Source organism: Eutrigla gurnardus (assembly GCF_963514095.1).
Source record: "Eutrigla gurnardus genome assembly, chromosome: 21".
Lineage (NCBI taxonomy): Eukaryota > Metazoa > Chordata > Actinopteri > Perciformes > Triglidae > Eutrigla > Eutrigla gurnardus.
This window is the reverse complement of record NC_139932.1, coordinates 2,752,992-2,825,080: the sequence shown is the minus strand read 5'-3', so window position 1 is coordinate 2,825,080 and position 72,089 is coordinate 2,752,992. Positions and strand designations below refer to the sequence as shown.

The 72,089-nt window shown below is 42.5% G+C and overlaps 4 pseudogenes and 2 gene segments (V, D, J or C); all 6 read right to left on the bottom strand.

Moving 5' to 3' along the window:
* Positions 1–4,924: 4,924 nt before the first annotated feature.
* On the bottom strand, positions 4,925–6,224 carry LOC311032168 (Ig kappa-b4 chain C region-like). The segment is given in 2 exons: positions 6,089–6,224; positions 4,925–5,396 (listed from the first exon to the last, which is right to left on the bottom strand).
* An 11,041-nt stretch (positions 6,225–17,265) lies between these two features.
* LOC311032167 (Ig kappa-b4 chain C region pseudogene) lies at positions 17,266–18,590 on the bottom strand (annotated as a pseudogene). The gene is made up of 2 exons (XR_014599371.1): positions 18,455–18,590; positions 17,266–17,762 (listed from the first exon to the last, which is right to left on the bottom strand). The product of XR_014599371.1 is annotated as an Ig kappa-b4 chain C region pseudogene (transcript).
* Positions 18,591–36,519: 17,929 nt separating this feature from the next.
* Positions 36,520–37,774, bottom strand: LOC311032166 (Ig kappa-b4 chain C region pseudogene; annotated as a pseudogene). The gene is made up of 2 exons (XR_014599370.1): positions 37,639–37,774; positions 36,520–36,950 (listed from the first exon to the last, which is right to left on the bottom strand). The product of XR_014599370.1 is annotated as an Ig kappa-b4 chain C region pseudogene (transcript).
* Positions 37,775–39,612: 1,838 nt separating this feature from the next.
* On the bottom strand, positions 39,613–41,637 carry LOC311032165 (Ig kappa-b4 chain C region pseudogene; annotated as a pseudogene). Its single transcript, XR_014599369.1, has 3 exons — positions 41,557–41,637; positions 40,906–40,987; positions 39,613–40,112 (listed from the first exon to the last, which is right to left on the bottom strand). The product of XR_014599369.1 is annotated as an Ig kappa-b4 chain C region pseudogene (transcript).
* Positions 41,638–48,670: 7,033 nt separating this feature from the next.
* LOC311032164 (Ig kappa-b4 chain C region pseudogene) lies at positions 48,671–49,980 on the bottom strand (annotated as a pseudogene). The gene is made up of 3 exons: positions 49,972–49,980; positions 49,845–49,926; positions 48,671–49,143 (listed from the first exon to the last, which is right to left on the bottom strand). The product of its transcript is annotated as an Ig kappa-b4 chain C region pseudogene (transcript).
* Positions 49,981–59,648: 9,668 nt separating this feature from the next.
* Positions 59,649–60,965, bottom strand: LOC311032061 (Ig kappa-b4 chain C region-like). The segment is given in 2 exons: positions 60,809–60,965; positions 59,649–60,120 (listed from the first exon to the last, which is right to left on the bottom strand).
* Positions 60,966–72,089: the final 11,124 nt, after the last annotated feature.

The window sequence follows — 72,089 nt, the reverse complement described above, 5'->3', positions numbered from 1 at the left end:
CAAGGCAGCAGTTAGCTGCTGCATCTGGGTGGCCATTGTGGTGAAGGCCTGAGCTTAAGTCGCAGCTGACTGTCTTGCTTCGGTGGCGGTGGTAGCTGATGGAGGATGCCCTCAATTCTCTTGAAGTGATCCTGTGGAGATCTGGATGATGCTGGGTCCATTTCTGGCCAGATTGTACTATCACACGGCTGTGTTGGACCCAAACAGTCCAGAAAAACACCACACAGCAAAAGTCTGAGGCAAAACCACCGGAGCAACAATCCAGAAACTCACAGTGAACAGGTGGCACAGAAAAGGCTGAGGCGTTTATATGTAGTAGTGCCTTTCTAGTGATGCTTATGTCCCCTCCTTCTCCTTTTGTTACCAGTATCCCCATCAGATTCCACTCCCGCCTACCTCTTGAACCTTCTCATGGAGTAGCCATCTTTCCACCTCATACATGGTGCAGTGCAAGAAGACATCTTCAGCATTTTCTTGAACCCAAAAGTTTTCACACTTTTCACTGTTCCTTTTCCCCATTTAAGACAGAGTGACATTCAGTCCTGTGTGATCCACTCTGAGTCTCGTCGTTATCATTTCCTCATTTGCTCTCAGATAAATGCTTGTTTTAATTCCCGCTTCCTCCATTTTTTTCTTTTCCAGGATATTAAAATCTGCCTTTTTTCTGGAAAATGCCATGGTGGTATGTTACTAACTGCGGTGGGCGTGGTCAAATCTAAGTCTTCCATTTCATATTCCGTCACTCACCCTTGTCCATCCAAACCCATGCCCCTGAAATTTGGAATACTCCCAACAATCCAGTATTATCTCCTTTGCAGGGATTTCTTTCCTACTTCCTTTTAATCTGATCCAATATTCCAGCACAAGCTTCTCTCTTCTTAGCTCCAGTAGTGTCTCTCCTGCTTCTATGAGTTTTGTGTTAATGGGGGTCTTTATAGCTCCAATGCATACACGTAATGCTCTATACTGTATTCGATTATTTTTTCCAATGATGTTTTTGCTGCTGCTCCATAAACTACACAGCCATAGTCTATTGTTGACCTCATACATACCCTATAGATGTCCATTAGTGATTGTTTATCTGCATCCCAGTCTCATCCGGCCTCAGCTCTCAGTAGATTCATGACTTTTTTGCATTGTGTCTGTCAAGTCTTTTATGTGTGCTTTCCATGTATACTTACTATCTGACCAGAGACCCGGGGACTTAAATTCATTGACTTTCTCCATTGGCTGCTCATGTTAACTTCTCAGCACAAATATTTGCACTTATTTGTGAACATGTAGCAGGATTTGTTTGTTGATATTTTGAACCTACATTCATATGACCACTTTTCCACTTTCCCTATTGTTTGCCTTATGTTCTCCAACACGTGGCAAATTCCTTCCTCTCATCCATATGGCGGCATCATCCACATGTAGCGCTGATTTGACGCATCCATCTAAATTTGATAATACTGTATGTTATTTATCATGAAGTTAAACAATAAAGGACTAACTGCTAATCTAACTCCTCAGATACCTCTGTTCCAGCCTTTACTCTGATTTTTCTGCCTGTTAAAAAGTCCATTACCCAACTCTACATTCTTCCTCCAAAAACCCATTCTGTTTAATTTAATAAGCAGCCCTTTCCTCCACATAGTGTTACAGTTTCTCAATTGCTTAGACACCCATTCCTGGAACAACTCACCATTTTCTCAAATCTTCACACACAATTCTAAAAACTCACACTCAACAGTACAAACATCGAAGTTCTGGGTCCCAATCAGTTTTTACTCTCAGACAATACACACAAGCGGTCAAAACACAGACTACATGAGTGTTTGTTACACACAGGAGGGATTAATTCAACACACTGCCACCAAAATGTCAAGAATAGGGTTTATTCACAGTATTTCCATATTGAGCACATATACAGGTTCATCAACATCGGCAGGCCATAGTATTTCATCAACTTCACACATTATGTCTTCTCTCGCCAGGCAGCGTGAGAAATATCCCCTTGTGTGTCGGATCCAACCCTGGATAGATTCCAGAGAAATATCCTCACAGGCATTCACCATTGCCTCCAGGAGATTGTGCTGTGTGTATGGGTTGCGGTCATAGACTCTCCACCGCCATGCTGAGAAAAAAATCCTCTATTGGATTCAGAAAAGGGGAGTATGCTGGCAGAAAAAGGACCCTGAACCTGGGGTGGTCATTGAACCATGTGCGAACCAGAGCAGCCCGATGGAAGCTCACATTATCCCAAGTGACAACATATTGGGCTTGCTCTGGTTGCCCTGGCTCCCCTCCCTGTTGGAGAACGTTATTGTGCAGCTGATCTAGAAACTGAAGGAGTAGTGCAGTGTTGTATGGACCCAGTATGGCATGGCGGTGGAGGATGCCATGATTGCTAATGGCTGCACACATGGTGATGTTGCCTCCCCTCTGGCCCGGAACTTGTGTGATTGCATGCTGTCCAATGATGTTGCTGCTCCTTTTGCACCTTTTTGTGAGATTGAACTCTGCCTCATCGATAAAGATGCATTCATGAGGGTCAGCCATTGCATCCATATCAAAGATTGTCTCCAGGAGTCAAAAAACACACATTTTACTTCAAACACAGTACTGTGTGTATTGGAATGAATGAGGGGTCTTTACATACTATAGCATTTCTGTACAGTATAGCAATTACCTGCACATATTGGAATCATTGCTCCTTAACCCTGTCGGAATTCCTCTCAAAAGGCACGTGGTAAAGTTGCTTCGTCCTTATGTGGTTCCATACAATCACCATATTTACCAAGGCAGTCTCCTGCTCAGCAGTGAGCAATCGCCGCCTGCCTCCAATAGATGGCTGCCTCTCAGTTCTGCAAAAATGAAATTTGACCATTACTGACCTTTGGTGTACTGTGGTACAGTATAGTAAAAACTACACAGCATACAGTTGATATTCAGTCTGTATGTACTACAACATTACTGTGCATGTACTGTGATACAATACATGTACATGTACAGTGACAATGAGGCAAATTACCTGTTTTCCCTCCTGAAAGTACGGACAATGGATGCAACTGTGAAACGGCTTAAGTTTGGCTGGACTAGCTGGCTAGCTTCTTTCATTGTCCTCCCATGTACATCCACATGATGAACGACAGTTTCATCAGATATCACTTGTCTTTGTTGTCCTCGTCCTCTCCCTCTTCCTCTCCCTCTTCCCCATCCCCGTCCTCTCTGTTGTCTCTCAACCTCTGCATGGTTGGTTTCCATTGTTCCAAAGGACATGAACATGCCTCTAGGCTCTATTTATTGACCCCCAATTCTGATTGGTGTGTTAACAATTTTTAGGCTGAGTGTTTTCACCTGGAGAAGGGTGTGGTCTCTGAGTTTAGGTTATGATAACTTGAGTTAATTATATTGAGTTTGCTGAATGAACACATTTATTTGGCCACTTTTTTGTAAGGTTTTGCAGAAAGAGTTTTGAATATTGAGACGTGTGGAAACAGGTGAATTGTGTTTTTGGTTATGGGAAATGTGTGTGCTTCTGGGAATGACGAAAAGGTTTGGGTTTTTGTGCTACAGGAACCAGGTTTTGTGTTTTAGCAATTGAGAAAAACTGTATATGCTTTTTCAATGTCAAAATATACTATTGTCATCAGCTCTTTAATTTTGAATCCCTTGTCCACCTCATTACTTACTCTAACTACAGCAAGTAATGGAGATCAAAATCCACTTGGACTATCAGTCATTAGTCCTCTCTGTTCCAGAACTAATATCTTCTCCATCCATGGAGTTGTGTTCACATGTTGCTGCCAGTGTTTACAATGTTGCCACACAAGTGTATAACAGTGTGAAATGTGTTGAAGTTGCTGAGAATGTGTTTAAGGTTCAGTAAGAAAAGAGCGGATGTGTTTTGCAAATTGTGTCTCAGTACCTAAAATCACTTTTTTAACAATTTACGTAATCCCTCTGTGATGTGTCTGTCGTCTCCTCCTCGTCTCTCTTCATTAATTATTGAGCATTTCATGATGTGTAAAACAGCGCCCCTCTAAATGTTACGGGGGAATGAGCGTTGAAAACATGTTACCGCACTCTGTTGTCTGTGAGGAGTCCAAGCTGCGCTGGCCTCCCTTGGTGAAAAAAAAAGAATGATTGACCAATCAGGTGAGGCTATAGGTCATGCTATACAGAGTCGAGGTGAAGTCTGAACAGGTGAGTCGAGAAGATGGCAAATGACTCTGCTGTCCTGACATTGGTCGGGAGTTCATTCCACCACTGAGGACCAGAACGGAGAAGAGTCTGGACTTTGCTGAGCGACATTTGTTTGATTTCAGCGATGGTGGTACCAGCCGGCCAGCTGAAGTAGAGGAGCGAAGTGCTCGCTTCGGGACGTTTGGTTTGACCAGTGTTTGAAGGTAGATGGGTGCCGATCCATTGATGGCCTTGAAGGCCAGTGCCATCGTCTTGAATTGGATGTGTGCTGCAACAGGGAGCCAGTGGAGGTCACGGAGGAGGGGGGTCACATGGGAGAATCTGGGTAGATTGAAGACGAGGCGTGCTGCAGCGTTCTGGATACGCTGCAGTGGTTTAATCGCAGAGGCCGGGAGTCCAGCCAGGAGAGAGTTGCAGTAGTCAAAGCGGGAGATGACCAGTGCTCGGACCAGGAGTTTTACACATGAGACTTCAGTTGTGCCTGCTGTCATTAAGCAATTAAAGAAACTGTAAAGTATATTGTCTCTTTATGTTTAACGAAGATTAAAAACAGAAGTCCATCATTTCTTCCTAAAAAAGTCAGATAAAATGATTCAGTTCATGTAAGTTTACCCTGAGACAAACTCAGTGTCAGTGGATCTAAGGGATCTTCTGTGATCACTAAAGACAGCAGGTATTCTTGTAATAAGATGCTTGGACTCAACTTGTTTCATCATCACGTCTTTATTGTTCATGTTTACTGAGAATTGAAACATTACTGATCGTTAAAGATGAAATGATTCTGCTAACATGAAGAGAGAGACAGAGAGAGATAGTCACAGAGTGCAGACTGAGACCAGTATCAGAGTGAAACCAGTAGCAGAGTCCCAGTGAGTCAGCTCAGGACTGGGAACACTGGTCTCTCCTCAGTGTCTCTGAGAGCGGAGTCTGGGAGCCCTGGGTGGCCTCACAGGTCACAGAGCCCACCTTGCTCCACTGGTCTGCAGGGAGCCTCAGGGTGCTGCTCCAGCTGTAGTGGCCGTCCTTCTCCAGCACCCCGGGGCTCCTGCTCTCCTCCCAGCTGCTGCTGCTGCTGCTGTCCACCTTCCAGGCCAGACTCCAGTCTGAGGGGAAGCCCTTGTTGGCCAGGCACATGAGCGTGGCCTTCCCCTGCTGCAGCTCCTCTTTGGAGGGGGGCAGCACCGTCAGGGTGGGAGGGACATCACCTAGGAGACACCAATCAGCTTAGAGGACAGGGACCACACAGCTGTCCATCAACCACCAGACACTTGGACACCTTTACCGTGTGAGAGTTCATCTTCTCCTTTAAGGACTTTCTGCCAGATTGTTTTTCTGCTGCAGCAGTCACTCACTCACTCACTCACACATTGTTTCACTTCCCTTTAAGAAGCCTCTCATGCATATCAGCACAGAGAGAACCAACGTACAGAATGAGCTGAAATATATCAAACTACACTGGAAATGAAACATCAACACCTGAACTGTACATGACTTTAAATGATTTAGTGGAAACATGAACAAATGGAGAAAATAAACTGATACGGTCAAATGTCTTCATGTAGATTTAAGTCATTATTAAAACCACTATTTAAAAGACTACACAATATATGACAAGATGAAAAGATTATGCACCAACAGTTATTATTGAGGAAGAACATTTAGACTTGGTCGTGTAAAACATTTTAAAGTTTTATCTTCATCACACTGAAAGCTTTGTAAATGTCAGTTTGACTGGAATGTGTGAAGAAATGTTGAGTAAAGCTGCTCTGAGTTAGTCTCCATGATAAAGAAGGAGAAATAAAAACATGAATATGAAAAACGTTATAATCAAAACAAGATATATGTATCTGCCTCAAACATCCAAGAGCTGAATTTCAAACATGACTTATTGACTTACGTCCAACATCCAGTCTGGTTCCTCCACCAAAAGTCCACCACAGTGATACAAAGTCATGGAGCCGCCGTACAAAAACCTCTGGCTGTAGAGAGACACGGCTCTCTGACTTTGACACAAACAATCTCACCACACACATTCCCAGTTCACCCATTTTATGTAATGACTGGTTACAATGTCTTAAACTGATTCATATACTATTTTTAGCATTGTGTTTGTGAAATGTTAAAAATCTGAGGAAGAATGATTTCTCTTTTGGTAAAGCAACAAACAACTCTCCAATAAATCCTGTCAAATGTAAATAATGATCATAAACTCATGTTTATTGTAGATTATGATGAATGAAGGGCAGTTACTTTGTTTAATTTTGTCCCACAGTGATGTTGGTTTGAGTGATTGTGATTTAGGATGATTTCATCAAATATTCTGGAGAAACATTTGTCCATCAAACTGAAAGCAAAGAGTCAAACAAATGAGCACTGACACATTCCTGATCAATACTCTGATAAAGTGATTGATCCACTGATAAACAGCATCATCAGAGTAATCCAAGTCCCTGTTGGAGTCAGTCAGAGCATTTCCATAGAGAGCCACTTTGCATCAGCAGCACCATGCTCCAGTGCTCTGGGAGAGTTTATAGTCCTGAGAGTTGAACCCTGGAGGACTGACAGCTGTCCTTCATGACAACAGAAGACACAGAAATGGTCCTCATCAAAAACATGACTTTGTCCTCCGTCCTCATCTGGACTCTCCTCTGCTGCTGCTTCACAGGTAAAGTCCAGAGAATCAAACTCCTCTCCTCTATCAACATCCTTCCCTCTGAAATGAAGCCCATGAAACCATGACGCTGCTTTATGTGTTTGTCTCTGTGTCTTCAGAGTCCAGAGGACAGGTCACAGTGACTCAGCCTGGAGCAGTGAGCTCTGCTCTGGGAGGCTCCGTCTCCGTCACATGTCGGACCAGTCAGGCGGTTTATTCATCAAATTATTTAGCCTGGTACCAACAGAGAGATGGAGAACCTCCTAAACTACTTATTCACTCTGCTAGCACTCGACAATCAGGGACTCCAGGTCGTTTTACAGGCAGTGGATCAAACTCTGACTTCACTCTGACCATCAGTGGAGTCCAGACTGAAGATGCAGCAGTTTACTACTGTCAGAGTCTTCACTACATCAACAGCCAGTATGTGTTCACACAGTGAAAAAGCGTCGTACAAAAACCTCCCTCAGTCAGACTGAACAGCTGCAGCTGGAAGCTACTGCAGAGACTGATACACTTCACTGAGGACACACACACACACACACACACACACACACACACACACACACACACACACACACACACTCCAAGCTACAACTTATGTCTTCCCCGTCACCAAAGCATTAAACTTTATCTCTAAAACCAAGTGTTCCGAATTCTTCAGAAGTTTGAGCAATGATTAAAAGGACCTCATTACTCACTAATTTTAACATTTTTCAGAAACTCTTAACACATTTAGATACAATTAACACATTTCTTGTTGCTTTGACACAATATATACATTTAAAACAACTTTAAAATGCTTGAACTTATTTTACACATGAGCTAAACCAAGACCAAAAAACACATTTTTATTGCCAAATTTACAAACACTTTCAAACTTTATATTAGGACAGATAATATCATGTTCAACAACATACAGGCTAAATTCAAAATGAACAGTTGTTCATATTTTTCTCCGTTGCTCCTGAAAAACAGCTGAATGAAATTATGCAAATAGATCAGTCAGAGCTGAATCACACCTCGGATACACACTCAGGTGTTGAGGTTCTTTCAATGGCATGACCATATGGTATCCAGTAAAGAGAATCTTTTTGGGCTGATCTTGTGTGGAAAAGGAACAAAATAGAGCAACACAAAGAAAGGAAGAAAAATGCCTGAAAGAGGGAGAGGAAGACGAGTACCAGGAGAAGGGAGAGGAAGACAAGTACCAGGAGAAGGGAGAGGAAGACGAGTACCAGGAGAAGGAAGAGGAAGATGAGTCCTCTGACAAGGGAGAGAAAATGTAGTACCAGCTCAAGGGAGAGGAAGACGAGTACCATGCACATGAGCGTGGTCTTCCCCTGCTGCAGCTCCTCACTGGAGGGGGGCAGCACCGTCAGAGTGGGACAGACATCACCCACTGCAGAGAGACATTCATAGAGTTCATATGAGGTTGCAGCAGAGGATGCTACTAGTTCTGTTGGTCTTCCTCAGAGTGGATCAAACTCAAAACGTTCTGTAACCATGGCAACGGACAGGCATCACTGCTGAACCATGACAACAGACATGTTTCAGAACTATAGGTAAAAAGTCCAAATTAACCGCCTTTTCTGAAACTTTCTGAGTTTAATAGTTCAAAATATTACAGTAAAGAGGAAGATTTTGAGGGTTTTAATCTCTTCTTGTTTCATGCCAAAACTTCATGAATATGTTTTTGTTCTCTTCAAGTAAGAAGTTATCAGCAGGAGACTGGGGTGTGCAGGATGCGTGGGTGAGAAGACAACTTGTGACCAGGGCGGACATCTGGTGGTTCTGCGGTGGTAAGACACTTAGACCAACATTAACAATTGATTGGATTAACTATATGTATTATAACCAACAGAGATTCATCAATTACACCAGAGCTGGCAGGTTTGACATCATTATCTGAGGAGTTCACGGAAAACTCAGGTATTGATGAACACCCTTACTTTTCATGGATGGAGAACATGTTCGGGAGGTGGTCAGGGCTCATACAATCAGTTCTAATAACCACAATTATGACTGCGTTGTGTTGTTGTTGTGTTCCATTCCTTAGAGACTTAGTTCAGAGGCTGATTGACGTTGCCATGAACAAGATGTTACTGTACACCAGAGTGCCGGATGAGGAGGATAAAGGTGATGCAACATCATATCTATCAGATTACAGTGACGATGAAATAACCCCTGTGAAGTGTGCTTCCCGATTCCTAGGTTAGCAGAAAGTTCCAGGTGATCTGGAAGCTGAGGACATGTGCGGGGACTTGGAGGATTTCTATGATTAGTAGTTTAAACAAAAATAAAAACATAAATTCCACAGCACAATGATGTATTTACAGAAAATCCCAAAAAGAAGATGTAAGATACTGATAAGCATTACGAGTGTAGCCTAAGAGAAGGATGTTATCTCCACTATGTGTATATATATATATATATATATATATACATATATATATGTGTTAATCACATGATGGAAGGAAGTTTGTAATGTTTTATTGTTTTCCACGAGTCTAGGGTGAGATTTCCTAGGCAGGGTCAGGTTCAACTAACGGGATCGATGGGTTGACCAGCCTGCGTTGAACAGTTTTGTTTGATTTCTATTCCTCCTTCCTGTTAAACTTTAAAGTACTAGAGGTTAGATTTACTAGATGTGCTATGTATAACTCTGTTTTGAATCATTGTATTTTCCCAATTGGACTGGAGTACCATAGGGCGGTCGCCTGTAGGCAGAGGGGCCGTGAGAGAATTTCCCTGCCTGAATGTAAAGATGGTACTGAAGTTGCTAAGAAGCTGCCTGACAGGGTTTTCGCTCTCACACTCCACACAATTTAACTAATGATTATGCTTGAGATAAGCATAAACAGGAGGAAATGTTCTAAGAATTTTGTATAACCTCATGTCTTAAAGTTTTCTTTGTTCAGGTTACAGCTTTATGTGTTGAACTGTTTATTACTTTAGTATCCCCATGGCTGACCTAAATGTTATCAGAGGCCTGGTAGTCATGATGTCTTGTTCTACATGAAGGATAACTGTCAGTGACGCGTTATCTCCTGTGCCTTTAAAAGACTCAAGTCACAACAGTGATTTGAGCACTTCCTCTGTAGCATCCTCACACGTTGTTGCATTGTAACTGCTCCTCTTGTACAAGATTAAAGTCAGACGTCGACTTTACTTATGTCTCCGATCTCCTCCTTGGGTGAATTTATTCGTTTACGGGAAAATTCTTTTAACAAGTGGATCGACGGGATCTTCTGTGATCACTAAAGACAGCAGGTATCCTTGTAAGATGCTTGGACTCAACTTGTTTCGTCATCACATCTTTAATGTTCATGTTTACTGATAATTGAAACATTACTGATCGTGAAAGAAGCCAAATTTGTAATGGAATGATTCTGCTAACATGAAGAGAGAAACAGAGAGAGACAGAGAGAGATAGTCACAGAGTGCAGACTGAGACCAGTATCAGAGTGAAACCAGTAGCAAAGTCCCAGTGAGTCAGCTCAGGACTGGGAATACTGGTCTCTCCTCAGTGTCTCTGAGAGCTGAGTCTGAGAGCTCTGGGAGGCCTCAGAGGTCCCAAACTCATCTGAAAAGTTTCAATTCCCTCTTTGACCTCAGTAACCATGGCAACAGACAGGCATCACTGCTGAACCATGATAACAGACATGTTTCGGTAATAAAGATACAACGTCTAAACATCACAAAGCATTAAACTTCATCTCTAAAATCAAGTGTGAGCAATGATTAAAATTCAAATTACCGTTGAAAGTTCAAATTATTACTCCCAACAATAAAACATTTAGTAATAATAATAATAACAATAATAATGGATTGGATTTGTATGGCTCTTTTTTCAAGAGACCCAAAGCACTCTGACAGGGTTCCAGGTTCCATTCATTCACACAGTCATACCGGTGGTGGTAAACTACGATAGTAGCCACAGCTGCCCTGGGGAAGACTGACGGACGCGTGGCTGTCATTCTGCGCCTACAGCCCCTCCGACCACCACCTCAAACATACAGCAGTCATACACATTCACACAGGGCAAGAGAAGTGTCTTGCCCAAGGACACAACAACCATGACACAGTGACAAGGGCCAACACAAATCTCAAAACTCCCACAGAAAATGCGACATCCTACACTTCTCTTGCAAAAGCACACTTTGCCCTTAAAACAGTGTTAACTCATCATTAAATGGTATTCTCTGTTCAAATGATGAACACATACATCATATGAGTAGACATTTCTAAGCACCCATTGAACACTGGTGTGCAGAATTGAAAACACTATAGTATGAATGGAAAACACTATAGTATGAATGGAAAACACTACATGAAATGCTTTATCAGTAGAATTATGCCTTTGCATGTTCAGTGTTACACTTTCACCTGCTGGATGTAAAATATTACCATATAATATATTTACGTATACTCAAATAGGAAACAACACACAATACGTTAATAACAAATAATATTTTTTTTGTACCCAAAATGTGCAGTCTACTGTAAATCACAGCAAACTTCTCTCGTGCACCTTCCATCTCCAGGCAGAGAAAAACTCCTCAATGGGATTGAGGAAGGGAGAATATGGAGGGAGATGCAGGACGGAAAGTTCAGGATGGCCCCTGAACCAGTCACGGACCAGAGCAGCACGGTGGAAACAGACGTTGTCCCAGACAACAACAAACCTGATCACCTCTGTGTCATCCATCTGGTCTGGTTGAACAATGATGTTGTAGAGTGTGTTCAGGAATGCTATGAGAAGGGCAGTGTTGTAGGGGCCAAGGGTGGCATGGTGATGGAGGACACCGTGGTGGTTGATGGCAGCACACATTGTTCTGTTCCCTCCCCGCTGGCCAGGGACTTCAGTGATAGCACGCTCGCTGATTACATTTCTGCCCCGGCACCTTCTTTTTACAAGGTTGAACCCCGCTTCATCAGTGTATATAAATTCATGCAGGTCTGCTTCTGCATCTAGGTCAAGAAATCTCTGAAACAGACAATATGACAATAATATACACCAAGATATGGTCAATAGAGTATCGGCTATAGTGAAACATTGGATTACTGTAGTATAATACAGTAATGTGTCAGTGCTGATAGGACACAGTTGTGGAATGTATAGGACTTGCACGTAGTCATGGCCAGTCTCCTTGATTCTGTCAGTGTTCTTCTCAAAAGGAACCCTGTACACCTGCTTCATCCTCATGGAATTGTGTTGGAGAACACGGTCCAGTGTTGCTATATTTTGGAATAAGTGTTGGTCTGCAGTTATTGCATCTTGGATTTGTTGGAGGGTTATGAAATAGTTGACTATTGCAGTCTCCTGCTCATCTGTGACGAGTCTTCCTCTTCCTATCACGTTGTGGTAATCATGCAGTACTGCAAAAGGTACAAATAGATACAAATACAGCAAGGACCTTGAAATACTAAGTGAATACTGTATTGATATGCAGTACTACAGTAAGGCGAGTAGGTTTCTTACCTATGCTCATTTCTGAAAGTCTGAATTATTGAGGCAACCAAGAAGTGATTCAAGTTGGGTTGGACACTCTGGCCAGCCTCCCTCATGGACAAACCATGGTTGACCACATGGTCAATGACAGTGGGCCTAATCTCATCAGAGATTATAGTTCTTCTCCTTTCTCCTCCTTGTCCTCCTCCTCTTCTTCCTCCTTGTCCTCTTCCTCTTCTTACTCTCACTCCTCTACCTTGCTTCCCACCTCTCTTTTCAATGATGCCACCATCCATTGTTCTCCAAACAAACCAGGAGCTCATTGGCATTGTGTTCTGTGTGAATACCAAGAGAGGGGATTCAGGAAGAGTGTGCAAGATATGGAGAACTGTGTGTCGTGGTTTGGAATGGGAAACTGAGTCTTAAGCAGAAAATGTGCTTGAGTTCAGCAGAATTGGTTTGGCAGTTGGTACATGAGTTTCGGGTTGTTCAAATTGTCTGATGTTCCAATTCATGTGTTTAAACAATTGTGAAAATTATGTACACACCAATCAGGTTCATGAGCACTATAATAGCATTGTTATGTATGAATCTCCATGTTGACATGTTGGGCATGTTCATCAGCAATGCTTGTTCTTGGTCTTCCTCGGCCTCTTCCTCATCCCCTTCCTCCTCGTCCACCACCTCTCACATGAACTCTTCCTCCTCTGCCTCTCTGTATGATCCTGTCCATTGGAGATGGATGTGCCAACTGTGCACTCTGAACTGACTTTTATCCTGGCCAATGGGTCTGATCACATCATTAGAAACCTGTGTTCCATTTTGAGTTGTGTGTAAAAGATGACAGCTGTGTTGGAGTTGTGTTCACATGTTGCTGCCAGTGTTTACAATGTTGCAACACAAGTGTATCACAGTGTGAAATGTGTTGAAGTCACTGACAATGTGTTTAAGGTTCAGTAAAAAAGAACGGATGAGTTTTGCAAATTGTGTTTACGGTTTGGCCAAAAGAGTGTTTGATTCAAAACCTCTGAGAATTTGCTTCAGAGAATGGAGTTTAGTGTTTTAGTGATCGTCTGTTGTTGGGCAGACTTTGGGTCCTATTGTAAAAAGATATTGTACTGTATTGTGTGTATACATATATGTTCACTACCAAGTCTAAAACAAGACACCTGCTGAGGCTTTCAGCTGAAGTTACAATCATTAGTGTTTGAAAGTCAACAGGCTGAATTCATCCTGTGTTGAATGTGAGGTTTACAGTTTAGACAGCAGTGTGTTAACATTTAAACAAAGTGCTGTAAATCCACAGTGTTGTGCAGGTTGTGGTTAAAGTCAGGAGGGAAGTGTGGAGAGTTTATGAAACTGTGTTCTAACAATGAAAAAGGAGCTAGAGTTTGTTCACATGAACTGCTGCTGTGCAGACTGGAGTTAGAGTTTTACACATGTGACTTCAGTTGTGCCTGCTGTCGTTTAGCAATCAAAAGAAACTGTAAAGTAGATTGTTTGGCTACATATTCTCCAATTTGAAATGCTCTTTATGTTTAAGGAAGATTAAAAACAGAAGTCCATCATTTCTTCCTAAAAAAAGTCAGATAAAATGATTCAGTTCATGTAAGTTTACCCCGAGACAAACTCAGTGTCAGTGGATCTAAGGGATCTTCTGTGATCACTAAAGACAGCAGGTATTCTTGTAATAAGATGCTTGGACTCAACTTGTTTCATCATCACGTCTTTATTGTTCATGTTTACTGAGAATTGAAACATTACTGATCGTTAAAGATGAAATGATTCTGCTAACATGAAGAGAGAGAGACAGAGAGAGATAGTCACAGAGTGCAGACTGAGACCAGTATCAGAGTGAAACCAGTAGCAGAGTCCCAGTGAGTCAGCTCAGGACTGGGAACACTGGTCTCTCCTCAGTGTCTCTGAGAGCGGAGTCTGGGAGCCCTGGGTGGCCTCACAGGTCACAGAGCCCACCTTGCTCCACTGGTCTGCAGGGAGCCTCAGGGTGCTGCTCCAGCTGTAGTGGCCGTCCTTCTCCAGCACCCCGGGGCTCCTGCTCTCCTCCCAGCTGCTGCTGCTGCTGCTGTCCACCTTCCAGGCCAGACTCCAGTCTGAGGGGAAGCCCTTGTTGGCCAGGCACATGAGCGTGGCCTTCCCCTGCTGCAGCTCCTCACTGGAGGGGGGCAGCACCATCAGGGTGGGACGGACATCACCCACTGCAGGGAGACATTCATAGAGTTCATATGAGGCTGCAGCAGAGGAGGCTACTAGTTCTGTTAGTCTTCCTCAGAGTGGATCAAACTCAAACATTTCACTTCCCACTTTGACTTCAGTAACCATGGCAACGGACAGGCATCACTGCTGAACCATGACAACAGACATGTTTCAGTCTTAAAGATACTCTTTTGCTAAACTTTCCGAGTTTAGTAGTTCGGAATAATATAGTAGAGATGAAGATTGAGAGGCTTTTAATGTTTTAACTATTTTAATCTCTTCTTGTTTCATGCCAAAACCTCATAAATATGTGTTTGTTCTCTTCATGTAAGCAGGAATCATCACTGAACAGTCAAATGAATTCAAATGAATGTTAACTACTGCAATACTTATTCAAACTCATAAAATATGTGAATTATCTTTAAAATGATCCGTTTGGGAAAAAGATCAAGTCATATCCTTGAACATTATTATTATCATATATTATTGTTGTAACAAAAGTTATTGGGAGAGTTCTCAAACAAGAATAGTAAAGATTCAACATGTAAAATGTTTTTCTTCATAACTTGTAATGCAGAGTAGTTACTATGAGATGATAAAAATGGCTGAATGTAAATGTTTTGAGCAGCAAGATTATTCATTGAGAGGATTTCAGTCGGTTAACGACACTGAAGTCTTCAAGAATCGCAACAAATATATCAAATTTCAAACATCAGAAAGAATAATTTGAAAATCTCTCCATAGAAATGTAGGTCACATGAAATTTGAGTTATGAAACAAGTCAAATGTACTTAGGTCCAACATCCAGTCTGGTTCCTCCACCAAAAGTCCACCACAGTGATACAAAGTCATGGAGCCGCGACTCTCTGACTTTGACACAAACAATCTCACCACACACATTCCCAGTTCACCCAGTTTATGTAATGACTGGTTACAATGTCTTAAACTGATTCATAAACTATTTTTAGCATTGTGTTTGTGAAAATTTCAAAAATCTGAGGAAGGAAGATTTCTCTTTTGGTAAAGCAACAAACAACTCTCCAATAAATCCTGTCAAATGTAAATAATGATCATAAACTCATGTTTATTGTAGATTATGATGAATGAAGGGCAGTAACTTTGTTTAATTTTGTCCCACAGTGATGTTGGTTTGTGTGGTTGTGATTTAGGATGATTTCATCAAATATTCTGGAGAAACATTTGTCCATCAAACTGAAAGCAAAGAGTCAAACAAATGAGCACTGACACATTCCTGATCAATACTCTGATAAAGTGATTGATCCACTGATAAACAGCATCATCAGAGTAATCCAAGTCCCTGTTGGAGTCAGTCAGAGCATTTCCATAGAGAGCCACTTTGCATCAGCAGCACCATGCTCCAGTGCTCTGGGAGAGTTTATAGTCCTGAGAGTTGAACCCTGGAGGACTGACAGCTGTCCTTCATGACAACAGAAGACACAGAAATGGTCCTCATCAAAAACATGACTTTGTCCTCCGTCCTCATCTGGACTCTCCTCTGCTGCTGCTTCACAGGTAAAGTCCAGAGAATCAAACTCCTCTCCTCTATCAACATCCTTCCCTCTGAAATGAAGCCCATGAAACCATGACGCTGCTTTATGTGTTTGTCTCTGTGTCCTCAGAGTCCAGAGGACAGGTCACAGTGACTCAGCCTGGAGCAGTGAGCTCTGCTCTGGGAGGCTCCGTCTCCGTCACATGTCGGACCAGTCAGGCGGTTTATTCATCAAATTATTTAGCCTGGTACCAACAGAGAGATGGAGAACCTCCTAAACTACTTATTCACTCTGCTAGCACTCGACAATCAGGGACTCCAGATCGTTTTACAGGCAGTGGATCAAACTCTGACTTCACTCTGACCATCAGTGGAGTCCAGACTGAAGATGCAGCAGTTTACTACTGTCAGAGTCTTCATGTCATCAGCAGCCAGCATGTGTTCACACAGTGAAAAAGCATCGTACAAAAACCTCCCTCAGTCAGACTGAACAGCTGCAGCTGGAAGCTACTGCAGAGACTGATACACTTCACTGAGGACACACACACACACACACACACACACACACACACACTCCAAGCTACAACCTATATCCTCCCCGTCACCAAAGCATTAAACTTTATCTCTAAAAGCAATTGTTTTCCGAATTCTTCAGAAGTTTGAGCAATGATTAAAATGACATCATTACTCTTCGAAGTAAAGTTCAAACTATTCCTCCCAAAAACAAAACATTTACAAGTCAAACACGTACAGTTCTTAATGTATATGATTTCATAAAACAAATGGTTTACATTTCTATCAGTCTTGTGTTCCTCATTGATAATCTCCGGCATCTCAGGTCCCTTCAGAATAACATCAGCTTGTTTGTTACGATACCTTATACAACCACCATCCTCCCTTCTGATAGCACATGATCTGATCACTATTTAAAGTAGATTGTCTGGCTGAACATTCTCCATTTTATAATGTATGTGTAATGAAGATTTGGGAGTTTTCATTTCACTAAACTTTAGGTGAAGCAGTTAAACTCAATGACTTATTAAGAAATATGAAAATGTATCTGAAAAGATAGATGTTCAAAACAGAAGTCCATCATTTCTTCCTAAAAGAGTCAGATAAAATGATTCAGTTCATGTAAGTTTACCCTGAGACAAACTCAGTGTCAGTGGATCTAAGGGATCTTCTGTGATCACTAAAGACAGCAGGTATTCTTGTAATAAGATGCTTGGACTCAACTTGTTTCATCATCACGTCTTTATTGTTCATGTTTACTGAGAATTGAAACATTACTGATCGTTAAAGATGAAATGATTCTGCTAACATGAAGAGAGAGAGACAGAGAGAGATAGTCACAGAGTGCAGACTGAGACCAGTATCAGAGTGAAACCAGTAGCAGAGTCCCAGTGAGTCAGCTCAGGACTGGGAACACTGGTCTCTCCTCAGTGTCTCTGAGAGCGGAGTCTGGGAGCCCTGGGTGGCCTCACAGGTCACAGAGCCCACCTTGCTCCACTGGTCTGCAGGGAGCCTCAGGGTGCTGCTCCAGCTGTAGTGGCCGTCCTTCTCCAGCACCCCGGGGCTCCTGCTCTCCTCCCAGCTGCTGCTGCTGCTGCTGTCCACCTTCCAGGCCAGACTCCAGTCTGAGGGAAAGCCCTTGTTGGCCAGGCACATGAGCGTGGCCTTCCCCTGCTGCAGCTCCTCACTGGAGGGGGGCAGCACCGTCAGGGTGGGAGGGACATCACCTAGGAGACACCAATCAGCTTAGAGGACAGGGACCACACAGCTGTCCATCAACCACCAGACACTTGGACACCTTTACCGTGTGAGAGTTCATCTTCTCCTTTAAGGACTTTCTGCCAGATGTTTTTTCTGCTGCAGCAGTCACTCACTCACTCACTCACACATTGTTTCACTTCCCTTTAAGAAGCCTCTCATGCATATCAGCACAGAGAGAACCAACGTACAGAATGAGCTGAAATATATCAAACTACACTGGAAATGAAACATCAACACCTGAACTGTACATGACTTTAAATGATTTAGTGGAAACATGAACAAATAGAGAAAATAAACTGATACGGTCAAATGTTTTCATGTAGATTTAAGTCATTATTAAAACCACTATTTAAAAGACTACACAATATATGACAAGATGAAAAGATTATGCACCAACAGTTATTATTGAGGAAGAACATTTAGACTTGGTCGTGTAAAACATTTTAAAGTTTTATCTTCATCACACTGAAAGCTTTGTAAATGTCAGTTTGACTGGAATGTGTGAAGAAATGTTGGGTAAAGCTGCTCTGAGTTAGTCTCCATGATAAAGAAGGAGAAATAAAAACATGAATATGAAAAACGTTAAAATCAAAACAAGATATATGTATCTGCCTCAAACATCAAACAGCTGAATTTCAAACATGACTTATTTACTTACGTCCAACATCCAGTCTGGTTCCTCCACCAAAAGTCCACCACAGTGATACAAAGTCATGGAGCCGCCGTACAAAAACCTCTGGCTGTAGAGAGACACGGCTCTCTGACTTTGACACAAACAATCTCACCACACACATTCCCAGTTAACCCAGTTTATGTAATGACTGGTTACAATGTCTTAAACTGATTCATAAACTATTCAGAACATTTTATTTGTGAAATTTTAAAAATCTGAGGAAGGATGATTTCTCTTTTGGTAAAGCAACAAACAACTCTCCAATAAATCCTGTCAAATGTAAATAATGATCATAAACTCATGTTTATTGTAGATTATGATGAATGAAGGGCAGTAACTTTGTTTAATTTTGTCCCACAGTGATGTTGGTTTGTGTGGTTGTGATTTAGGATGATTTCATCAAATATTCTGGAGAAACATTTGTCCATCAAACTGAAAGCAAAGAGTCAAACAAATGAGCACTGACACATTCCTGATCAATACTCTGATAAAGTGATTGATCCACTGATAAACAGCATCATCAGAGTAATCCAAGTCCCTGTTGGAGTCAGTCAGAGCATTTCCATAGAGAGCCACTTTGCATCAGCAGCACCATGCTCCAGTGCTCTGGGAGAGTTTATAGTCCTGAGAGTTGAACCCTGGAGGACTGACAGCTGTCCTTCATGACAACAGAAGACACAGAAATGGTCCTCATCAAAAACATGACTTTGTCCTCCGTCCTCATCTGGACTCTCCTCTGCTGCTGCTTCACAGGTAAAGTCCAGAGAATCAAACTCCTCTCCTCTATCAACATCCTTCCCTCTGAAATGAAGCCCATGAAACCATGACGCTGCTTTATGTGTTTGTCTCTGTGTCCTCAGAGTCCAGAGGACAGGTCACAGTGACTCAGCCTGGAACAGTGAGCTCTGCTCTGGGAGGCTCCGTCTCCGTCACATGTCGGACCAGTCAGGATGTTTATGTAAGCGGCAGCAGCCACCTTTTAGCCTGGTACCAACAGAGAGATGGAGAACCTCCTAAACTACTTATTTACTCTGCTAGCACTCGACAATCAGGGACTCCAGATCGTTTTACAGGCAGTGGATCAAACTCTGACTTCACTCTGACCATCAGTGGAGTCCAGACTGAAGATGCAGCAGTTTACTACTGTCAGAGTGAACATTACATCAACAGCCAGTGGTTGTTCACACAGTGAAAAAGCGTCGTACAAAAACCTCCCTCAGTCAGACTGAACAGCTGCAGCTGGAAGCTACTGCAGAGACTGATACACTTCACTGAGGACACACACACACACACACACACACACACACACACACACACTCCAAGCTACAACCTATATCTTCCCCATCACCAAAGCATTAAACTTTATCTCTAAAACCAAGTGTTCCGAATTCTTCAGAAGTTTGAGCAATGATTAAAACAACACATTAACACATTTCTTGTTGCTTTGACACACAATATCCATCCATTGTCTACCGCTTATCCTGTATTCAGCGTTACGGGGGGGCTGGAGCCAATCCCAACTGTCATTGCCCGAAGGCAGTGTAGAGGAAGACAGGACACCAGTCTATCGCTGGGCCTTGACACACAATATGTACATATAAAACAACTATAAAATGCTTGAACTTATTTTACACACAAGCTCAACCAAGACCAAAAAACGTATTTTTATTGCCAAATTTACAAATACTTTCACACTTTGGGCCCTAGTTTCGTTTCGCAGCGCAGGGTGGTGGAGCAGGTGCAATGCAAGTTTCGACCAGCGCAGCCTTGCGCACGTTCAGTTTGGCAGTTTGGTGGATCGCCTGGGTCGAGATGGGTTTGGCGGCGCAGCAGGGGGAGGCATCACAGATTCAGCTTGGCGCTGTGGAAGTTTCGTGCCAAAAAGCCGCGCCGAGACTGCGCCGAAAGCCCGCCAGCTGCAACCTGGTCTACTCTCGGTGCAAGGCGAATTACAGCTGGCGGAGTGGCAGTTTGGCTCACCGTAGGAGTGACGTGAGGCGTGCCTGCGCTAGACTGCGGCGTGCACCAAACTTGTAAAGTCCAGGCGGACACACCCCGTCAGCGTGGTGCAGGTGCGCTGCGCCCCGACTATGCCTGGTGTACGAAACTAGGGCCCTTTATGTTAGGACAGATAATATCATGTTCAACAACATACAGGCTACAGTCAAAGTGAACAGCTGTTCATCTTTTTCTTCTCCATTGCTCCTGAAAAACAGCTGATTGAAGTTATGCAAATAGATCAGTCAGAGCTGAATCGCACCTCAGATACACACTCAGGTGTTGAGGTTCTTTCAATGGCATGACCATATGGTATCCAGTAAAGAGGATCTTATTGGGCTGATCTTGTGCGGAAAAGGAACAAAATAGAGCAACACAAAGAAAGGAAGTAAAATGCCTGAAAGAGGGAGAAAAGACAAGTACCAGCACAAGGGAGAGGAAGATGAGTACCAGGAGAAGGGAGAGGAAGATGAGTACCAGCTCAAGGGAGAGGAAGACGAGCACCATGCACATGAGCGTGGCCTTCCCTTGCTGCAGCTCCTCATTGGAGGGGGGCAGCACCGTCAGTGTGGGGACGACTCCACCCACTGCAGAGAGACATTCATAGAGTTCATATGAGGCTGCAGGAGAGGAGGCTACTAGTTCTGTTGGTCTTCCTCAGAGTGGATCAAACTCAAAACAATCTGTAACCATGGCAACGGTCAGGCATCACTGCTGAACCATGACAACAGACATGTTTCAGAACTATAGGTAAAAAGTTCAAACTAACCGCCTTTTCTGAAACTTTCTGGGTTTAATAGTTCAAAATATTACAGTAAAGAGGAAGATTTTGAGGGTTTTATTGTTTTAACTGTTTTAATTTCTTCTTGTTTCATGCCAAAACTTCATAAATATGTTTTTGTTGTCCTCAAGTAAGTAGGAATCATCACTGAACAGTCAGGCTTCATGACCGACACATTCAAATTAATATTGTTAACTACTGCACTACTTTTGTAAAAAGAACGAAATATGTTTAATTTCTTTAAAATGATCAGTCTGGGAAAAAGATTCTTCAGTCATAAAATTAAACGTTAAACGCTGAACTTAAGATGTATTTGGAAAGTTCTCAAATATTATAGGTTCAACTTTTAAAAACAGTTCTTTAATAACTTGTATTGCAGAATAAACTCATGTTTATTGAAGATTATGAGGAATGAAGGGCAGTAACTTTGTTTCATTTTGTCCATCAAACTGAAAGCAAAGAGTCAAACAAATGAGCACTGACACATTCCTGATCAATACTCTGATAAAGTGATTGATCCACTGATAAACAGCATCATCAGAGTAATCCAAGTCCCTGTTGGAGTCAGTCAGAGCATTTCCATAGAGAGCCACTTTGCATCAGCAGCACCATGCTCCAGTGCTCTGGGAGAGTTTATAGTCCTGAGAGTTGAACCCTGGAGGACTGACAGCTGTCCTTCATGACAACAGAAGACACAGAAATGGTCCTCATCAAAAACATGACTTTGTCCTCCGTCCTCATCTGGACTCTCCTCTGCTGCTGCTTCACAGGTAAAGTCCAGAGAATCAAACTCCTCTCTTCTATCAACATCCTTCCCTCTGGAATGAAGCCCATGAAACCATGACGCTGCTTTATGTGTTTGTCTCTGTGTCCTCAGAGTCCAGAGGACAGGTCACAGTGACTCAGCCTGGAGCAGTGAGCTCTGCTCTGGGAGGCTCCGTCTCCGTCACATGTCGGACCAGTCAGGCGGTGTATTCATCAAATTATTTAGCCTGGTACCAACAGAGAGATGGAGAACCTCCTAAACTACTTATTTACTTCGCTAGCACTCGACAATCAGGGACTCCAGATCGTTTTACAGGCAGTGGATCAAACTCTGACTTCACTCTGACCATCAGTGGAGTCCAGACTGAAGATGCAGCAGTTTACTACTGTCAGAGTGAACATTACATCAACAGCCAGTGGTTGTTCACACAGTGAAAAAGCCTCATACAAAAACCTCCCTCAGTCAGACTGAACAGCTGCAGCTGGAAGCTACTGCAGAGACTGATACACTTCACTGAGGACACACACACACACACACACACACACACACACACACACACACACACACACACACACACACACACACACACACACACACACACATACACACACTCCAAGCTACAACCTATATCTTCCCCATCACCAAAGCATTAAACTTTATCTCTAAAACCAAGTTTGAGCAATAATTCAAATTCAAATTACCGTTGAAAGTTCAAATTATTACTCCCAAAAATAAAACATTTAGTAGTCAAACACATTTAGTTGTTATTGCATCTCATTGCCTAAAACACATAATTTATGTCTATCAGTGTGTGCTCTTCATTGATAATCATGTAATCATTGATGACGTGTCGATACATGCTTCCACTGGCTCAGATCATGAAAAACAACTAAATATGTTACCATCACTACGCAGACGACACACAAGTTTACATAAACAGAACTGAACAGATGTATTGAGCAAATCAATGATTGGATGGAGCAGAATTGTCTCCAATTAAACAAAGACAAAACTGAAATCATTGTTTTTGGAGCTTTTTGAAGGAAGAATGATGACAAGTTATCACCCAGCTTCAAACGGTAATGCTAACAACCACAAACCCCGGCACAAACTTTAGCATACTGTCTAAAGTATTGGAGATCATTTTGATGTCTAGATTGGAGAGGTACATTCTCACTGCTGACAACCAATTTGGGTTTAAACATAAGCATAGCACTGATAAGTGTATTTTTGCTCTGAAGGAGATACTGGATAATTACAATAGAAAAAATACAACAATGTTCCTGTGTTTTATAGATGCCTCTAAGGCGTTGGGTTGGGTGAAAGAGGGGTACCTAGTTATCTTGTTAGAATATTGGCTTTCTGGTATGCTCAACAGACCATGCGGGTAGAGTGGGGAAAGTCTACATCTGCCCCATTCCATGTGAACAATGGTGATCGCCAAGGCGGGATTTTGTCACCATTATTGTTTAATATTAATATGGACGATCTCTCCAAGAGTCTCAATGCATGTCGTACTGGCTGTATGGTCGGTGATTGTCTAATCAATCATCTAATGTACGCAGATGATTTGGTCATCTTCAGCCCGTGCACTGCTGGGCTACAACAGCTGCAAAGCCTCTGCACCCAATATGGGATGGAGTATGATATTACATATAATGCTAAGAAGAGCAATATTTTGATTGTGCACAGTAGAGATGATCACCAGTCGAGGTTTCCATTTGTTTTATTTATCTGGCTCTGACCTCATGGAATGCACTGAAGTTAAATACCTTGGACACTTTATCTCAAATGATCTTTCTGATGATAAAGACATGTATAGACAGTGTCGTTAATTTTACGCACAAGCGAACATGCTGTGCCGCAAATTCAGTATGTGCTCTGTTCCTGTTAAAGTTGCTCTATTCAAGACATTCTGCACTACCCTCTATACTGCACACCTCTGGTCCAGTTATAGAGTAAGTAGCCTGAGACGACTCACTGTGGCCTATAATGATAGTATGAGGCTGCTGCTTAGAGCACCTAGATGGACTAGTGCTAGTCCAATGTTTGTTAATGTTGGTGTTCCCACCTGCCCTGCTGTTCTGTGTAATTTAATGTACGAAATGATATGCAGAATTGACGCTTCTGAAAATGACGTAATATCCGTTATGGTCAACCCAGGACGAAGTTCTATAAAGTATTCCTCGCATGTGTCGAGAATTTCGGCTCCCCCCACAATGAAGCTCCGTGTCGAGATCTGATTCACCTCGGCAAAATGACGTAGCATATGACGAGCGAGGCTTCGTTTCGGGCTACTTTTTTGCGATACAGGTACCGCGGTGATACAGGTTTACAATTGGCGGGACATTATGACTATAAAAATGCCTCATACGAATACTAACTCGTGGGTATATCAGTATTCTTATTAATTATTCTTATATATTCTTATACATCATTATTATAAAAATGGGCACATTATCAAAGCATTGTAGGTTCAGATCCAAGGTGGAATTGCAGTGTAGGCCTACCACTTTGACTAATATATGTCATGTATCAGGCAAGGAGGGAGGACCCAAATGCAGGGGCAGTGTGAAAAAAGTCTTTATTATGAAAACTCAAAAGGTGGCAAACGTACCAAAACAAAAGATCCAGGAAAAACAGACTACTCAAAACCTAAACTAACACTACAAATGAAAATCCACTCCACATGGAGGAAAACAAGACTTGAAACATAAACTGGCGTAAAAACAACTTAACTCTGGTGGCATGGAACGTGACGTGACAAAAGACGAATAACGAACTGGCACAAGACAAGGGGAGACGCAGACTTAAATACACAGAGGGATAACGAGCAACAGGTGGCAACAATCAGGGATCAGGGATGACATCAGACCAGGGAACACATGAGGAAGGGCAAGTGACCTGAAACGAGAAGGGAGTTATTTTCAAAATAAGACAGGAAATGACAAGACAAAAACCCAAGACGAGACATTAACTCACCAGCGTGACAATATATCACTTCATCATTCTTATTATTATTATACATCATTATTGTAATTATTACTACTGCTGGCCATACTACAAAGAGGCAGTGGTGTAGTGGTTAAGAAGTTGGACTTGTTGTCAAAGAGTTGCAAGTTAGAATCTAGGATAGAGCTGCAATGATCCACCCCCATGCATCTATTACAAATTATTATTATATCATTATAAGTATTGCTCCTATCTCATGTTTCAGGTGGTGTAGTGTCTAAGGACTGAGACACATTATCAAAGTGTTGTAGGTTCAAATCCAAGTCTGTGGTTTACCAAATGACTTATTTTCTATCTTGAGTTCAGAACTATTTATGAAAGGCACACTCACACACATGTATCACCAAGATGACTTTAATTCTCAAATGATTTGATGTTGGATCGGCACATATAGCAAACATCTTATGTTAGGTTGACTGGAAACTCTTTTACTTTCTTCTATTTCATTCACCACTAGGTGTCCCTAGCGTACATATTTGAAGCTTTGGGGTCGAACCACTTTGGTGGTTCATCTGGCTGAGAGGCTTTGATGTTTCATGAGGCTTCATCTCACCATCACTTGCAGTTAGGCCTATAAAAGTAGTGATGGGCAAAGGGAAGCTTCGAAACAGTTCGAAGCGATGTTTCAGTCTGTGTTGAAGCCTTGAAACGAATATGAAACCTGACTCTACAGTGGCATCTAGTGGCCACTTCTGTGAACTACATGCTCGCGCCAAAGAAAACTCCTAATTATGTGCCACTATGAAATGAGCCGGTTTTAGGTTTCCTTAACTTAAGTAGAAAACAGGTTGAATTAAAGAAACATTATTAAAAATAAATAAATGACACATTGTTATATGCATTACAATAATCAAAGATTTTTATTCAGAAATAATATTTGTTCAGCTCTTTTTGAGCTGAGTGTTTCTTTTTTTGGATAACACTTCCCCTGCTTTTGAAAAAATCCTTTCACAGGGTACACTTGTTGCAGGGACACTTAAAAATGTCTTAGTCAGTTGGTACAAATTAGGGAAGACAGCACGTCGCTCTTGACAGTATTTCAAATGATCTGCCCGTCTTGGAATAACTTTTTCGAAACATAGGCGTTCCTTCAATCACTGAACTACAGTCACGTGACATGGGCGTTTCAGAACCGCTTTTCGGCACAACGTTTCGAAACGTTTCGATCCGGGACTTCAGAGAAGCGCCGACACGCCCGTTTCGGAAGTCACATGATTATATAAAAGAGGTCAACTGAATAGAATCCTAAACAAACTAAACAGCAACAGAAAACCAGGGGCCTGTACTACGAAGCGAGTTCAACATACCCAGGGTATGTTTCAGAGATCCAGCTTAAGTAACAGTAACAAAGGCAATCGGAGATAAGCGGTCACACGAAGCTGGTTATCAACTCGTTAACTCAACCCAGGGTTTACCTGTCCAGCTATGAGCGCGTGCACATGAAAGAGGTGGTGTTTGCAGCATTTGACCAATCACATACATGGATCAGTTTACGGCAGCGGAGCGGCGTATTTCACGTACGAGGAGCGAACCATAATCTTACAGAAATACGAAGAAGTTAAACATATAATACAAGCAAAAAGCAGTGTCATCTGCCAAATGCAGGAAGGACAGCTGGCAAAAACTTGCCGACGGTGTGAATGCGTAAGTCGTATTAATAGTATTAGTAGTATAATATGACTGCCCCATCATAAGGACACTACAAGATCTGACTGATTAAATGGTCATTTTAACTTCGCTGATAGCTTAGTGGTAGAGTTACCGCCCCATGAACCGAGGTTCCCTGCAGCGGACCTCGGTTCAAATCCGCCCTTCGGCCATCTTTTAAATCATGTCGTCGCTCTCTCTCGTCCCTTTAAGTCTTATGACGTCCTTCCGCAATAAAAGGCCAAACGTATAACTTTAAAATAATGAATTTGTTGCTTGGATGTATTCTTATAACGTGGTTTATGACAATATCAGCCTCATTCTTTCAGCTGCAATCCCGGCGGTGTAAAACGGACTTGGGAGCAAATCAAATAAATATAAAAACATAATTCAAAGTGGTCAGTAGGCTGTACGCTGACACAGAAAAGTCTTCCTCCGATGAGAATCTGTATCTCTCATATAAAACATCGTCAGGGACAGAAAAAGGGTTTTGCCGGTCTCTGTACACTCTATAGTTCTCCTACGAGACCCTCTCACGATCGACAAGCTTCTTTTTTTTTATATCCGCGCACCAAGACAGCTGATTGGTCAGTAGGCGGTGTGTTTCTCCACATTGATCTCTTATCAGGAACATAACCTGCTCAGGAGCAGGTTAGCTCCACAGCGTAAGTTACCATGGCGATCTACCCCGGTAAGAAGTGAACCAGCGTCGTAGGATGGAAAACCCAGAGTTAACGCTTAAGTTACCTCGCTAAGCACAAATTCTGCTTCGTAGTACAGGCCCCAGGTGTTAACTAAACAAAAACGACCCCCCAAATGAAACACAGAAGAACATATAGTGGCTTGGCCAAACCAATTAACAGAACAGGGGAAAACAAAATGGAGGTTAACTAGAACTAATATACAGCACCAACTAACAGACTCAAAGCTCCCCCCCTCCATGGCTGGAGATGGCCTGGCCCAACGATCAGGTGACCTGCGTGTCCACAGGCAGCGGTGTTTCCCCGCGTCCCATTCATTGTCTATGTGAAAAGCTGTGCAATGCATTCTGGTAGCGTCGTGGCGAATGTCGAGAGACGGCGCGCGAGTTGGCCGCTCCTCATTTGCCTAAAGTTGAAGTCGAATCTACTTTATGCTAATCAGAGGCGCCGGGCTCGACTCGCCGCCTCGGGAACGCTCGCGAACGCTCGCAAAAATTTGTTGTTTAAAAGGAGAGCGCCTGTCAATCATCCTCTCGTGGCAGCCCACCAAGCCTGCAATACTGGGAAGCGGCGCGTCCACACGCGTTTAAAATCGCCCCTGTGGACACGCACCTTAAGTCTTTCCTCCGCCCCTGGCCACGCCTTTTGCCTCTCCTGGATAGATCCCAGCTGCACCACGGTAACTCAAAGAGATTAACACAATGCAAATAGTTAATACTGAAAATATACGGTATAAACTTTACAGTGTAAAATGTGTGCACGCCATTTAAACAGTGTAAAGTTAAAAGAAAATAAAAAGAAACTATCAAATAAATGGTGGTGTGTGATGAATGAATTGTTTGGGGTGTGGTCTACAAAAAAAACGTAATTAGTGAAACTAAAGTAGGTGAGTGTGATATTACCGTGTGGCCCTGGCCATCACATCTATATTAGGTTTGTCTCGTCTGTTTGTCTTTTGTTGTGTTTTTATCTTGTTGTATGTGTTGTTTGTATTATGGACCTCCCAGTGGGTGAGTCTGAAATAAAGCTTCAATCAAACTGAGGTGTAGTCATGGACTCAGACCTGAACTCCCACATTAAATCAGTTACGAAGTCAGCCTACTATCAACTAAAGAATATATCAAGGATTAAAGGACTTGTCTCAGCTGGATTTAGAAGAACTTGTCCATGCTTTTATCTTCAGCAGGCTCGACTACTGTAACAGTGTCTTCACAGGTCTCCCTAAAAAGTCCATCAGACAGCTGCAGTTAATTTAGAACGCTGCTGCTCGAGTCCTCACTAAGACCATTACTCCGGTTCTCACATCTTTACACTGGCTTCCTGTCTGTCAAAGAATTCATTTCTAAATACTACTGCTGGTTTACAAGCACTGAATGGTTTAGGACCAAAATACATTCTGATCTTCTGCTTAGCTACGAACCATCCAGACCTCTCAGATGATCTGGGACAGGTCTGCTCTGTGTCCCCAGAGTCAGAACCAAACATGGAGAGGCAGCCTTCAGTTTTTATGCACCACATATCTGGAACAAGCTTCCAGAAAGCTGCAGGTCTGCTGCAAATCTCAGCTCTTTTAAATCAAGAATGAAGACTTTTCTGTTTACCGCTGCCTTTCAGTAAACAAAACTATCTATGAACTTCTTATGCTGCACTGTGATTTCTATTCCATGGATATTCTTGTTTTTATGTTTTATTTTGCTCTTGCCATGCACCTGGGGAAGAACCTTCTGAAGTGCCTCATCCATCCCTGGAAGTCCTCTGGACTCGTGTCCTCACATCCAGCACTCATGGCGTCCAATAGAGACATTTGGTTATGTGGGTGTTGACCGTGCATTTGGGTGCAGTTGTGAAGCGTGTTCGTTTGTTTGAGATTTAAAGTGGACAGACTAAAGAGAAGACAGACTATGACGTACTGTTAACTATTTATTCAGAATTGTATCATTAAGTAAAAGCAAGAGCTCAAGGACTTTCTCTGTTTGAAAAATCGCTGGCATGAAAGCTGATAAGCAACTAAGATGTTAACTGCAACCAATTACCCAAAGAAAGATGCACTATTTGAAAAGTGTCTTTTCACTTACACAAATGTAGAACTTCTCATTGGTTAAGAGAATGGATAAGATATCTAACATTCATTGGCTACACAGGTCAAAAAGGTGGGGAGGAACTGTGGCTTCAACTTTAGCCCTCCCTTCGTAGTTGCACAAGCTGGTCCCAGCTCCATGGAAACACGACACCTTCGTTTCCTGGAAGCAACACCCTGTTGAAAAAAAGATTAGCCTGTCTGCCTGTTCATGCGCATCTGCTCTTTGTTTCATGTTTCTCTTCTGACTCCCTAAACTCTGAGTAAACCAGTGTTATCTGGTTAATAGTAATAATAATTATAACAATAAAATATAAATGTGTGTATATGTGTATGTGTGTATGTATATATGTGCATTTGTATAAATGTGTGTATGTATATGTATGTGTATGAATATGTATATTTCACTGGTTAAAATCCAGATGACCTTGATAAATAGGAAAGCACTTTGAAATGGGTATTTGAAGTGGGTGACAGGGGGTAGGAGTTAATAAGCTTTACACTTCTTCCTACTCCTTTTTGGACATGTTATTTAATTTAATTTCAGCATTATTATTATTTGAGTATTAGAATGTGCGTATCATGACTTCTGTGACTTGTGAATGTCTTTAATTTTTGATAATGCCCATCTACCTTCAAACACTGGTCAAACCACACGCCCTGAAGCAAGCACTTCGCTCCTGTCCTTCAGCTGGCCCCCCCCCCCCAAAACAATATTTTTTTGTTGACAAATGTACTTACTGTAAGTCGCTTTGGACAAACATGCTAAATGACCTAAATGTAAAATGTAAATCTCCTCAGTGAATGTGGCTGTGTGCTCTCCATATCCTGGCTTTCCTTTCGTATGCATTAACCTTTTTATGATGTAAAAAGGACCTATCAGGATATGTGCAACCCTTTTAATAATGTAGATGATTGGTGAAACACAATTGCAAACACAACAAAAACAGATGCATGAATCACACAGATGTTTACTTGCCAGGTAACTTCTGGTAACTGATCCCCTAGGCAGGGTCATAAGGCTCACATCGCTCATAGTTCATAGTGTTAAAGTAAGTAGAACTTTAAAGTAAATGGAACATTAAAGTAAATAGAAGGAACAAAGCTTTTATATAGAAGGAACATAGCTTTTATTTTCCAGTGCTTCCTTGTGTTTAAGTTACAACCATTGACTTATAGTTCCGTCAGAGCCAAAATAGCCTATGTGTTGAGTTTGCTCACGGGGAGGGCTTGGGCCTGGGGAACAGCCTTTTGGCATTGTTCACAAACTGCAAGTGCCACATTTGATTTGTTCTCTAAAGAAATGACCTCTGTCTTAGATCACCCCATTACCAGCCATGATGCTAGCCAGGCCCGTCGTGAGAAGGCAAGCAAACCAAGGTTTGATGAATGCCCCAGCCATATTCCAAGCTTTGGTGAACGACGTGTTAAGAGACTTCTTACATCATTCTGTGTTTGTGTATCTGGATGACACCTTGATTTATTCCCAAAGCCTCAAGGAGCACATTGTGCATGTGCATCAGGCCCTGCAGAGGCTGTGGGAGAACAAACTATGTACTGTGTGCTCGAGGTTACTCACCGGCCACCTACTGGTCTCCTCCGTCCGCTTCCTGTGCCCGGCTGTCCTGGGTCACTCATCTCGTTTGATTTTGGCAGTTGGTACATGAGTTTCAGGTTGTTCAAAGTTTCTGATGTTCCAATTCATGTGTTTAAACAATTGTGAAAAATTGTAATTATATACACACCAATCAGGTTCATGAGCACTATAATAGCATTGTTATGTATGAATCTCCATGTTGACATGTTGGGCATGTTCATCAGCAATGCTTGTTCTTGGTCTTCCTCGGCCTCTTCCTCATCCCCTTCCTCCTCGTCCACCACCTCTCACATGAACTCTTCCTCCTCTGCCTCTCTGTATGTTCCTGTCCATTGGAGATGGATGTGCCACCTGTGCACTCTGAACTGACTTTTATCCTGGCCAATGGGTCTGATCACATCATTAGAAACCTGTGTTCCATTTTGAGTTGTGTGTAAAAGATGACAGCTGTGTTGGAGTTGTGTTCACATGTTGCTGCCAGTGTTTACAATGTTGCAACATAGTGGTAAACTACGATAGTAGCCACAGCTGGCCTGGGGAAGACTGACGGACGCGTGGCTGCCATTCTGCGCCTACAGCCCCTCCGACCACCACCTCAAACATACAGCAGTCATACACATTCACACAGGGCAAGAGAAGTGTCTTGCCCAAGGACACAACAACCATGACACAGTGACGAGGGCGAACACAAATCTCAAAACTCCTACACAAAATGCAAAATCCTACACTTCTCTTGCAAAAGCACACTTTGCCCTCAAAACAGTGTTAAGTCATCACTTAATGGTATTTTCTTTTCAAATGATGAACACATACATCATATGAGTAATGATATGTACTAAACATCTGGAAGACCCTAAAGCTTATGTTCGTATAGTGTTTGTCGATTTCAGTTCAGCGTTTAACACGCTGCAGCCACATCTACTGATTGGACAATTGAAGAACATGAATGTTAATCCCTTTATATTTTTCTAACTAACCATGTACAGTATGTCAGAGTTAACAACATCCTTTCTGAGTCCAGACTCTCCAGCACTGGTGCCCCCCAGGGATGTGTGAGCTCCCCTGTGCTCTTTACATTATATACCAATGATAAAAGTCCATCCTGATAATTACATCATCAAATTTTCAGATGATACTGCCATTCTGGGGTTGTTGCACAAAGATGGCCGTCCAGTAGCTTACCATTCTGAGATCTGTAAGTTTGTTCAGTGGTGTGACTCTAATCATCTGATGCTAAATGTAAAGAAAACCAAAGAGATGGTGTTCAACATTAAAGTTGTGGACGACTTGAGGCCGTGGTCATCCACAATGAATCCATCGCTCAGTTCTCTTCATATAAGTACTTGGGAGTTCACATTGATGACACACTCAGCCGTCACCAAAGCATTAAACTTCATCTCTAAAACCAAGCGTTACGAATTCTTCAGATGTTTGAGCAATGATTAAAAGGACCTCATTACTGCTGAAAGTTCAAACTATTCCTCCCAAAAATAAAACATGTACGAGTCAAACACATTCAGTTCTTATTGCTTCTAATTGTGGAAAACAGATGGTTTACATTTCTATCTGTCTTTTCTGTTCCTCATTGATAATCTCTGGGATCAGAATAAAATCAGCTTGTTTGTCGATGACATCTGACTATACATTATACAACCACCATCCTCCCTTCTGGTAGCACATAATCTGATCATTATTTAAGATGGATTGTCTGGCTTCACATTCTCAATTTTTAAATGCATTTTATGTTTCAGTTTTTATGATAGATATGGCAATTTTTTAAACGCTTTTAACATTTTTCCGAAACTCTTAACACCTTTAGATACAATTAACACATTTCTTGTTGACAGTGTAGAGAAAGAAATCTCTGATAGCCGAGGCACTCCTTAATTAAAATAAACAGTAATCACAGTAAAACTATAACCAGTGTTGCAAAATCACAGATAAGGTCTATAATCTATCTCCTCATTTAGTCCTGGATAGTCCATTGCTTTAAAGCTCCAAATACAAAAGGTTTCACTTTGCAATAACTGTTTTAAAATGTCACCTCCACGTATTGATTTTTTAATAATTTCAATACCCTGAATTCTCAAAGATGACGGGTCACTATGATGTGTTTCTTTATAATGTTTGGCCATAGGGTAATCTTCGTTGTTGACTCGGATTGCGTATTTGTGTTCATAAAACCGTTCTTTTAGTTTTCTTTGAGTCCTGCCCACATAGAAACACCCACATGGGCATTGTAGGCGGTAGACCACATATTCAGAGTTGCAGTTAATAAAACCATTAGTTTTGAATTCAGTTCTCAGAATTTTGTTCTCAGATCACAAAACGTCTTGCTTTGAATGACACACTCACAATGATTGCAAGAACCACACCTATAAGTCCCCCACAACCCTTTTTCTAGCCATGTTTTTTGTTTAGGACCTGGTAGGTAACTTCGTTTGTTTCTTATTGATGGTGCCTTCTTGAACACAGTCATAGGTGGCTCAGGAAAAACATCTTTCAGAATAGGATCACTATGAATTAACCCCCAATTGGACTTGATTATTTGTTTCATTTCAGAGGCACTACTGCTATATTGGGTAATAGAGCGTGCTTCTATTATTGCATTTTCTATTATCATTGGTGAGTAGCCCCTAGCCCTGAACCTTGATTTCATGTCTTGAGCCTGTGTTACAGGCCTCAAGATGAGTCACCTGGTCTCAGAAGATAAGTGCCCTGTTTTCACAGGAAAAGAAGAGACAGAAGTCATTCCGCGCGTTCTCCATGGCAGGCTAGTAGCTGTCTGAGGGAGTCCGCCTGACGCAGCGTACCACAACAAGCACTCACACATGGGGATACTCCCTCAAAGGCAAGTATCTGTAAAAGGGCAAGGCTGGCTAACTTCTGAAGGCTAGCTGTCACAGGGCTAATGGAGGCCACCTATTGCAAAGCTGGTAAAGTGTAGCTGCTGCAGGGCTGCTGGTTAGCTGCTAGAGGCTAGCTACTGCAGGGCTGCCGGTGGCTAGTTGCTGTATGCTAGCTGCTGGAGGCTAGCTGCTGCAGGGCTGCTGGTGGCCAGCTGCTGTATGCTAGCTGCTGGAGGCTGCTGCAGGGCTGCTGGTGGCTAGCTGCTGTTTGCTGGCTGCTGCAGGGCTGCTGGAGGCTAGCTGCTGGAGGGTAGCTGCTGCAGGGCTGCTGGTGGCCAGCTGCTGTATGCTAACTGCTGGAGGCTAGCTGCTGCAGGGCTGGTGGTGGCTAGCTGCTGTTTGCTTGCTGCTGTTTGCTAGCTGCTGCAGGGCTGCTGTTTGCTAGCTGCTGGAGGCTAGCTGCTGCAGGGCTGCTGGTGGCTAGCTACTGGAGGCCGGCTGCTGGAGGCCAGCCAGTGGAGGCTAGCTGCCACAGAGCAGGTGGAGGCTAGCTTCCAAAGACTAGCTGGTACAGAGAGATGATTGTGTCCTGCTGCTGTATAGCTGGTGGTGGAAACCAGGCTGTAGATGGTCCAGGAGGCCAGATTGCAGACACTCTTTCATCCGTTAGTTGATGGTGAGGAGCCAGATAGGATAATAGACTTTCAGTACTGGGCTAATTGAGTTAGCTACTGCTAGCAAAGCAGAGCACATGGAGTAGGTCACACGGAGTAATCCAAAAGCAAGAGAAAAAAGTATCCACAGTTTTCACGGTAAAATGTGTTGCAAAGGATGTGTTAAAAGATGCTAAAAATCCAGTACAAAGATGCAAAATATCTAAAACAAACTTATTAAAATAAACAAAATGAACAACCACTGGTCAGAGAGAAAGTACATGCTGCCATCTTGGATTGAGGCCAAGATGGCAGCATGTACATCCGTCACATATGAATCAATAGGCTCCGACTGCTTCTGTGCTCGGGTGAAGAATATGTGCCGTATATACGGTAAGTTCTTTCGCAGCTCACAGTACTCCTTAAACTTCCTCTTCAGCACAGCGATTTTGTTTACCTCTGCGTCGGTGAATACGAATGTGTTGCTCACTTTAATCGCCTCCTCTCCCGCGATGTGAAGAAACGTTGCACATTGTACTACTTTGGACTTTTCCGAGACTCCACTGGCAACGCTGAACAGTTCAAAATGCTGGCTCCAACTCCTCCAGTTTTCAGCAAGATTACCTTGCAAACTCAGATTCTGTGGGGGTTGAAACTGCGCCATATCGTTTCACTTCTTCCGACTTTGTCTTCTGACACCATGTAGTATATTGACGAGGCGTGACCACGACTTCAGGTTAACTGGACTTTATTTAAAGTTTCAGCCGAGCAACAAACATACAGACCGGCGTCTGTATAACGATAGAATCCCTTAGGCTTTGCGAAACTGCCGTTATATGCCACCTGCTACGGGTGCCTGTGAGGCACAACCACCATAATATATCACAAATCCAATGATAAAGGGTTAATACATTTGCAAGAGGTGTCTTGTGCTCTGCTGAGACAGTGATGATGAAAACCGAGTGGATCCCAGTTTCTTTAAGCAGGTCAAAGCAATCAAGAAAAACTGTAACAACTCCACATAGTAATATATGCTTTTTCAATGTCAAAATATACTATGGTCATCAGCTCTTTAATTTTGAATCCCTTGTCCACCTCATTACTTACTCTAACTACAGCAAGTAATGGAAATCAAAATCCGCTTGGACTATCAGTCATTAGTCCTCTCTGTTCCAGTACATGCGATATCCTGCAAACTAATATCTTCTCCATCCATGGAGTTGTGTTCACATGTTGCTGCCAGTGTTTACAATGTTGCAACACAAGTGTATCACAGTGTGAAATGTGTTGAAGTCGCTGAGAATGTGTTTAAGGTTCAGTAAAAAAGAGTTTTGCAAATTGTGTCTAAGTACCTGAACAGTGTTTAAGGTTTTGCCAAAAGAGTGTTTGATTCAAAACATCAGTTTAAGCCACTGAGAATTTGGTTTAGAGAATAGACTTTAGTGTTTTAGCTATTGGGGAAAAACTATAATAGCATAGCAGCAAGCACAGTTTAGACAGCAGTGTGTTAGCATTTGAACAAAGTGCGGTAAATCCACAGTGTTGTGCAGGTTGTGGTTAAAGTCAGGAGAGAAGTGTGGAGAGTTTATGAAACTGTGTTCTAACAACCAAAAAGTTAGAGTTTTACACATGTGACTTCAGTTGTGCCTGCTGTCGTTTAGCAATCAAAAGAAACTGTAAAGTATATTGTTTGGCTACATATTCTCCCATTTGAAATGCTCTTTATGTTTAATGAAGATTAAAAACAGAAGTCCATAATTTCTTCCTAAAAAAGTCAGATAAAATGATTTAGTTCATGTAAGTTTACCCTGAGACAAACTCAGTGTCAGTGGATCTAAGGGATCTTCTGTGATCACTAAAGACAGCAGGTATTCTTGTAATAAGATGCTTGGACTCAACTTGTTTCATCATCACGTCTTTATTGTTCATGTTTACTGAGAATTGAAACATTACTGATCGTTAAAGATGAAATTATTTTGCTAACATGAAGAGAGAGACAGAGAGAGATAGTCACAGAGTGCAGACTGAGACCAGTATCAGAGTGAAACCAGTAGCAGAGTCCCAGTGAGTCAGCTCAGGACTGGGAACACTGGTCTCTCCTCAGTGTCTCTGAGAGCGGAGTCTGGGAGCCCTGGGTGGCCTCACAGGTCACAGAGCCCACCTTGCTCCACTGGTCTGCAGGGAGCCTCAGGGTGCTGCTCCAGCTGTAGTGGCCGTCCTTCTCCAGCACCCCGGGGCTCCTGCTCTCCTCCCAGCTGCTGCTGCTGCTGCTGTCCACCTTCCAGGCCAGACTCCAGTCTGAGGGGAAGCCCTTGTTGGCCAGGCACATGAGCGTGGCCTTCCCCTGCTGCAGCTCCTCACTGGAGGGGGGCAGCACCGTCAGGGTGGGACGGACATCACCTAGGAGACACCAATCAGCTTAGAGGACAGGGACCACACAGCTGTCCATCAACCACCAGACACTTGGACACCTTTACCGTGTGAGAGTTCATCCTCTCCTTTAAGGACTTTCTGCCAGATGGTTTTTCTGCTGCAGCAGTCACTCACTCACTCACACATTGTTTCACTTCCCTTTAAGAAGCCTCTCATGCATATCAGCACAGAGAGAACCAACGTACAGAATGAGCTGAAATATATCAAACTACACTGGAAATGAAACATCAACACCTGAACTGTACATGACTTTAAATGATTTAGTGGAAACATGAACAAATAGAGAAAATAAACTGATACGGTCAAATGTCTTCATGTAGATTTAAGTCATTATTAAAACCACTATTTAAAAGACTACACAATAAATGACAAGATGAAAAGATTATGCACCAACAGTTATTATTGAGGAAGAACATTTAGACTTGGTCGTGTAAAACATTTTAAAGTTTTATCTTCATCACACTGAAAGCTTTGTAAATGTCAGTTTGACTGGAATGTGTGAAGAAATGTTGAGTAAAGCTGCTCTGAGTTAGTCTCCATGATAAAGAAGGAGAAATAAAAACATGAATATGAAAAACGTTACAATCAAAACAAGATATATGTATCTGCCTCAAACATCAAAGAGCTGAATTTCAAACATGACTTATTTACTTACGTCCAACATTCAGTCTGGTTCCTCCACCAAAAGTCCACCACAGTGATACAAAGTCATGGAGCCGCCGTACAAAAACCTCTGGCTGTAGAGAGACACGGCTCTCTGACTTTGACACAAACAATCTCACCACACACATTCCCAGTTCACCCAGTTTATGTAATGACTGGTTACAATGTCTTAAACTGATTCATAAAATATTCATAACATTTTATTTGTGAAATGTTAAAAATCTGAGGAAGAATGATTTCTCTTTTGGTAAAGCAACAAACAACTCTCCAATAAATCCTGTCAAATGTAAATAATTATCATAAACTCATGTTTATTGTAGATTATGATGAATGAAGGGCAGTAACTTTGTTTAATTTTGTCCCACAGTGATGTTGGTTTGTGTGATTGTGATTTAGGATGATTTCATCAAATATTCTGGAGAAACATTTGTTCATCAAACTGAAAGCAAAGAGTCAAACAAATGAGCACTGACACATTCCTGATCAATACTCTGATAAAGTGATTGATCCACTGATAAACAGCATCATCAGAGTAATCCAAGTCCCTGTTGGAGTCAGTCAGAGCATTTCCATAGAGAGCCACTTTGCATCAGCAGCACCATGCTCCAGTGCTCTGGGAGAGTTTATAGTCCTGAGAGTTGAACCCTGGAGGACTGACAGCTGTCCTTCATGACAACAGAAGACACAGAAATGGTCCTCATCAAAAACATGACTTTGTCCTCCGTCCTCATCTGGACTCTCCTCTGCTGCTGCTTCACAGGTAAAGTCCAGAGAATCAAACTCCTCTCCTCTATCAACATCCTTCCCTCTGAAATGAAGCCATGAAACCATGACGCTGCTTTATGTGTTTGTCTCTGTGTCCTCAGAGTCCAGAGGACAGGTCACAGTGACTCAGCCTGGAGCAGTGAGCTCTGCTCTGGGAGGCTCCGTCTCCGTCACATGTCGGACCAGTCAGGCGGTTCATGGATCAAATTATTTAGCCTGGTACCAACAGAGAGATGGAGAACCTCCTAAACTACTTATTCACTCTGCTAGCACTCGACAATCAGGGACTCCAGATCGTTTTACAGGCAGTGGATCAAACTCTGACTTCACTCTGACCATCAGTGGAGTCCAGACTGAAGATGCAGCAGTTTACTACTGTCAGAGTTTTCATGTCATCAGCAGCCAGTATGTGTTCACACAGTGAAAAAGCATCGTACAAAAACCTCCCTCAGTCAGACTGAACAGCTGCAGCTGGAAGCTACTGCAGAGACTGATACACTTCACTGAGGACACACACACACACACACACACACACACACACACACACATACACACACTCCAAGCTACAACCAATATCTTCCCCGTCACCAAAGCATTAAACTATCTCTAAAACCAAGTTTGAGCAATGATGAAAATGATCTCATTACTGTTCAAAGTAATGTTCAAACTATAACTCCCAAAAATAAAACATTTACAATTCAAACACATACATTTCTTGAAGTATCTGATTTTATACAACAGATGGTTTACATTTCTATCAGTCTTGTGTTCGTCATTGATAATCTCCGGCATCTCAGGTCCCTTCAGACTAAAATCAGCTTGTTTGTTGATGACATCTGACTATTCATTATACAACCCCATCCTCCCTTCTGATAGCACATGATCTGATCAGTATTTAAAGTAGATATCTGGCTAAACATTCTCCATTTTTAAATGCTCTTTATCTTAAATGAAGATTTTGTGAAACTTTAGGTGAGGCAGTTAAATTCAATAGCCTATTAAGAAATATTAAAGTGTATCTGAAAAGATGGATGTTCAAAACAGAAGTCCATCATTTCTTCCTAAAAAAGTCAGATAAAATGATTCAGTTCATGTAAGTTTACCCTGAGACAAACTCAGTGTCAGTGGATCTAAGGGATCTTCTGTGATCACTAAAGACAGCAGGTATTCTTGTAATAAGATGCTTGGACTCAACTTGTTTCATCATCACGTCTTTATTGTTCATGTTTACTGAGAATTGAAACATTACTGATCGTTAAAGATGAAATGATTCTGCTAACATGAAGAGAGAGAGACAGAGAGAGATAGTCACAGAGTGCAGACTGAGACCAGTATCAGAGTGAAACCAGTAGCAGAGTCCCAGTGAGTCAGCTCAGGACTGGGAACACTGGTCTCTCCTCAGTGTCTCTGAGAGCGGAGTCTGGGAGCCCTGGGTGGCCTCACAGGTCACAGAGCCCACCTTGCTCCACTGGTCTGCAGGGAGCCTCAGGGTGCTGCTCCAGCTGTAGTGGCCGTCCTTCTCCAGCACCCCGGGGCTCCTGCTCTCCTCCCAGCTGCTGCTGCTGCTGCTGTCCACCTTCCAGGCCAGACTCCAGTCTGAGGGGAAGCCCTTGTTGGCCAGGCACATGAGCGTGGCCTTCCCCTGCTGCAGCTCCTCACTGGAGGGGGGCAGCACCGTCAGGGTGGGAGGGACATCACCCACTGCAGAGAGACATTCATAGAGTTCATATGAGGCTGCAGCAGAGGAGGCTACTAGTTCTGTTAGTCTTCCTCAGAGTGGATCAAACTCAAATGTTTCACTTCCCTCTTTGACTTCAGTAACCATGGCAACGGAGAGGCATCACTGCTGAACCATGACAACAGACATGTTTCAGTCTTAAAGATACTCTTTTACCAAACTTTCTGAGTTTAATAGTTTGAAATAGTACAGTAAAGATGAATATTGAGAGGCTTTTAATGTTTTAACTATTTTAATCTCTTCTTGTTTCATGCCAAAACCTCATAAATATGTGTTTGTTCTCTTCATGTAAGCAGGAATCATCACTGAACAGTCAAATGAATTCAAATGAATGTTAACTACTGCAATACTTATTCAAACTCATAAAATATGTGAATTATCTTTAAAATGATCAGTTTGGGAAAAAGATCAAGTCATATCCTTGAACATTATTATTATCATATATTATTGTTGTAACAAAAGTTATTGGGAGAGTTCTCAAACAAGAATATTAAAGATTCAACATGTAAAATGTTTTTCTTCATAACTTGTAATGCAGAGTAGTTACTATGAGATGATAAAAATGGCTGAATGTAAATGTTTTGAGCAGCAAGATTATTCATTGAGAGGATTTCAGTCGGTTAACGACACTGAAGTCTTCAAGAATTGCAACAAATATATCAAATTTCAAACATCAGAAAGAATAATTTGAAAATCTCTCCATAGAAATGTAGGTCACATGAAATTTGAGTTATGAAACAAGTCAAATGTACTTACGTCCAACATTCAGTCTGGTTCCTCCACCGAACGTGTACCACAGTGATACAAAGTCATGGAGCCGCCGTACAAAAACCTCTGGCTGTAGAGAGACACGGCTCTCTGACTTTGACACAAACAATCTCACCACACACATTCCCAGTTCACCCAGTTTATGTAATGACTGGTTACAATGTCTTCAACTGATTCATATACTATTTTTAGCATTGTGTTTGTGAAATGTTAAAAATCTGAGGAAGAATGATTTCTCTTTTGGTAAAGCAACAAACAACTCTCCAATAAATCCTGTCAAATGTAAATAATGATCATAAACTCATGTTTATTGTAGATTATGATGAATAAGGGCAGTAACTTTGTTTAATTTTGTCCCACAGTGATGTTGGTTTGTGTGGTTGTGATTTAGGATGATTTCATCAATTATTCTGGAGAAACATTTGTCCATCAAACTGAAAGCAAAGAGTCAAACAAATGAGCACTGACACATTCCTGATCAATACTCTGATAAAGTGATTGATCCATTGATAAACAGCATCATCAGAGTAATCCAAGTCCCTGTTGGAGTCAGTCAGAGCATTTCCATAGAGAGCCACTTTGCATCAGCAGCACCATGCTCCAGTGCTCTGGGAGAGTTTATAGTCCTGAGAGTTGAACCCTGGAGGACTGACAGCTGTCCTTCATGATAACAGAAGACACAGAAATGGTCCTCATCAAAAACATGACTTTGTCCTCCATCCTCATCTGGACTCTCCTCTGCTGCTGCTTCACAGGTAAAGTCCAGAGAATCAAACTCCTCTCCTCTATCAACATCCTTCCCTCTGAAATGAAGCCATGAAACCATGACGCTGCTTTATGTGTTTGTCTCTGTGTCCTCAGAGTCCAGAGGACAGGTCACAGTGACTCAGCCTGGAGCAGTGAGCTCTGCTCTGGGAGGCTCCGTCTCCGTCACATGTCGGACCAGTCAGGCTGTTTATTCATCAAATTGTTTAGCCTGGTACCAACAGAGAGATGGAGAACCTCCTAAACTACTTATTTACTATGCTAGCACTCGACAATCAGGGACTCCAGATCGTTTTACAGGCAGTGGATCAAACTCTGACTTCACTCTGACCATCAGTGGAGTCCAGACTGAAGATGCAGCAGTTTACTACTGTCAGAGTTTTCATGTCATCAGCAGCCAGCATGTGTTCACACAGTGAAAAAGCGTCGTACAAAAACCTCCCTCAGTCAGACTAAACAGCTGCAGCTGGAAGCTACTGCAGAGACTGATACACTTCACTGAGGACACACACACACACACACACACACACACACACACACACACACACACACACACACACACACACACACACACACACACACACACACATACACACACTCCAAGCTACAACTTATATCTTCCCCATCACCAAAAAACTTCATCTCTAAAATTAAATGTGAGCAATAATTAAAATTCAAATTACCGTTGAAAGTTCAAATTATTACTCCCAAAAATAAAACATTTAGTAATAATAATAATAATAATAATAATGGTTTGGATTTGTATGGCTCTTTTTTTAAGAGACCCAAAGCACTCTGACAGGGTTCCAGGTTCCATTCATTCACACAGTCATACCGGTGGTGGTAAACTACGATAGTAGCCACAGCTGGCCTGGGGAAGACTGACGGACGCGTGGCTGCCATTCTGCGCCTACAGCCCCTCCGACCACCACCTCAAACATACAGCAGTCATACACATTCACACAGGGCAAGTGAAGTGTCTTGCCCAAGGACACAACAACCATGACACAGTGACGAGGGCGAACACAAATCTCAAAACTCCTACACAAAATGCAAAATCCTACACTTCTCTTGCAAAAGCACACTTTGCCCTCAAAACAGTGTTAAGTCATCACTTAATGGTATTTTCTTTTCAAATGATGAACACATACATCATATGAGTAATGATATGTACTAAACATCTGGAAGACCCCAAAGCTTATGTTCGTATAGTGTTTGTCGATTTCAGTTCAGCGTTTAACACGCTGCAGCCACATCTACTGATTGGACAATTTAAGAACATGAATGTTAACCCTTTATATATTTCTAACTAACCATGTACAGTATGTCAGAGTTAACAACATCCTTTCTGAGTCCAGACTCTCCAGCACTGGTGCCCCCCAGGGATGTGTGAGCTCCCACGTGCTCTTTACATTATATACCAACTATAAAAGTCCATCCTGATAATTACATCATCAAATTTTCAGATGATACTGCCATTCTGGGGTTGTTGCACAAAGATGGCAGTCCAGTAGCTTACCATTCTGAGATCTGTAAGTTTGTTCAGTGGTGTGACTCTAATCATCTGATGCTAAATGTAAAGAAAACCAAAGAGATGGTGTTCAACATTAAAGTTGTGGACGACTTGAGGCCGTGGTCATCCACAATGAATCCATCGCTCAGTTCTCTTCATATAAGTACTTGGGAGTTCACATTGATGACACACTCAGCCGTCACCAAAGCATTAAACTTCATCTCTAAAACCAAGCGTTACGAATTCTTCAGATGTTTGAGCAATGATTAAAAGGACCTCATTACTGCTGAAAGTTCAAACTATTCCTCCCAAAAATAAAACATGTACGAGTCAAACACATTCAGTTCTTATTGCTTCTAATTGTGGAAAACAGATGGTTTACATTTCTATCTGTCTTTTCTGTTCCTCATTGATAATCTCTGGGATCAGAATAAAATCAGCTTGTTTGTCGATGACATCTGACTATACATTATACAACCACCATCCTCCCTTCTGGTAGCACATAATCTGATCATTATTTAAGATGGATTGTCCGGCTTCACATTCTCAATTTTTAAATGCATTTTATGTTTCAGTTTTAATGATAGATATGGCAATTTTTTAAACGCTTGACAGTGTAGAGAAAGAAATCTCTGATAGCCGAGGCACTCCTTAAAATAAACAGTAATCACAGTAAAACTATAACCAGTGTTGCAAAATCACAGAAAAGGTCTATAATCTATCTCCTCATTTAGTCCTGGATAGTCCATTGCTTTAAAGCTCCAAATACAAAAGGTTTCACTTTGCAATAACTGTTTTAAAATGTCACCTCCACGTATTGATTTTTTAATAATTTCAATACCCTGAATTCTCAAAGATGACGGGTCACTATGATGTGTTTCTTTATAATGTTTGGCCATAGGGTAATCTTTGTTGTTGACTCGGATTGCGTATTTGTGTTCATAAAACCTTTCTTTTAGTTTTCTTTGAGTCCTGCCCACATAGAAACACCCACATGGGCATTGTAGGCGGTAGACCACATATTCAGAGTTGCAGTTAATAAAACCATTAGTTTTGAATTATCTCTGTGTTCTCAGATCACAAAATGTCTTGCTTTGAATGACACACTCACAATGATTGCAAGAACCACACCTATAAGTCCCCCACAACCCTTTTTCTAGCCATGTTTTTTGTTTAGGACCTGGTAGGTAACTTCGTTTGTTTCTTATTGATGGTGCCTTCTTGAACACAGTCATAGGTGGCTCAGGAAAAACATCTTTCAGAATAGGATCACTATGAATTAACCCCCAATTGGACTTGATTATTTGTTTCATTTCAGAGGCACTACTGCTATATTGGGTAACAAAGACAGGTCTGGAGTTGTTTTTAGCCATGTCTTTCCTCTTCTTTTTCTTCTTTAGTAGGTCAGAGCGTGTTATAGAGCGTGCTTCTATTATTGCATTTTCTATTATCATTGGTGAGTAGCCCCTAGCCCTGAACCTTGATTTCATGTCTTGAGCCTGTGTTACAGGCCTTAAGATGAGTCACCTGGTCTCAGAAGATAAGTGCCCTGTTTTCACAGGAAAAGAAGAGACAGAAGTCATTCCGCGCGTTCTCCATGGCAGGCTAGTAGCTGTCTGAGGAAGTCCGCCTGACGCAGCGTACCTAGGGTGACCAGACGTCCCGGATTTTCGGGGACAGTCCCCGATTTGGCCGACCTGTCCCCGGTTAAAGCTGTCCCCGAAAATGTCCCCGATTTGAATGGGAGAGAAAAAAAGTTGCGCACCAACGCAAACTCCAGTTATTACGGTAGCCAGTAAAAAGTTGCGCACCGACGCAAACTCCAGTTATTACGGTAGCCAGTGAAACTAACGTACTGACGTTACAGTCATTGGAATTAAAAAGGTGGAAGACATAATACCTTCTTACCTCAGGCCTGAGTAGACAGGATTGTAATATTGTTGCTCCGCACAATGAATTCACAGCATTCACAATTTTTCTATAACTTTGAGAAGACCTCTTTTAAAGTCAGTTGTCTGCACTGTGGTTCTTCATATGTGCACCATCAAATGTGTTCTTGTTTTCTCCATAAAGCTTGTGAACTGAAAAAAAAAAAATCATCAGCTAAATAATAAATAAGTTGAATAAGATAAGAATCTGTTTTGTTGTTTTTGTTTCATCTGTGGTTTTTACAGCTCTAATGTTAATTGCTGCAGACTGCTTTTACATATTAAAATTAACATGTAATTGCCCCTGTTATTTATTTCATAATGATAACATTGGAATTTTGACCACCGTGCTGGAAATGTCCCCGATTTTCATTTCAGAAATCTGGTCACCTTAAGCGTACCACAACAAGCACTCACACACGGGGATACTCCCTCAAAGGCAAGTATCTGTAAAAGGGCAAGGCTGGCTAACTTCTGAAGGCTAGCTGTCACAGGGCTAATGGAGGCCACCTATTGCAAAGCTGGTAAAGTGTAGCTGCTGCAGGGCTGCTGGTTAGCTGCTAGAGGCTAGCTACTGCAGGGCTGCCGGTGGCTAGTTGCTGTATGCTAGCTGCTGGAGGCTAGCTGCTGCAGGGCTGCTTGTGGCCAGTTGCTGTATGCTAGCTGCTGGAGGCTGCTGCAGGGCTGCTGGTGGCTAGCTGCTGTTTGCTGGCTGCTGCAGGGCTGCTGGAGGCTAGCTGCTGGAGGGTAGCTGCTGCAGGGCTGCTGGTGGCCAGCTGCTGTATGCTAACTGCTGGAGGCTAGCTGCTGCAGGGCTGGTGGTGGCTAGCTGCTGTTTGCTTGCTGCTGTTTGCTAGCTGCTGCAGGGCTGCTGTTTGCTAGCTGCTGTTTGCTAGCTGCTGCAGGGCTGCTGGTGGCTAGCTACTGGAGTAGGGTGACCAGACGTCCCGGATTTTCGGGGACAGTCCCCGATTTGGCCGACCTGTCCCCAGTTAAAGCTGTCCCCGAAAATGTCCCCGATTTGAATGGGAGAGAAAAAAAGTTGCGCACCAACGCAAACTCCAGTTATTACGGTAGCCAGTAAAAAGTTGCGCACCGACGCAAACTCCAGTTATTACGGTAGCCAGTGAAACTAACGTACTGACGTTACAGTCATTGGAATTAAAAAGGTGGAAGACATAATACCTTCTTACCTCAGGCCTGAGTAGACAGGATTGTAATATTGTTGCTCCGCACAATGAATTCACAGCATTCACAATTTTTCTATAACTTTGAGAAGACCTCTTTTAAAGTCAGTTGTCTGCACTGTGGTTCTTCTTATGTGCACCATCAAATGTGTTCTTGTTTTCTCCATAAAGCTTGTGAACTGAAAAAAAAAAAATCATCAGCTAAATAATAAATAAGTTGAATAAGATAAGAATCTGTTTTGTTGTTTTTGTTTCATCTGTGGTTTTTACAGCTCTAATGTTAATTGCTGCAGACTGCTTTTACATATTAAAATTAACATGTAATTGCCCCTGTTATTTATTTCATAATGATAACATTGGAATTTTGACCACCGCGCTGGAAATGTCCCCGATTTTCATTTCAGAAATCTGGTCACCTTATACTGGAGGCCGGCTGCTGGAGGCCAGCCAGTGGAGGATGGGATAATAGACTTTCAGTACTGGGCTAATTGAGTTAGCTACTGCTAGCAAAGCAGAGCACAAGGAGTAGGTCACACGGAGTAATCCAAAAGCAAGAGAAAAAAGTATCCACAGTTTTCACAGTAAAATGTGTTGCAAAGGATGTGTTAAAAGATGCTAAAAATCCAGTACAAAGATGCAAAATATCTAAAACAAACTTATTAAAATAAACAAAATGAACAACCACTGGTCAGAGAGAAAGTACATGCTGCCATCTTGGATTGAGGCCAAGATGGCAGCATGTACATCCGTCACATATGAATCAATAGGCTCCGACTGCTTCTGTGCTCGGGTGAAGAATATGTGCCGTATATACGGTAAGTTCTTTCGCAGCTCACAGTACTCCTTAAACTTCCTCTTCAGCACAGCGATTTTGTTTACCTCTGCGTCGGTGAATACGAATGTGTTGCTCACTTTAATCGCCTCCTCTCCCGCGATGTGAAGAAACGTTGCACATTGTATTACTTTGGACTTTTCCGAGACTCCACTGGCAACGCTGAACAGTTCAAAATGCTGGCTCCAACTCCTCCAGTTTTCAGCAAGATTACCTTGCAAACTCAGATTCTGTGGGGGTTGAAACTGCGCCATATCGTTTCACTTCTTCCGACTTTGTCTTCTGACACCATGTAGTATATTGACGAGGCGTGACCACGACTTCAGGTTAACTGGACTTTATTTAAAGTTTCAGCCGAGCAACAAACATACAGACCGGCGTCTGTATAACGATAGAATCCCTTAGGCTTTGCGAAACTGCCGTTAAATGCCGCCTGCTACGGGTGCCTGTGAGGCACAACCACCATAATATATCACAAATCCAATGAGAAAGGGTTAATACATTTGCAAGGGGTGTCTTGTGCTCTGCTGAGACAGTGATGATGAAAACCGAGTGGATCCCAGTTTCTTTAAGCAGGTCAAAGCAATCAAGAAAAACTGTAATAAGCAGACCCTTTCTCCACATAGTAATATATGCTTTTTCAATGTCAAAATATACTATGGTCATCAGCTCTTTACTTTTGAATCCCTTGTCCACCTCATTACTTACTCTAACTACAGCAAGTAATGGAAATCAAAATCCACTTGGACTATCAGTCATTAGTCCTCTCTGTTCCAGTACATGCGATATCCTGCAAACTAATATCTTCTCCATCCATGGAGTTGTGTTCACATGTTGCTGCCAGTGTTTACAATGTTGCAACACAAGTGTATAACAGTGTGAAATGTGTTGAAGTCGCAGAGAATGTGTTTAAGGTTCAGTAAAAAAGAGTTTTGCAAATTGTGTCTAAGTACCTGAACAGTGTTTAAGGTTTTGCCAAAAGAGTGTTTGATTCAAAACATCAGTTTAAGCCACTGAGAATTTGGTTTAGAGAATAGACTTTAGTGTTTTAGCTATTGGGGAAAAACTATAATAGCATAGCAGCAAGCACAGTTTAGACAGCAGTGTGTTAGCATTTGAACAAAGTGCTGTAAATCCACAGTGTTGTGCAGGTTGTGGTTAAAGTCAGGAGAGAAGTGTGGAGAGTTTATGAAACTGTGTTCTAACAACCAAAAAGTTAGAGTTTTACACATGTGACTTCAGTTGTGCCTGCTGTCGTTTAGCAATCAAAAGAAACTGTAAAGTATATTGTTTGGCTACATATTCTCCAATTTGAAATGCTCTTTATGTTTAATGAAGATTAAAAATAGAAGTCCATCATTTCTTCCTAAAAAAGTCAGATAAAAGGATTTAGTTCATGTAAGTTTACCCTGAGACAAACTCAGTGTCAGTGGATCTAAGGGATCTTCTGTGATCACTAAAGACAGCAGGTATTCTTGTAATAAGATGCTTGGACTCAACTTGTTTCATCATCACGTCTTTATTGTTCATGTTTACTGAGAATTGAAACATTACTGATCGTTAAAGATGAAATGATTCTGCTAACATGAAGAGAGAGACAGAGAGAGATAGTCACAGAGTGCAGACTGAGACCAGTATCAGAGTGAAACCAGTAGCAGAGTCCCAGTGAGTCAGCTCAGGACTGGGAACACTGGTCTCTCCTCAGTGTCTCTGAGAGCGGAGTCTGGGAGCCCTGGGTGGCCTCACAGGTCACAGAGCCCACCTTGCTCCACTGGTCTGCAGGGAGCCTCAGGGTGCTGCTCCAGCTGTAGTGGCCGTCCTTCTCCAGCACCCCGGGGCTCCTGCTCTCCTCCCAGCTGCTGCTGCTGCTGCTGTCCACCTTCCAGGCCAGACTCCAGTCTGAGGGGAAGCCCTTGTTGGCCAGGCACATGAGCGTGGCCTTCCCCTGCTGCAGCTCCTCACTGGAGGGGGGCAGCACCGTCAGGGTGGGACGGACATCACCTAGGAGACACCAATCAGCTTAGAGGACAGGGACCACACAGCTGTCCATCAACCACCAGACACTTGGACACCTTTACCGTGTGAGAGTTCATCCTCTCCTTTAAGGACTTTCTGCCAGATGTTTTTTCTGCTGCAGCAGTCACTCACTCACTCACTCACACATTGTTTCACTTCCCTTTAAGAAGCCTCTCATGCATATCAGCACAGAGAGAACCAACGTACAGAATGAGCTGAAATATATCAAACTACACTGGAAATGAAACATCAACACCTGAACTGTACATGACTTTAAATGATTTAGTGGAAACATGAACAAATAGAGAAAATAAACTGATACGGTCAAATGTTTTCATGTAGATTTAAGTCATTATTAAAAACTGTTGAAACTATTTAAAAGACTTTACACAATAAATGACAAGATGAAAAGATTATGCACCAACAGTTATTATTGAGGAAGAACATTTAGACTTGGTCGTGTAAAACATTTTAAAGTTTTATCTTCATCACACTGAAAGCTTTGTAAATGTCAGTTTGACTGGAATGTGTGAAGAAATGTTGAGTAAAGCTGCTCTGAGTTAGTCTCCATGATAAAAAAGGAGAAATAAAAACATGAATATGAAAAACGTTACAATCAAAACAAGATATATGTTTCTGCCTCAAACATCAAAGAGCTGAATTTCAAACATGACTTATTTACTTACGTCCAACATCCAGTCTGGTTCCTCCACCAAAAGTCCACCACAGTGATACAAAGTCATGGAGCCGCCGTACAAAAACCTCTGGCTGTAGAGAGACACGGCTCTCTCACTTTGACACAAACAATCTCACCACACACATTCCCAGTTCACCCAGTTTATGTAATGACTGGTTACAATGTTGTAAACTGATTTATAAACTAGCATTTAGCATTGTGTTTGTGAAATTTTAGAAATCTGAGGAAGAATGATTTCTCTTTTGGTAAAGCAACAAACAACTCTCCAATAAATCCTGCCAAATGTAAATAATGATCATAAACTCATGTTTATTGTAGATTATGATGAATGAAGGGCAGTAACTTTGTTTAATTTTGTCCCACAGTGATGTTGGTTTGTGTGGTTGTGATTTAGGATGATTTCATCAAATATTCTGGAGAAACATTTGTTCATCAAACTGAAAGCAAAGAGTCAAACAAATGAGCACTGACACATTCCTGATCAATACTCTGATAAAGTGATTGATCCACTGATAAACAGCATCATCAGAGTAATCCAAGTCCCTGTTGGAGTCAGTCAGAGCATTTCCATAGAGAGCCACTTTGCATCAGCAGCACCATGCTCCAGTGCTCTGGGAGAGTTTATAGTCCTGAGAGTTGAACCCTGGAGGACTGACAGCTGTCGTTCATGACAACAGAAGACACAGAAATGGTCCTCATCAAAAACATGACTTTGTCCTCCGTCCTCATCTGGACTCTCCTCTGCTGCTGCTTCACAGGTAAAGTCCAGAGAATCAAACTCCTCTCCTCTATCAACATCCTTCCCTCTGAAATGAAGCCCATGAAACCATGACGCTGCTTTATGTGTTTGTCTCTGTGTCCTCAGAGTCCAGAGGACAGGTCACAGTGACTCAGCCTGGAGCAGTGAGCTCTGCTCTGGGAGGCTCCGTCTCCGTCACATGTCGGACCAGTCAGGCGCTTTCTTCGTCAAATCATTTAGCCTGGTACCAACAGAGAGATGGAGAACCTCCTAAACTACTTATTTACTATGCTAGCACTCGACAATCAGGGACTCCAGATCGTTTTACAGGCAGTGGATCAAACTCTGACTTCACTCTGACCATCAGTGGAGTCCAGACTGAAGATGCAGCAGTTTACTACTGTCAGAGTCTTCACTACATCAACAGCCAGTATGTGTTCACACAGTGAAAAAGCGTCGTACAAAAACCTCCCTCAGTCAGAATGAACAACTGCAGCTGGAAGCTACTGCAGAGAGTGATACACTTCACTGAGGACACACACACACACACACACACACACACACACACACACACACATGCACATACACACACTCCAAGCTACAACTTACACTCAACAAAAATATAAACGCAACACTTTTGTTTTTGCTCCCATTTTTCATGAGATGGACTTAAAGATCTAAAATTCATTCCAGATACACAATATTACCATTTCTCTCAAACATTGTTCACAAATCAGTCTAAATGTGTGATAGTGAGCACTTCGGCTTTGCTGAGATAATCCATCCCACCTCACAGGTGTGCCACATCAAGATGCTGATCTGACATCATGATTAGTGCACAGGTGTGCCTCAGACTGTCCACATTAAAAGGCCACCCTGAAATGTGCATTTTTTTGCTTTATTGGGGGTCTGGGGACTCAGAACCAGTCAGTATCTGGTGTGACCACCATTTGCCTCATGCAATGCAACACATCTTCTTCGCATAGAGTTTATCAGATTGTCAATTGTGGCCTGTGGAATGTTGGTCCACTCCTCTTCAATGGCTGTGCGAAGTTGCTGGATATTAGTGGGAACTGGTACACGCTGTCGTATACGCGGGTCAAGCACATCCCAAACATGCTCAATGGGTGACATGTCCGGTGAGTATGCTGGCCATGCAAGAACTGGGACATTTTCAGCTTCCAAGAATTGTGTACAGATCCTTGCAACATGGGGCCGTGCATTATCTTGCTGAAACATGAGGTGATGTTCATGGATGTATGGCACAACAATGGGCCTCAGGATCTCATCACGGTATCTCTGTGCATTCAAAATGCCATCAATAAAATGCACCTGTGTTCTTCGTCCATAACAGATGCCTGCCCATACCATAACCCCACCACCACCATGGGCCACTCGATCCACAACATTGACATCAGCAAAGCGCTCACCCACACGACGCCACACACGCTGTCTGCCATCTGCCATCTGCCCTGAACAATGTAAACCGAGATTCATCCGTGAAGAGAACACCTCTCCAACGTGCCAGACGCCATCGAATGTGAGCATTTGCCCACTCAAGTCTGTTACGGCGACGAGCTGGAGTCAGGTCAAGACCCCGATGAGGACGACGAGCATGCAGTTGAGCTTCCCTGAGACGGTTTCTGACAGTTTGTGCAGAAATTGTTTGGTTATGCAAACCAATTGTTTCAGCAGCTGTCTGAGTGGCTGGTCTCAGACGATCTTGGAGGTGAACCTGCTGGATGTGGAGGTCATGGGCTGGTGTGGTTACACGTGGTCTGTGGTTGTGAGGCCGGTTGGATGTACTGCCATATTCTCTGAAACGCCTTTGGAGACGGCTTATGGTGGAGAAATGAACATGCAATGCACGAGCAACAGATCTGGTTGACATTCCTGCTGTCAGCATGCCAATTGCACGCTCCCTCAATGCTTGTGGCATCTGTGGCATTTCATGATGTCAGATCAGCATCTTGATGTGGCACACCTGTGAGGTGGGATGGATTATCTCAGCAAAGCAGAAGTGCTCACTATCACACATTTAGACAGATTTGTGAACAATGTTTGAGAGAAATGGTAATATTGTGTATCTGGAATGAATTTTAGATCTTTAAGTCCATCTCATGAAAAATGGGAGCAAAAACAAAAGTGTTGCGTTTATATTTTTGTTGAGTGTATATCTTCCCCATCACCAAAGCATTAAACTTCATCTCTAAAATTAAATGTGAGCAATAATTAAAATTAAAATTACCGTTGAAAGTTCAAATTATTACTCCCAAAAATAAAACATTTAGTAATAATAATAATAATAATAATAATGGTTTGGATTTCTATGGCTCTTTTTTCAAGAGACCCAAAGCACTCTGACAGGGTTCCAGGTTCCATTCATTCACACACAGTCATACTGGTGGTGGTAAACTACGATAGTAGCCACAGCTGCCCTGGGGAAGACTGACGGACGCGTGGCTGCCATTCTGCGCCTACAGCCCCTCCGACCACCACCTCAAACATACAGCAGTCATACATATTCACATGGGGCAAGATGGGTGAAGTGTCTTGCCCAAGGACACAACGACCATGTCACAGTGACACGGGCCAACACAAATCTCAAAACTCCCACAGAAAATGCGACATCCTACATTTCTCTTGCAAAAGCAAACTTTGCCCTCAAAACAGTGTTAACTTCAACACTAAATGGTATTCTCTTTTCAAATGATGAACACATACATCATATGAGTAGACATTTCTAAGCACCCATTGAACACTTGTGTGCAGAATGGAAGACACTATAGTATGAATGGAAAACACTACATGAAATGCTTTATCGGTAGAATTATGCCTTTGCATGTTCAGTGTTACACTTTCACCTGCAGCATGTAAAATATTACCATATAATATATTTACGTATACTTAAATAGGAAACAACACACAATACGTTAATAACAAATAATATTTCATTTGTACCCAAAATGTGCAGTCTACTGTAAATCACAGCAAACTCCTCTCGTGCACCTTCCATCTCCAGGCAGAGAAAAACTCCTCAATGGGATTGAGGAAGGGAGAATATGGAGGGAGATGCAGGACGGAAAGTTCAGGATGGTCCCTGAACCAGTCACGGACCAGAGCAGCACGGTGGAAACAGACGTTGTCCCAGACAACAACAAACCTGATCACCTCTGTGTCATCCATCTGGTCTGGTTGAACAATGATGTTGTAGAGTGTGTTCAGGAATGCTATGAGAAGGGCAGTGTTGTAGGGGCCAAGGGTGGCATGGTGATGGAGGACACCGTGGTGGTTGATGGCAGCACACATTGTTCTGTTCCCTCCCCGCTGGCCAGGGACTTCAGTGATAGCACGCTCGCTGATTACATTTCTGCCCTGGCACCTTCTTTTTACAAGGTTGAACCCTGCTTCATCAGTGTATATAAATTCATGCAGGTCTGCTTCTGCATCTAGGTCAAGAAATCTCTGAAACAGACAACATGACAATAATATACACCAAAATATGGTCAATAGAGTATCGGCTATTGTGAAACATTGGATTACTGTAGTATAATACAGTAATGTGTCAGTGCTGATAGGACACAGTTGTGGAATGTATAGGACTTGCACGTAGTCATGGCCAGTCTCCTTGATTCTGTCAGTGTTCTTCTCAAAAGGAACCCTGTACACCTGCTTCATCCTCATGGAATTGTGTTGGAGAACACGGTCCAGTGTTGCTATATTTTGGAATAAGTGTTGGTCTGCAGTGATTGCATCTTGGATTTGTTGGAGGGTTATGACATTGTTGACTATTGCAGTCTCCTCCTCATCTGTGAGGAGTCTTCCTCTTCCTACCACGTTGTGGTAATCGTGCAGTACTGCAAAAGTTACAAATAGATACAAATACAGCAAGGTCCTTGCAACACTAAGTAAATACTGTATTGATATGCAGTACTACAGTAAGGCGAGTAGGTTTCTTACCTATGCTCATTTCTGAAAGTCTGAATTATTGAGGCAACCAAGAAGTGATTCAAGTTGGGTTGGACACTCTGGCCAGCCTCCCTCATGGACAAACCATGGTTAACCACATGATCAATGACAGTGGGCCTAATCTCATCAGAGATTATAGTTCTTCTCCTTTCTCCTCCTTGTCCTCCTCATCCTCCTTGTCCTCTAACCAGGCCCTGCCTATACGCAGAACACGCACAGTGCGTAGGGCCCCGCGATCCAATAGGGGCCCTGTTTTGCACAAAGGATGCGCATATGCACAGCCGTGGGCGCGCTACTAGATCAGCTGTCAGCGCGAGGCAGGAGAAGAGAGAGAAGAAGAGACCTTTTTTTTATTTAATCTGACACCGCAGCGCCGTCACTACAATGATTGACAGCAATCGATCTGACCAATCCCTGGTCAGATGCGCATACGCTGCAGGCACTTGTCAAGCAGCTGCAGGTGAAGACGTGATGGCTTCGAAAACAACCTATGAGTCAGGCGCGAGCAAGAGGGGAAAAAAGCAAAACAAGAGGAAACTCGTGCTTCTCTCGAAGGTTTGTTGAAGTTAGTTTAGTTACTTAGTTTAGTTAGTTTATTACAGTTTTTGCCTAATGCTTAAACACTAAAAGTGGTTGCTATGCCCAAATCATTACAACCTCTAGCTTTGGTGACCATGCCCTAAACAAAAGCACCAAACCTGCAAACACAATATATGCTTTGCACTGTGTTTGAAATTCTCCAACACACTTCTTGCAAAACACTACACACTGTTTTTTTTACATAAGACACATTGTTCAAAAAGGAAGACTCGTGCAATCATTGGGAAAACATCGATTTAAAATACAAAACACAACTAAAATTGGAAAAGCACACTGACTCACACACATGAAAACATTTAACATCTAATTGTAGACCAATCAGTCTAAGCCATAGCACTACAAATACACCTGATGTGAGCTCAGCTCCTTTGTGCCAACTTTGGAAACTTGGAGGCAGGAAGAGGGAGAGGAAGAGGACGAAGAAGGGGAGCAGGCAACAGAAGACAAATATCCGATGACATGAGGGCCACTTTGGTGGACCATGTCATAAATCATGGCCTTACAATGAGGGAGGCTGGGCAGAGAGTCCATCCAAACCTGAGTCGCTACTCAGTAGCCTCAATTATTAGAACGTTCAGACTGGAAAACAGGTATGTTTTAAAGTTTCCACACTAAAATGTACCAAAGAAATTACAGTATTGCACATTGCTCAAATGCACAGTACAATACATTGCTGTATTACTGTAGGTCTATGGGTTTAAAGTATGATGTTTCATTTTCTACAGAACTGCCAGACGACCTGCACAGGGTGGAAGGCAGGCTATGCTCAGTGTTGAACAGGAGGTGGCCATCGTCAATATTGTTTTGGCAAATAATGAAATCCGGCTTCGTGATTTGAGAGAGCAGATCCTTGCAGATCAAATAACCTTCACTGGCATCAACACTGTCAGCATATCTACACTCTCCTGATCCTCAAAAAGCGCAACATCTCACTGAAGCAGCTATATCGAGTTCCATTCGAGAGGAACAGTGTGAGAGTCAAAGACCTCCGTCATGACTATGTGCAAGTAAGCCACACACACACACACACACACACACACACACACACACACACACACACACACACACACACACACACACACACAGTATTGTGTGTAAATGTATATGTGATAGTCCTGTGTTTTCAATCACACTATATTCACTGTACATTATCTACATTTTTCTGTTTTAGAGATTCCTGGAACTTGATGCAGCTCCACAGCAGCATGAATTTATTTTTGTAGATGAGGCTGGGTTCAACCTGGCGAAAACCAGACGTCGGGGCCGAAACATTATTGGGCAAAGGGCCATAGTGCATGTCCCTGGTCAGCGCGGGGGAAATATCACCTTGTGTGCCGCCATCAGTGTACAGGGAGTCCTGCATCACCACTCCATCCTCGGTCCCTACAACACAGCCCTCATTATTCGCTTTCTGGACACACTTCATGAAACAGTAGTCCAGGACGGCCCAGAGCAGCCCCAGTTTGTTGTCGTCTGGGATAATGTCAGTTTCCATCGGGCGGCTCTGGTCCGGGACTGGTTCACCAACCATAATAGATTCATTACACTCAACTTGCCACCGTACAGCCCATTTCTGAATCCAATTGAGGAGTTCTTTTCAGCATGGCGCTGGAAGGTTTATGACCGTCAACCACATGCCTGCATGCCTCTTCTAGAAGCCATGGAAGAGGCATGCGGCCACATTGAGGTGAGGTCCATACAGGGTTGGATTCGGCATGCAAGGAGATATTTCCCCCGTTGCTTGGCAAGGGAGGACATTGCCTGTGATGTGGATGAGGTGATGTGGCCAAATGCCAACAGGAGACAGGATCCATAGCCTAAATGTCTTCCAATCGTTTTCTTACAACTCTGTTTTGTAGAACATTTTAGTTACCATGTCTTTGTGTTTTGTTTTTTTTACTTTTGCAAAAACCTGAAAAAAAAATAAAAATACATTCTGAAGCGTTTCCATTTTGTTTTCATGTGTCTAGATCAACTGTAGAGGAGCAATCTTTCACAAAAAAAATCTATATGAGACTTTTAAAGTCAAAAACCATCCAAAGTACTAAATACAGCTGTGTTTTGCATAAAGCACATCTGTGTGTTGTTGCTGCTAGGAAAGAGCGCAAACAAAGGTGCATGTGTTTAATGTTTTGATGCTAAAAACTGTTTTGAAATGGGATTGTTAGGTTTTGTTTCAAGAGTTTCATTTTGCCGTATAAGTTAAGACTTTATCTCCATGTGCTGTGTCTTACTCGACCTGTGTGTTAAGTTATGACACAGTGAGCCAAAGTCTGCAACATGTGTGTAAGCATTCGGCAAAAACTGTAACGGTGCCGTTAATGCCGGTATTACGCTGTTAATAGTGTTAACGGACATTAACGGCGCCGTTAACGCCGTTAATTAACGACGCCGTTGATGTCCGTTAACGCTGTTAATGGTGTTAACGGCCCAGCACTAGTAAAAATGTAAAACTTTGTGGCATAAGCAAGAACTAAACCTCCATGCTCAGCACAGCTGCTGCTGCTACTCAAGAGTAGCAGAGGTAGGAGAGATGCTAGCCTCCAGTCCATTTAGCTAGAGTCTAGATGTGGACTGTGGTCTGGAGATGAAAGTAATTTTCCAGCGGCCCTTACCATTTATTAAATCATAACATTACATTATTGGACAAAATGATTAATCCAGGTGTGCCTGACCATCGTTGAGAGGTCAGACACACCTGGATTAATCAATTGGTCCAATAATGTAAGACAGGAAATAAACGAGCTGGCTTATTTCAGGAAGTAGTGGAGCTGTGCATAAAGCCCATTCAGTGTGAATTTAGGTTTATTTTTTTGTTCTTTGTTCTTACTAATAAAGGTTGTCAAGTTGAATGGCATTTCATTATACTGTCGTTTTGTTCCTAATATACATTTGGGATTTGGTAGGGTTGGGTGGCGGTGGGGGGGGCGAAGAATTTTTTTCGCTTAGGGCCCCATTTTGGTCAGGGGCAGCCCTGCCTCTAACTCTTCTTACTCTCACTCCTCTGCATTGCTGCCCACCTCTCTCTTCAATGATGCCACCATCCATTGTTCTCCAAACAAACCAGGAGCTCATTGGCAGTGTGTTCTGTGTGAACACCAAGAGAGGGGATTCAGGAAGAGTGTGCAAGATATAGAGAATTGTGTGTCGTGGTTTGGAATGGGAAACTGAGTCTAAAGCAGAAAATGTGCTTGAGTTCAGCAGAATTGGTTTGGCAGTTGGTACATGAGTTTCAGGTTTTTCCAAGTGTCTGATGTTCCAATTCATGTGTTTAAACAATTGTGAAATCTGTAATTATATACACACCAATCAGGTTCATGAGCACTATAAAAAGCATTGTTATGTATGAATCTCCATGTTGACATGTTGGGCATGTTCATCAGCAATGCTTGTTCTTGGTCTTCCTCGGCCTCTTCCTCATCCCCTTCCTCCTCGTCCACCACCTCTCACATGAACTCTTCCTACTCTGCCTCTCTGTATGATCCTGTCCATTGGAGATGGATGTGCCACCTGTGCACTCTGAACTGACTTTTATCCTGGCCAATGGGTCTGATCACATCATTAGAAACCTGTGTTCCATTTTGAGTTGTGTGTAAAAGATGACAGCTGTGTTGGAGTTGTGTTCACATGTTGCTGCCAGTGTTTACAATGTTGCAACACAAGTGTATCACAGTGTGAAATGTGTTGAAGTCACTGACAATGTGTTTAAGGTTCAGCAAAAAAGAACGGATGAGTTTTGCAAATTGTGTTTACGGTTTGGCCAAAAGAGTGTTTGATTCAAAACCTCTGAGAATTTGCTTCAGAGAATGGAGTTTAGTGTTTTAGTGATCGTCTGTTGTTGGGCAGACTTTGGGTCCTATTGTAAAAAGATATTGTACTGTATTGTGTGTATACATATATGTTCACTACCAAGTCTAAAACCAGACACCTGCTGAGGCTTTCAGCTGAAGTTACAATCATTAGTGTTTGAAAGTCAACAGGCTGAAATCATCCTGTGTTGAATATGAGGTTTACAGTTTAGACAGCAGTGTGTTAACATTTAAACAAAGTGCTGTAAATCCACAGTGTTGTGCAGGTTGTGGTTAAAGTCAGGAGGGAAGTGTGGAGAGTTTATGAAACTGTGTTCTAACAATGAAAAAGGAGCTAGAGTTTGTTCACATGAACTGCTGCTGTGCAGACTGGAGTTAGAGTTTTACACATGTGACTTCAGTCGTTTATCAATCAAAAGAAACTGTAAAGTAGATTGTTTGGCTACATATTCTCCAATTTGAAATGCTCTTTATGTTTAAGGAAGATTAAAAACAGAAGTCCATCATTTCTTCCTAAAAAAGTCAGATAAAAGGATTTAGTTCATGTAAGTTTACCCTGAGACAAACTCAGTGTCAGTGGATCTAAGGGATCTTCTGTGATCACTAAAGACAGCAGGTATTCTTGTAATAAGATGCTTGGACTCAACTTGTTTCATCATCACGTCTTTATTGTTCATGTTTACTGAGAATTGAAACATTACTGATCGTTAAAGATGAAATGATTCTGCTAACATGAAGAGAGAGACAGAGAGAGATAGTCACAGAGTGCAGACTGAGACCAGTATCAGAGTGAAACCAGTAGCAGAGTCCCAGTGAGTCAGCTCAGGACTGGGAACACTGGTCTCTCCTCAGTGTCTCTGAGAGCGGAGTCTGGGAGCCCTGGGTGGCCTCACAGGTCACAGAGCCCACCTTGCTCCACTGGTCTGCAGGGAGCCTCAGGGTGCTGCTCCAGCTGTAGTGGCCGTCCTTCTCCAGCACCCCGGGGCTCCTGCTCTCCTCCCAGCTGCTGCTGCTGCTGCTGTCCACCTTCCAGGCCAGACTCCAGTCTGAGGGGAAGCCCTTGTTGGCCAGGCACATGAGCGTGGCCTTCCCCTGCTGCAGCTCCTCACTGGAGGGGGGCAGCACCGTCAGGGTGGGACGGACATCACCTAGGAGACACCAATCAGCTTAGAGGACAGGGACCACACAGCTGTCCATTAACCACCAGACACTTGGACACCTTTACCGTGTGAGAGTTCATCCTCTCCTTTAAGGACTTTCTGCCAGATGTTTTTTCTGCTGCAGCAGTCACTCACTCACTCACACATTGTTTCACTTCCCTTTAAGAAGCCTCTCATGCATATCAGCACAGAGAGAACCAACGTACAGAATGAGCTGAAATATATCAAACTACACTGGAAATGAAACATCAACACCTGAACTGTACATGACTTTAAATGATTTAGTGGAAACATGAACAAATAGAGAAAATAAACTGATACGGTCAAATGTCTTCATGTAGATTTAAGTCATTATTAAAACCACTATTTAAAAGACTACACAATATATGACAAGATGAAAAGATTATGCACCAACAGTTATTATTGAGGAAGAACATTTAGACTTGGTCGTGTAAAACATTTTAAAGTTTTATCTTCATCACACTGAAAGCTTTGTAAATGTCAGTTTGACTGGAATGTGTGAAGAAATGTTGAGTAAAGCTGCTCTGAGTTAGTCTCCATGATAAAGAAGGAGAAATAAAAACATGAATATGAAAAACGTTACAATCAAAACAAGATATATGTATCTGCCTCAAACATCAAAGAGCTGAATTTCAAACATGACTTATTTACTTACGTCCAACATCCAGTCTGGTTCCTCCACCAAAAGTCAACCACAGTGATACAAAGTCATGGAGCCGCCGTACAAAAACCTCTGGCTGTAGAGAGACACGGCTCTCTGACTTTGACACAAACAATCTCACCACACACATTCCCAGTTCACCCAGTTTATGTAATGACTGGTTACAATGTCTTAAACTGATTCATAAAATATTCTTAACATTTTATTTGTGAAATTTTAGAAATCTGAGGAAGGTTGATTTCTATTTGGTAAATCAACAAACAACTCTGCAATAAATACTGTCAAATGTAAATAATGGTCATAAACTCATGTTTATTGTAGATTATGATGAATGAAGGGCAGTAACTTTGTTTAATTTTGTCCCACAGTGATGTTGGTTTGTGTGATTGTGATTTAGGATGATTTCATCAAATATTCTGGAGAAACTGAAACTGAAAGCAAAGAGTCAAACAAATGAGCACTGACACATTCCTGATCAATACTCTGATGAAGTGATTGATCCACTGATAAACAGCATCATCAGAGTAATCCAAGTCCCTGTTGGAGTCAGTCAGAGCATTTCCATAGAGAGCCACTTTGCATCAGCAGCACCATGCTCCAGTGCTCTGGGAGAGTTTATAGTCCTGAGAGTTGAACCCTGGAGGACTGACAGCTGTCGTTCATGACAACAGAAGACACAGAAATGGTCCTCATCAAAAACATGACTTTGTCCTCCGTCCTCATCTGGACTCTCCTCTGCTGCTGCTTCACAGGTAAAGTCCAGAGAATCAAACTCCTCTCCTCTATCAACATCCTTCCCTCTGAAATGAAGCCCATGAAACCATGACGCTGCTTTATGTGTTTGTCTCTGTGTCCTCAGAGTCCAGAGGACAGGTCACAGTGACTCAGCCTGGAACAGTGAGCTCTGCTCTGGGAGGCTCCGTCTCCGTCACATGTCGGACCAGTCAGGCGGTGTATTCATCAAATTATTTAGCCTGGTACCAACAGAGAGATGGAGAACCTCCTAAACTACTTATTTACTTCGCTAGCACTCGACAATCAGGGACTCCAGATCGTTTTACAGGCAGTGGATCAAACTCTGACTTCACTCTGACCATCAGTGGAGTCCAGACTGAAGATGCAGCAGTTTACTACTGTCAGAGTCTTCATGTCATCAGCAGCCAGCATGTGTTCACACAGTGAAAAAGCATCGTACAAAAACCTCCCTCAGTCAGACTGAACAGCTGCAGGTGGAAGCTACTGCAGAGACTGATCCACTTCACTGAGGACACACACACACACACACACACACACTACAACTACAACTTATGTCTTCCCCGTCACCAAAGCATTAAACTTTATCTCTAAAACCAAGTGTTCCGAATTCTTCAGAAGTTTGAGCAATGATTAAAAGGACCTCATTACTCACTACTTTTAACATTTTTCAGAAACTCTTAACACATTTAGATACAATAAACACATTTCTTGTTGCTTTGACACAATATATACATTTAAAACAACTTTAAAATGCTTGAACTTATTTTACACATGAGCTCAACCAAGACCAAAAAACATATTTTTATTGCCAAATTTACAAACACTTTCAAACTTTATATTAGGACAGATAATATCATGTTCAACAACATACAGGCTAAATTCAAAATGAACAGTTGGTCATATTTTTCTCCGTTGCTCCTGAAAAACAGCTGAATGAAATTATGCAAATAGATCAGTCAGAGCTGAATCACACCTCGGATACACACTCAGGTGTTGAGGTTCTTTCAATCGCAACCATATGGTATCCAGTAAAAGAGAGTCTTTTTGGGCTGATCTTGTGTGGAAAAGGAACAATAAAGATCAACACAAAGAAAGGAAGAAAAATGCCTGAAAGAGGGAGAGGAAGACAAGTACCAGGAGACGGGAGAGGAAGACGAGTACCAGGAGAAAGGAGAGGAAGACAAGTACCAGGAGAAGTGAGAGGAAGAAGAGTACCAGGAGAAGGTAGAGGAAGAAGAGTACCAGGCCTAAGAAGAGGAAGACAAGTACCAGGAGAAGGTAGAGGAAGATGAGTCCCAGGAGAAGGGAGAGGAAGACAAGTACCAGGAGAAGGGAGAGGAAGACAAGTACCAGGAGAAGTGAGAGGAAGAAGAGTACCAGGAGAAGGTAGAGGAAGAAGAGTACCAGGCCTAAGAAGAGGAAGACAAGTACCAGGAGAAGGTAGAGGAAGATGAGTCCCAGGAGAAGGGAGAGGAAGACAAGTACCAGGAGAAGGGAGAGGAAGACAAGTACCAGGAGAAGTGAGAGGAAGAAGAGTACCAGGAGAAGGGAGAGGAAGGCCTTCCCCTGCTGCAGCTCCTCACTGGAGGGGGGCAGCACCGTCAGAGTGGGACAGACATCACCCACTGCAGAGAGACATTCATAGAGTTCATATGAGGCTGCAGCAGAGGAGGCTACAAGTTCTGTTGGTCTTCCTCAGAGTGGATCAAACTCAAAACGATGGCAACGGACAGGCATCACTGCTAAACCATGACAACAGACATGTTTCAGAACTATAGGTAAAAAGTCCAAACTAACCGCCTTTTCCGAAACTTTCTGAGTTTAATAGTTCAAAATATTACAGTAAAGAGGAAGATTTTGAGGGTTTTAATCTCTTCTTGTTTCATGCCAAAACTTCATGAATATGTTTTTGTTCTCTTCAAGTAAGAAGTTATCAGCAGGAGACTGGGGTGTGCAGGATGCGTGGGTGAGAAGACAACTTGTGACCAGGGCGGACATCTGGTGGTTCTGCGGTGGTAAGACACTTAGACCAACATTAACAATTGATTGGATTAACTATATGTATTATAACCAACAGAGATTCATCAATTACACCAGAGCTGGCAGGTTTGACATCATTATCTGAGGAGTTCACGGAAAACTCAGGTATTGATGAACACCCTTACTTTTCATGGATGGAGAACATGTTCGGGACGTGGTCAGGGCTCATACAATCAGTTCTAATAACCACAATTATGACTGCGTTGTGTTGTTGTTGTGTTCCATTCCTGAGAGACTTAGTTCAGAGGCTGATTGACGTTGCCATGAACAAGATGTTACTGTACACCAGAGTGCCGGATGAGGAGGATAAAGGTGATGCAACATCATATCTATCAGATTACAGTGACGATGAAATAACCCCTGTGAAGTGTGCTTCCCGACTCCTAGGTGAGCAGAAAGTTCCAGGTGATCTGGAAGCTGAGGACATGTGCGGGGACTTGGAGGATTTCTATGATTAGTAGTTTAAACAAAAATAAAAACATAAATTCCACAGCACAATGATGTATTTACAGAAAATCCCAAAAAGAAGATGTAAGATACTGATAAGCATTACGAGTGTAGCCTAAGAGAAGGATGTTATCTCCACTATGTGTATATATATATATATATATATGTTAATCACATGATGGAAGGAAGTGTTTAATGTTTTATTGTTTTTCATGAGTTTAGGGTGAGATTTCCTAGGCAGGGTCAGGTTCAACTAACGGGATCGATGGGTTGACCAGCCTGCGTTGAACAGTTTTGTTTGATTTCTATTCCTCCTTCCTATTAAACTTTAAAGTACTAGAGGTTAGATTTACTAGATGTGCTATGTATAACTCTGTTTTGAATCACTGTATTTTCCCAATTGGACTGGAGTACCATAGGGCGGTCGCCTGTAGGCAGAGGGGCCGTGAGAGAATTTCCCTGCCCGAATGTAAAGATGGTACTGAAGTTGCTAAGAAGCTGCCTGACAGGGTTTTCGCTCTCACACTCCACACAATTTAACTAATTATTATTCTTGAGATAAGCATAAACAGGAGGGAATGTTATAAGAATTTTGTATAACCTCATGTCTTAAAGTTTTCTTTGTTCAGGTTACAGCTTTATGTGTTGAACTGTTTATTACTTTAGTATCCCCATGGCTGACCTAAATGTTATCAGAGGCCTGGTAGTCATGATGTCTAGTTCTACATGAAGGTTAACTGTCAGTTACGCATCATCTCCTGTGCCTTTAAAAGACTCAAGTCACAACAGTGATTTGAGCACTTCCTCTGTAGCATCCTCACACGTTGTTGCATTGTAACTGCTCCTCTTGTACAAGATTAAAGTCAGACGTCGACTTAACTTATGTCTCCGATCTCCTCCTTGGGTGAATTTATTCGTTTACGGGAAAATTCTTTTAACAAGTGGATCGACGGGATCTTCTGTGATCACTAAAGACAGCAGGTATTCTTGTAATAAGATGCTTGGACTCAACTTGTTTCGTCATCACATCTTTAATGTTCATGTTTACTGATAATTGAAACATTACTGATCGTGAAAGATGAAATGATTCTGCTAACATGAAGAGAGAGAGACAGAGAGAGATAGTCACAGAGTGCAGACTGAGACCAGTATCAGAGTGAAACCAGTAGCAGAGTCCCAGTGAGTCAGCTCAGGACTGGGAATACTGGTCTCTCCTCAGTGTCTCTGAGAGCGGAGTCTGAGAGCTCTGGGAGGCCTCAGAGGTCACAAACTCATCTGAAAAGTTTAAATTCCCTCTTTGACCTCAGTAACCATGGCAACAGACAGGCATCACTGCTGAACCATGATAACAGACATGTTTCGGTAATAAAAATACAATGTCTAAACTAACCCTCTTTTACTAAACTTTCTGAGTTTAATAGTTCAAAATAATACAGTTAAGATGACAATTGGGAGGCTTTTATTGTTTTAACTATTTTCATAGTTCTTGAATAACTTGTGTTGCAGAATAAACTCATGTTTATTGTAGATTATGATGAATGAAGGGCAGTAACTTTGTTTAATTTTGTCCCACAGTGATGTTGGTTTGTGTGATTGTGATTTAGGATGATTTCATCAAATATTCTGGAGAAACATTTGTCCATCAAACTGAAAGCAAAGAGTCAAACAAATGAGCACTGACACATTCCTGATCAATACTCTGATAAAGTGATTGATCCACTGATAAACAGCATCATCAGAGTAATCCAAGTCCCTGTTGGAGTCAGTCAGAGCATTTCCATAGAGAGCCACTTTGCATCAGCAGCACCATGCTCCAGTGCTCTGGGAGAGTTTATAGTCCTGAGAGTTGAACCCTGGAGGACTGACAGCTGTCCTTCATGACAACAGAAGACACAGAAATGGTCCTCATCAAAAACATGACTTTGTCCTCCGTCCTCATCTGGACTCTCCTCTGCTGCTGCTTCACAGGTAAAGTCCAGAGAATCAAACTCCTCTCCTCTATCAACATCCTTCCCTCTGAAATGAAGCCATGAAACCATGACGCTGCTTTATGTGTTTGTCTCTGTGTCCTCAGAGTCCAGAGGACAGGTCACAGTGACTCAGCCTGGAGCAGTGAGCTCTGCTCTGGGAGGCTCCGTCTCCGTCACATGTCGGACCAGTCAGGCGGTTTATTCGTCAAATTATTTAGCCTGGTACCAACAGAGAGATGGAGAACCTCCTAAACTACTTATTTACTATGCTAGCACTCGACAATCAGGGACTCCAGATCGTTTTACAGGCAGTGGATCAAACTCTGACTTCACTCTGACCATCAGTGGAGTCCAGACTGAAGATGCAGCAGTTTACTACTGTCAGAGTTTTCATGTCATCAGCAGCCAGTATGTGTTCACACAGTGAAAAAGCGTCGTACAAAAACCTCCCTCAGTCAGACTAAACAGCTGCAGCTGGAAGCTACTGCAGAGACTGATACACTTCACTGAGGACACACACACACACACACACACACACACACACACACACACACACACACACACACACACACACACACACTCCAAGCTACAACCTATATCCTCCCCGTCACCAAAGCATTAAACTTTATCTCTAAAACCAATTGTTTTCCGAATTCGTCAGAAGTTTGAGCAATGATGAAATTGACATCATTACTCTTCTAAGTAAAGTTCAAACTATTCCTCCCAAAAATAAAACATTTACGAGTCAAACACGTACAGTTCTTAATGTATATGATTTCATAAAACAAATGGTTTACATTTCTATCAGTCTTGTGTTCCTCATTGATAATCTCCGGCATCTCAGGTCCCTTCAGAATAAAATCAGCTTGTTTGTTGATGACATCTGACGATACATTATACAACCACCATCCTCCCTTCTGATAGCACATGATCTGATCAGTATTTAAAGTAGATTGTCTGGCTGAACATTATCCATTTTATAATTTATGTGTAATGAAGATTTGGGAGTTTTCATTTCACTAAACTTTAGGTGAAACAGTTAAACTCAATGACTTATTAAGAAATATGAAAATGTATCTGAATAGATAGATGTTCAAAACAGAAGTCCATCATTTCTTCCTAAAAGAGTCAGATAAAATGATTCAGTTCATGTAAGTTTACCCTGAGACAAACTCAGTGTCAGTGGATCTAAGGGATCTTCTGTGATCACTAAAGACAGCAGGTATTCTTGTAATAAGATGCTTGGACTCAACTTGTTTCATCATCACGTCTTTATTGTTCATGTTTACTGAGAATTGAAACATTACTGATCGTTAAAGATGAAATGATTCTGCTAACATGAAGAGAGAGACAGAGAGAGATAGTCACAGAGTGCAGACTGAGACCAGTATCAGAGTGAAACCAGTAGCAGAGTCCCAGTGAGTCAGCTCAGGACTGGGAACACTGGTCTCTCCTCAGTGTCTCTGAGAGCGGAGTCTGGGAGCCCTGGGTGGCCTCACAGGTCACAGAGCCCACCTTGCTCCACTGGTCTGCAGGGAGCCTCAGGGTGCTGCTCCAGCTGTAGTGGCCGTCCTTCTCCAGCACCCCGGGGCTCCTGCTCTCCTCCCAGCTGCTGCTGCTGCTGCTGTCCACCTTCCAGGCCAGACTCCAGTCTGAGGGGAAGCCCTTGTTGGCCAGGCACATGAGCGTGGCCTTCCCCTGCTGCAGCTCCTCACTGGAGGGGGGCAGCACCGTCAGGGTGGGACGGACATCACCTAGGAGACACCAATCAGCTTAGAGGACAGGGACCACACAGCTGTCCATCAACCACCAGACACTTTGACACCTTTACCGTGTGAGAGTTCATCCTCTCCTTTAAGGACTTTCTGCCAGATGGTTTTTCTGCTGCAGCAGTCACTCACTCACTCACACATTGTTTCACTTCCCTTTAAGAAGCCTCTCATGCATATCAGCACAGAGAGAACCAACGTACAGAATGAGCTGAAATATATCAAACTACACTGGAAATGAAACATCAACACCTGAACTGTACATGACTTTAAATGATTTAGTGGAAACATGAACAAATAGAGAAAATAAACTGATACGGTCAAATGTTTTCATGTAGATTTAAGTCATTATTAAAAACTGTTGAAACTATTTAAAAGACCTTTCACAATAAATGACAAGATGAAAAGATTATTCACCAACAGTTATTATTGAGGAAGAACATTTAGACTTGGTCGTGTAAAACATTTTAAAGTTTTCTCTTCATCACACTGAAAGCTTTGTAAATGTCAGTTTGACTGGAATGTGTGAAGAAATGTTGAGTAAAGCTGCTCTGAGTTAGTCTCCATGATAAAGAAGGAGAAATAAAAACATGAATATGAAAAACGTTACAATCAAAACAAGATATATGTATCTGCCTCAAACATCAAAGAGCTGAATTTCAAACATGACTTATTTACTTACGTCCAACATCCAGTCTGGTTCCTCCACCAAAAGTCAACCACAGTGATACAAAGTCATGGAGCCGCCGTACAAAAACCTCTTGCTGTAGAGAGACACGGCTCTCTGACTTTGACACAAACAATCTCACCACACACATTCCCAGTTCACCCAGTTTATGTAATGACTGGTTACAATGTCTTAAACTGATTCATAAAATATTCTTAACATTTTATTTGTGAAATTTCAAAAATCTGAGGAAGGTTGATTTCTATTTGGTAAATCAACAAACAACTCTCCAATAAATCCTGTCAAATGTAAATAATGATCATAAACTCATGTTTATTGTAGATTATTATGAATGAAGGGCAGTAACTTTGTTTAATTTTGTCCCACAGTGATGTTGGTTTGTGTGGTTGTGATTTAGGATGATTTCATCAGATATTCTGGAGAAACATTTGTCCATCAAACTGAAAGCAAAGAGTCAAACAAATGAGCACTGACACATTCCTGATCAATACTCTGATAAAGTGATTGATCCACTGATAAACAGCATCATCAGAGTTGTTGGGGTTGTAGCAGGAGCAGATTTGGTTATCAACAGTTAATTATTAATATCAATATGATTATCGGTATTAATAATTATATTTAATATATTATCATGATATAATCATGAATAAACGGGGCACCACCCTGGGATCAGGGAAAAGATAACCTAAAACTGTATTCAGTCTCAATATAAAGGTTTTATACTCACATGCCAATCATCGTGATCATTGGCATGGAAGCATAAAAACAATCTAACAATTAAGAAGGGCGTGAAATTCAAGCACTAGCCTTCACAACCTGCTGTTATCCAGTGACATATACACAACAAGCACAAGAGACCGCTAGTTATAATATAATAAGATTTATTAAAATCAGTAATAATGATCACAATCAATAACACTGCAATTAACAAAGCCTTATTACCTAACTACCTAACACACAAAACTAAGCTTAAACAAAGGGAGAGACACACGTGGAGTGTGTGTGTGTGTGCGTATGTGTGTGCGTGCGTGCGTGTGAATGTGCGTGTGTGTGCGTGCGTGCGTGTCGAGAGAGAGCGAGAGAGAGAGAGGGAGAGATGGCTATGTGCGACCACCAGATGGAGCTATTCCTCGCAGCGTTCAGGGGCGGAGCCACTGACGTCTGATGGGGTAGAGAGAGAGAGAGAGAGGTGGAGCTATTCCTTGCAGCGTTCAGGGGCGGAGCCACTGACGTCCGATGGAGTAGCGAGAGAGAGAGAGAGAGAGAGATGGCCGTATGTAGCCACCAGATGTAGCTATGTCCCTAGCGTCCGCCGGGAACAGCTGGCTTAGGACACGTGTGTGCGGTGTGTATGTGTGTGTGTGTTAGCGGGACACAAACAAAGAGAGAGAGAATGCGCAAGCGATATTCTGAGGCTCAGAAGCCGTGCCGCTATCACACGGGCTCGCGTGAATGAACTGGCGTTTATTCCGCGAGACCGGTCTTTTAACTGATAGTAGAGGCTTTCTGAGCTCGCGAATATGGCGGAGGTTAGTCGAAAACACTGTTACAGAAATCAACCCAGCTGCGTGGGTACACGATCAGCATTCGAATACAGCAGCACATGAACAAACGGCGGTCCGCGATCAGAACTTAAAACACATTAACAAGAATTACAAGCATGTCCTACACTATCGAATCTCTGCTTCTGCCCAGACGAATAGCCTCTTACTTTTGTCGATGTGAGATGCGTCGATGTGAGGTTTTCGTCCCGTGCGGTGATGGCGTTCCTTGACGCCGGCAACGGACGGTAGTTCGTGGGCGCTCGTTCAGCGCCGGATCCAATTGGTTGAAGAAAACTGTTAGTTATTCTTCCTTCTGCAGGGAAATGAGGGACAATCGCGGGGCTCGGCGATTTAGTCAGCTGATTTCAGACAAAGACGGGTCGAGTTATCCGTTCTGCTGGCAGCTGGGACGAAGAAAGTTTTTCTTCTTACCGCGGGGAACGGGAGAGTCGCGCTGTCGCGGTGGTCTCCTCGGGATCCAAAATGATAAACAAAAGAAAAATAAAACGAGTAGAGAAAAAGAGGGGTAAAACAGTCTGTTGCTCGTCCAGCGAGTTTGGGGGAAAGACTGCGGCCTAGGACAAAGGGAAACGCTGCAGACGTAATCTTCACCTCCTGGTGTAACGCGAGTTACTTTGGAGAGAGAACGTTTTTCTGGTGGCGCCAGGATTTATAGCTCACGGCTGGTCCGGGGGACCCCCTGGAGTCCCATGCAGTTGTCAGCCAATAGGGCACCAGTTGTGTGACGTCAGATCTCGCGACCAGGTGGAGGTGACACTAAAATGGTGGTTGTAGTTTTTATCTCCTTTGTTCCTTTTTCCGGCCGCATTGTGTAGGCTTTGTAGGCCGCATTGTGTAGTCCTAACGGTTAGGTCCCAACAGTCCCCCTTTTGGTCTGAAGGTTGAGGTGTGGGACGCAACCTTCGGAGCAACATAAGGGCTGAACCGTCCATGTATTCCTTGAAACACGTGGGAGTCCAAACAGTCTGTATATTCCATGGAAAAGAGGTTAAACAGTTCATTCAGGTTAAAGTCCATAACTTTGATGGAGGCATTGTCTGGACAGAGATTGAGGCAAAGTCTGGACAGAGATTGAGGCAAAGTCTGGGCAGAGACTTCTAACTATCTAACCTATATTAAACATCACTAAGGCACAATTTATACAAACATCAGCATTATCATTTCATTCGTGAAATTTCAAACAGGACCCATTCCTATTATGAAAAACAGAACGAAGACGGAAGGAAAGCGAGGAAAAGGAAAAGGGGTTAGTGGTCGCTAGGCTTACTCCGGGTGGAGGTTGGAGTTAGCCTGTGGGATGTGTGTGGTATCTCTCCAGAACCTAACATTTAGTATGGCTTTAGCCTATGCGTATCCTGTTTCCCTATGATAGATAGATTGAGGATGAATCTTATGCCCAGGTTCCTGGGGTCTACTGAGATCGGGATTGCATTGCCAAGACCATAAACCAAACGCACTTATGAAGGTTGCACCACAGTTGTAATAGCGGATTGGAGGATTTTCGTGACCAGGCATCTAAGGCATGTAAGGTGTTATTGAGCAGGCTGGAGTGTAAGTTGACAGTGGCTACGATTCCCTGAGGGGGTGTTGCCTAAGTTCTGCAGTTGTTGTCACTGTGAGAAGGGTTTGATGTTTAGGTGTTAGTGCATGCGGTTACACCCTACTGTGGCTATGGTGAATCTTCTCCTGGGTGAGAGGGAGAATGCCTCCCCCTTTCGGGTGCGGCAACTGCGATCTCTAAGAGGTGTGACAGGTTTGTAGGGCTTGATCTGATTCGCATGAACCCACTTGTGTGTGGCTGGATGCCTTGGTTGTGAGACCCTGATGCGGTAAGCCACTGGTGATAGCTTACCGACGATCTCGAAGGTTCGACTCCTCATGAGGATGTCGTCCACATAGATGAGGTTACCGCATGCAGCCGCGTCACTCATCGCCTTGTGGAGGAACATGTTGAACTCGGCTGGGGAGTTCGAATACCCAAAAGGACAGCGGTTCCAAGTATACTGGCGTTTCCCAAAGGAGAAGGCAAGCTTGTATTGG